At 39.2% G+C, this 72,089-nt stretch overlaps 3 protein-coding genes across 3 annotated transcripts; all 3 read right to left on the bottom strand.

The window, feature by feature from the left end:
• Positions 1 to 1,671: 1,671 nt before the first annotated feature.
• LOC117215517 (regulator of microtubule dynamics protein 1-like) lies at positions 1,672 to 3,631 on the bottom strand. The gene is made up of 3 exons (XM_033461874.1): positions 3,460 to 3,631; positions 3,152 to 3,400; positions 1,672 to 2,171 (listed from the first exon to the last, which is right to left on the bottom strand). Exons 1-3 carry the CDS (start codon positions 3,598 to 3,600, stop codon positions 1,824 to 1,826), a joined length of 738 nt encoding a protein of 245 aa, XP_033317765.1. The 5' UTR covers positions 3,601 to 3,631; the 3' UTR covers positions 1,672 to 1,823.
• A 36,081-nt stretch (positions 3,632 to 39,712) lies between these two features.
• Positions 39,713 to 51,362, bottom strand: LOC117215519 (solute carrier family 22 member 16-like). Its single transcript, XM_033461877.1, has 3 exons — positions 51,223 to 51,362; positions 50,207 to 50,478; positions 39,713 to 39,783 (listed from the first exon to the last, which is right to left on the bottom strand). Exons 1-3 carry the CDS (start codon positions 51,321 to 51,323, stop codon positions 39,713 to 39,715), a joined length of 444 nt encoding a protein of 147 aa, XP_033317768.1. The 5' UTR covers positions 51,324 to 51,362.
• A 6,860-nt stretch (positions 51,363 to 58,222) lies between these two features.
• LOC117215510 (hematopoietic prostaglandin D synthase-like) lies at positions 58,223 to 60,739 on the bottom strand. Its single transcript, XM_033461868.1, has 3 exons — positions 60,598 to 60,739; positions 59,473 to 59,640; positions 58,223 to 58,527 (listed from the first exon to the last, which is right to left on the bottom strand). Exons 1-3 carry the CDS (start codon positions 60,737 to 60,739, stop codon positions 58,490 to 58,492), a joined length of 348 nt encoding a protein of 115 aa, XP_033317759.1. The 3' UTR covers positions 58,223 to 58,489.
• Between the last annotated feature and the right edge of the window lie 11,350 nt (positions 60,740 to 72,089).

Here is a 72,089-nt window from a genome sequence, read left to right as displayed (position 1 = left end):
GGGGCCCCTCCTAACCTCCTAACATTGTAATCTAGAGTCTACTATAGCCGTAATGAAACAATCGCAGTTATCCAAGCCGATGATAACTGTTCGGGATTAGTGACGGTGAGCTTTGGCTCGGGGCGACAGCCTGCCGCCCAACGTAGCCACGGTCAACGGGACGGGTGCTCCGTCTAACAAAGGTGCGGACCGGTGTTATGACCCTCATTAAAGGGGTAATAATAAATTAGAATCGCACTTTCCTCCAACTCTGTTGTCATTGTATATTCTCAGAAGCATTCTCGGACTTTCCGTAATTAAGAAGGTTTCGCAAACCTGAAGCACAATCCGTCTGTCCTTTAAACCGTGTTTCATACACCAAACAAATGAGCAACTGTTTAGGCTTTAGCTGCCTGTTAATTAGGGGGCCCCCTTAAAAGTCTTAACCCACGCAGTGGGGGCAAACATGAAGGGAAGTGGCGTCTATATAAGCTCGACAACTAGCTTGGAGATCACATTCCCAATTCGACTATCGAACAGAACGTTTGAAAGTTCTTGACGCTTCGAAGTTCTTGACGTTTGAAAATTCTCGACGTTCGAAAGTTCTTCGTGTTTGGAAGCGCTTCGCGATTGAAAGAGTCCTTATACATCTTCACCACACTTGGAGCAGTAAGTATTTTATTTCCTTCAAATCGTTTCTTCCACTGATTTTTCAAACAATTTGTTTGAAATTATTTATTTTATTTCTTTATTTATTATTTATTTATTTTTTATTTATCTATCTTAATTTTATTTTTCCAGATTCTTCTTCGCATTTGGAAGTACTTCGAGTTCGAAAGTTCTTCACGTTTGGAAGCGCTTCGCGATTGAAAGCGTCCTTATACATCTTCACCACACTTGGAGCAGTAAGTATTTTATTTCCTTCAAATCGGTTCTTCCACTGATTTTTCAAACAATTTGTTTGAAATTATTTATTTTATTTCTTTATTTATTATTTATTTATTTTTTATTTATCTATCTTAATTTTATTTTTCCAGATTCTTCTTCGCATTTGGAAGTACTTCGATTTCGAAAGTTCTTCACGTTTGGAAGCGCTTCGCGATTGAAAGCGTCCTTATACATCTTCACCACACTTGGAGCAGTAAGTATTTTATTTCCTTCAAATCGTTTCTTCCACTGATTTTTCAAACAATTTGTTTGAAATTATTTATTTTATTTCTTTATTTATTATTTATTTATCTTTTATTTACCTATCTTAATTTTATTTTTCCAGATCGTGCCTTATAGCAAAACGATGGGAGAGTGCCCGCTTGGTTACAATAGCTTGCACATCAGAACACAATCTCGAGACAGTTTACCACCGAATTACGTTATGGTGAGCTTTATTTGCCCATGTGGTGAATTCATCTCGGAATTTGGCCTGCATCGCTACCTTTTATACCATCTGACGGGAAGTACGGGACGAAGATCAGGCAACCCAGCAATGCGTCCATATCTCCAGTTGCTCACCAGGTTGCAAGCAGAAGCAATTCTGCGGCGTCGCAGGAATACGAATGAAGATGAACAAGAAAAAGAAGAAGAAGAAGAAGAAGAAGAATACTCTCCTGATCGCTAAACTAATTAGACTTGGGAACTACTTTATATGGGAACTACTACTTACTTTACTTGGGAACTGTAAATAGATGTTGTGTATAACAGGCTCATCACACATAAGTTGTATTGTACATTATAGTAAATAAATTTTATACTTCTACTTAAAAGATAGATTCTAAATTTTTCTTTATCCCTTCTATCCCTTCAATTCCAATTTATCATATAATAGATTATAACTTCTGTCCAGTTTGTTAAAATTTCTTTAACAACTTCTGCGCTTCCTGTTTAGCATCTCGATCATCTTCGTTCTTTGCAGGATAATCAAGGGCCATTTTTAAATATTTCGTAGTTAGCTCTTTTTGATTTAATTTTAAGTAGGTTTTTCCCAACATTAATAAATTTTGACTATAGAAATTGGGATCAATTTCCTCTGCAGTTTCAAAATATTTTAGAGCTTCCTCGAATGATGAAGATGGCGGTTCTCCAAATATTACAGATGCAATTTTTCTTTGATACCATGTTAAATCAGCAACTTGATAGCACCAAGTACCAAGCATGTACATAAGTGTTGGTTCTTTTGGATTTAGTTCCATTGCTCTCTGCGACATTAAACATATTCGATACAATTGCTTGACATTGTGTCAGGGAATGAAATATTTATAAGTATATATATATATATATATGTCGGGTTAACATTAGGATTTAAGGCGCGTAACGATTCTTCGTTTGAATTAGCCATTGTTTTACAAAACAGAGAATATATTTACACGAATAAACAAGGTTTTACAAATATTATGAATAATGAATTTTGTAAATGATATGATTGATTAACAAATGATAAATTAAATTATTAATTAGATTAAAGAATAATAAGTTTTATCGAACAATGAAAGAAACGAATAATATATCTTACGATTTACTAATTTAACGAATAATGAAAATTAACGATTGATAAATTTACAAATATTGAATTTAATTTATGCTATAAACAATGATCCGGGGTTCAAACGAATCCACGGTCAACGGGAAAACTTTAAACAATTTTATAACACAAAAAAATACGTTTGCTGAATCACTCGGAAAAAATTACTCGATGTATCACTTTCCAAGGCGATCACACGAATGCCTCTCTGATTAAAATCTTTTTCGTAATACGACTGCATTTGTTTGTTATATACTCCTTGGAAACATCGAGAAAGATCCAAACGCCGTTGCTAGGCAGTTTCCGTCTGGAGATTGATTCCTCATACAACGTGTGTCCCATTATATCGACATCTCTAAAGTACAATTCTATGTGATTTCTAGGGAGAACAATACAACCAATCCACACCTTCGTCAGGCAAAACGTTTATCCCGTGACCGTGGCTACGTTCAGCGACCAGTTGTCACCTCGAACCCACTTTCGCTTTTCACAAATGTCAAACAATTACAGATGACAATTACTTAATTACAGTTATGATAAAATCTGGGCTAAAGCATTAAAAGGCCTCCCCAAAATTGCATAGGGAAGGCTCCGGTTTTCATTTCATCTCCGACATATATATATATATACATATTAATATATTATCATGAAATATACCAGCATATGTTTCTTAATATTATATGACTCTTTTATTTGTGCTTTTACTCCTTCATAAAGAGTCTTAGAATTAAGAAGAATCGATGCCCATTTGTGTGCAGCCCAATTATCCTCTTTTATCTCAAGTGCTTCAAGTATTAAATCATAAGCTTCGAAAATTAATTTCTTTCCATCCACTTCACTCACAATTTTAGACAATTGATACATTGCTCTACACAAACGCCATATAATTTCAATATCACCGCTATCCTATAAAAATATTCAATTTTATTATCTACATTTATAAGTGATATACATAATGTCATTACTTTATAATTTATTAGAAGGTCATGTATTTCCTGGTATTGTTCTTGCTCGTATAATGCATCGGCTTTTGCTATTAGAACTTCTTTTGTAGTTATGATTGCTTCGTTGTCACCTCTCTTTTTTGTAAGACCCCAAATACCCATAGCAGTGAACGACTATATGGTACATAATTTTGTTGTTAACATGTACTGATTGCTGCTCTAATAGTGAAAACTAATTGAATAATTTTGTATAATATATTAAAATTTATAGATCTGTGGCGGCACGGGCCACGGAACTTTTCAACGGCTCCGGATGCAAAGCGCGACGCCGCCAAAGCGCAACACCGACGTGCCCAATGTACCATCGATATCTTCACACTCTTTCCGCCGAATTCTCGGCAGAGCATACACGTGCCAGCACTGGCGGCACATCTAATGAATGCACGCTAGTGGGGGATATCGATGGGCTACGAAGGGAAGAATCTGCGCGATCCGAAACAAAAGCAGAGTCAGTCTGTCTTGCGCCATTAAATGTGTAACTCCTCGGTACTATTTGCATAGCAACGCGTCGAATGATCTCTCGGTGTCTATCGTTATTTGTTAGTTGTTACCTGTTGTCTGTTAAGTGTAATGGTTAGTTGTTAATTGTTAACTCTGATTGTTGATTAGTTCTAATTAAACTATTGTTCGTTAAAAACACCAAGAGTAGTTCCTTACGCACCTATCACCATACCACCTCAAACTGGTGACCCCGACGTGATTTAACGTGACATTTAGTGAAAGAGGTGACCGTGATAGTGCTATCGTTTTTAACCACCGATTTTGAGTGCACCGCGACGATGGAAAGTAATACACAGGGAACCATAGCCAGCCAGGTGATCAGCATGTCTCCACTGCTGCCCACGAACACGGCGGCATGGTTTGCCCTTCTTGAGAGACAATTCGAGGCAGCGCGAATTACGGAAGACACCATTAAGTACGTTACGCTGGCAAAATGCCTCAACGATCAACAGCTCCAGGACGTGGAAGACCTGATGACGAACCTTCCAGACATCGGACGCAACGAGAAATTAAAACATGCGCTCATTCGCAAATTATCCGATACGGACGCGACCCGGATAAAGAAGTTGGTGGAAAGCGAGGAGATGGGAGATAGAAAGCCATCCCAGTTTTATCAACATTTAAAAAAACTCTCCAGCCCCTCCACGCCCGATGATTTTACCCTCACGCTGTGGAGGAACCGATTACCCGCCCGCATCAGGCGTATCCTCGCGGCAGTCGACGATTCGGACCCAGAAAGGTTATTGCGGCAGGCGGACCTGATCGCTGAAGAATTCACGGAGGATTTTCAGCGCACCGCCCGAGTAACGGCAGTAATGGACCCACCAGCGCAAAACGCTGGAGTATACGAACCAATGGCCGCCGCAATCAACGTGTTGAGCGAGCGAATATCACAGTTGCAGGCACAGATGAACGCGTTGAGCATCATTAATCATCGTCGACCACGATCACGATCACGCTCGCGTTCGCGATACCACCGACGTTCGCGCTCGCGAGATCGGCCACGGCAAGACGATCTGTGTTTCTATCATGCAAAGTTCGGAGAACGCGCGAGGAGCTGTCGTTTCCCATGCACGTGGAAGTCGGGAAACGAGACCAGCCGTCCGTAGACGCGGCAGACGACGACGGCCTGAGATCCCGCCGCATCTTCGTTACGGACAAGGGAACGAAGATCTCTTTCCTCGTAGACACCGGCGCCGACATCAGCGTATACCCCCGCAGTAAAATCCATAGGCACGTCAAGAAAAACACGTACGAACTATTCGCGGCCAACGGGACGCGCATCGCAACGTATGGTACCACTGCGATTGGCCTTAACCTGTCCCTAAGACGAGCCTTCAAGTGGAACTTCGTAATTGCTGACGTTCAAACGCCTATCATAGGCGTAGATTTTTTAAGCCATTATGGGTTGCTCGTGGACCCGCGAAACAAACGACTCCTCGACACGACAACCCAATTATCATCAAGGGGATATGCTGCCACGACGGAAGAAATATCCATCAAAACCGTAATCGGCGAATCGGTCTACCATCGACTTTTGGCGGAGTTTCCGGATCTAACTCGTCCACCGGCCTTCGGACGAGAGAAAATCCGACACAGTGTGGTACACCATATTGAAACCACACCCGGGCCACCCGTCTACAGTAAACCTCGACGTCTCGCACCGGATCGTCTCAAGCAAGTCAAGGCGGATTTTGCAGCAATGATCGAGCAAGGAGTGATGCGGCCATCGAAGAGTCCATGGGCATCACCCCTGCATGTCGTCCCAAAGAAGGACGGAAGTCTACGACCATGCGGCGACTATCGTGCGTTGAACGCTCGCACCATACCCGACAGGTACTCCCCACCACACATCGAAGATATCGCGCAACATCTGTACGGTAAGCGTGTCTACTCAAAAATCGACCTTGTCCGCGCTTACCACCAAATCCCGATCGCGCCAGAAGACGTTAAGAAAACCGCGATCACGACACCTTTCGGACTTTTCCAAGCAACCAACATGATGTTTGGGCTTCGAAACACCGCGCAAACGTGTCAAAGATTCGTTGACGAAATTACCCGTGGTCTGGACTTCGTGTTCGCTTACATAGACGATTTCTTAATCGCATCCGAAACCGAAGAACAAGATCGCGAACACCTTCGGATTTTGTTTGAACGCTTAAACGAGTATGGCGTAGTCATCAACCCAGTAAAGTGCGAATTCGGTATGAACGAAATCACATTCTCGGGACACACCGTAAACGCCGACGGGATAAAGCCGCTAGCCGAACGCGTTGACGCTATTGTAAAAGTACCGCTCCCCGGGACCGTTAAAGCACTACGCAGGTACCTCGGTATGATTAATTTCTATCGACGTTTCATACCGGGGGCCGCAAAAATTTTTCAACCCCTAAACGACCTATTAAAAGGAGGAAAAAAGGGCAACGCGCCCATCAAATGGACAGAGCAATCCGAAGCCAGCTTCCGCGAGTCGAAACGCGCCCTCGCTAACGCCACGATGTTAGCGCATTCGATACCTGGCGCACCTGTTAGCCTCGCGGTAGACGCATCCGACTATGCAATAGGAGCGGTCCTCCAGCAACGCGTCAACGACTCTTGGCAGCCGTTAGGTTTCCTTACCAAACCGTTGAACTCCGCGCAGCGAAAGTACAGCGCGTACGACCGCGAATTACTCGCTATGTACACTGCGGTAAAGCGATTTCGACACGCCATTGAAGGGAGAAATTTTATAATTTACACCGATCATAAACCCCTTACATATGCGTTCAACCAAGATCCTGATAAGTGTTCGCCGCGACAATTCCGGCAACTAGATTGCATCGGACAATTCACTACCGACATAAGATATATCAAGGGGTTAGACAATAATGTTGCCGACGCTCTGTCACGCATCGAAGCGATAGGAAAGTCTGTGGACCATCGAGCTCTCGCCGCCGCGCAAGAAGCCGACAAAGAACTAAGCAACATCGTCAACTCCGGTACATCCGCGCTACGGTTAAAGAAAATACGTTTCCCCGATCACGACGTAGAAATATATTGCGACGTATCGGGTGACTTTGTACGACCGTACGTACCGAAATCCTTGCGGCGCGACGTATTTAATTCGCTCCATGGACTTTCCCATCCAGGGATACGTGCCACTCAAAACCTGGTGACGACGCGTTTCGTCTGGCCGTCCATAAACAAGGACTCCCGAAATTGGACACGACAATGTATCCCGTGTCAACAATGTAAAGTCACCAGGCACGTATCCTCACCCGTCGGAACATTCGGAGAATTAGCGGGCCGTTTCGAACACTTACACATAGACATTATCGCGATGCCATATTCAAAAGGCTACCGATATTGTCTAACGTGTATCGACCGTTTTTCGCGTTGGCCCGAAGCCATTCCCATCGCCGACATGGAGGCGGCAACCGTCGCTTCGGCTCTCCTTTCCACGTGGATATCTCGTTTCGGCGTGCCTTTAAAAATAACGACCGATCAAGGACGCCAGTTCGAGTCGAACCTATTTAACGAACTATGCCGGTTGCTCGGCATCAGACATTTGCGCACGACAGCCTATCACCCCGCCTCCAACGGGATGGTAGGGCGCCTGCACCGACAACTATAAGCAGCAATCAAATGCCACGATACGAGCAACTGGGTGGATATCTTGCCGATAGTTCTATTAGGCATACGAACGGCTATTAAAGAGGACCTAAACGCGACGGCAGCCGAAATGGTTTATGGCACCGGCATACGATTGCCGGCAGAATTTTTTGTACCGACTAAACAACAGGCCAATTCGGAATTCGCAAGTCGCCTAAAAGACCGAATAGGAAAAATCAGGCCTCATCCAATTACGCGACACGGCGAAAGGAGAACCTTCGTGTTCCGCGACCTCGAAACATCGCCTTATGTATTTCTGCGTCGCGACGCCATCGGAGACCCCTTACAACCACCCTACGACGGGCCGTATCAGGTTATAGAGCGAGGAAAAAAGACCTTCACTATTAAAATAAATAATAAAAACGTAATAGTGTCCATAGACCGATTGAAACCCGCATTTCTATTTAACGATAATATTGAACACCATAGCACGGAAAAGCGCAATGTAACGATACCGCCTGGTGCCCGAAACGAACAAAGCGAAGGGGACTCAAGAGTTCATCACACCACACGCGCGGGCAGGAGAGTTCGATTTCCTGATTGGTTTCAGGCGGGTCTCGGATAGGCGTTAGGAGCCGGCGAACGTGCACCCTTGCCTGTAACATTTATATATTTTTCATTTATATAGCGTTATCACTGGTAAGGGGGTACTGTGGCGGCACGGGCCATGGAACTTTTCAACGGCTCCGGATGCAAAGCGCGACGCCGCCAAAGCGCAACACCGACGTGCCCAATGTACCATCGATATCTTCACATTATCTCCGCCGAATTCTCGGAAGAGCATACACGTGCCAGCACTGGCGGGACATCTAATGAATGCACGCTAGTGGGGGATATCGATGGGCTACGAAGGGAAGAATCTGCGCGATCCGAAACAAAAGGGCAGGCAGTCTGTCTTACGCCATTAAATGTGTAACTCCTCGGTACTATTTGCATAGCAACGCGTCGAATGATCTCTCGGTGTCTATCGTTATTTGTTAGTTGTTACCAGTTGTCTGTTAAGTGTAATTGTTAATTGTTAATTGTTAACTCTGATTGTTGATTAGTTCTAATTAAACTATTGTTCGTTAAAAACACCAAGAGTAGTTCCTTACGCACCTATCACCATACCACCACAAAAAGAAGGAGAATTACAATAATTACAATGTTTACACCTGTGTTGTATGGGGACGGGATTGAGTTTTATCGGTTTAATGGATTTTCTCTCTTATTTTATTATGGATTCAGTATCCACCAATATTTTTTTGAATTTTTTCTATGTTTGTCTTTGGTGTCTTTCAGAGGGAGGGCCATGTTGTATCTCCATCTAATGTCTGCCGTCTGTCCATCTAGGTTTTCTTCGTAAAGTATAGTTTGGGTCCCTATTTTTCTTTTTATGTGATAAATTATCGGGATGTTATTTTGGTCCTGTAGGTAGTTTTTTTCGTCAAGGTATGGGAAAGCTTCTGGCGGGATGTAGCCTGTTGTCAGAGTGTTTTTGTAATATGTGTCATTTGGAAATAAGCAACTGAAGATTAAACTATTTTCTTTTATCTTTGCCGCTTGCGCGAAGTGGTTTCTTATTAGCTTTAGGATGTGACAGTCTATGCGGTGAACGTTGGCTGGGTCGTATATTATTTTGTTTTTTACGTATTTTTTGAATCCGCTGTGTTCGGATCTGTAAGTGCTCAGACAAGCTCTGATGCATTTTCTTTCGAATATGCGAATTTTTTCCATTTGGGAGGCTGATATGTTGTACCAGATTGGGCAGCCGTAGGTTATGATCGGTCTGATTAGTGCTTGATAGCATAGAATTTTTACTTTGCTATCGAGATGTTTGGAGTGGAATAGTTTTTTCATTTTCCAAAATGCTTTATTGGCCTTGGTAAGTTGAATTTCGGTGTGCTGCTTGTAGTTTAATTTGTAATCTATGTTTACCCCTAAGTATTTTACGCAATTTTTGTGTGGTATGAGGGCCCCTTTGTCTGTTTTTTCTCTTATCTGAAATTTTTTGCAGTGTTCTCTTTCTATTGGGCCGATTTCACTTGACTTGGGTCTAAACAGTATGGTTTCGCATTTGCTTATGTTGATTTTTAGTTTCCATGCGTGGTAATAGTCGTTCATTTTCTCAAAAAGTTCTTGGAGTTCCGTTTTTATTGTTTTGGTTTTGCGGCCTGTTACGTATATGATTAGGTCGTCTGCGAAGGCTATGGAGCGTTTATGGGTGGATGTATTGAGATCAAAGAGGTTTAGTAAGTCGCTGTTGTAAATACTGAAAAGTAACGGGGAATTTACTGTACCTTGTTGTAGACCGTTTTTATGGAGAATTCTTTGCTTGATGAGTGTGAACCTTCAGTCATTACGAATGTTCTGCTTGTGATCATGTCCCAGACTATTTTAATCAGGTGTTTAGGGAACTTTTTTTTGATCAGTTTGTATATGAGACCTGGGATCCAGACTGTGTCGAAAGCTTTTTCGAGGTCTATTAAGCAGGCGGCTACTCGTTGTTTTGCGTTTAGAGCCCAGCAGATGTCCGACGTAAGTTTGTTTACTGCGTGAATTGTGGAGTGTTTGTGTCGGAAGCCGAATTGATTCTCTGGGATTATGTTATTTTTTGTGCAGAAGGAGGTTAGGGGGTTGTTTATGATTATTTCAAATACTTTGCTTATGTTGGGGAGCAGACTTATGGGTCGTAGGTTTGCGGGCGATGAGCCGTCTTTATCCTTTTTTGTTATAGCTATCAATTTGGCTTTTTTCCATTTTCTGGGGAAGTATGTGTTGTTTAGAGCATTGTTGAAGGGTATTGTGTAGTACCATTTTATTTTGTTCGGTAGGCGCTTGAGTAAGATGGTTGGGATGCCGTCAAAGCCGGAGGATTTTTTGTTGTTTAGTTTGGAGAGGATTATGTTTAGTTGATTGTAATTTGTGAAGTTTATTTCTGGATCTGGTTGTTTGGGGTTGTCTGCGGTGTTTTCGTTTGAGAATGTGCAGACTGTTTTGTTTAGCGTTTTGTCTTGTTCCATTTCATTTTTGAGTTTGTTTGTTTCTGCGATGATAATTCTATTTAGTTGTTCTCGGCCCATGTGTTCGTTTTGCGTATGTATTTTGGAAAAGTGGGTGCCGATGATGTCTAGTTTTTCTATTGTTTTAGGTATTATGAAGTTACCCTCGGTGTCTTCGATGGTGTTGTGTATCGTTATACCTGCTTCTTGGATGAGGGTGTAACGTCAATTCATATCAGAGACCAGGCCATACACCACGGACAGGATGGCACCCAGATGCCTGCATATCCCTGGCGCGCACCCTCAATAGTCTTAAGTGCCTACCAGGGGCCTTGGCATTTTTATAGTTAAGGTCCTTCGGACCAAGCGAGTATTTCCTGTCGTAAATTCCTTCCCGTGTCCTTAGATACCCCCACCCCTAGCTTTCCTCAGACACAGTATCGTCAGTAAGACTTTCACTTATTCTGTATCCTTAGAATAGTCAACATATCTATGTCGGTCTCTACTCTTATAAGTCGCGTACTTAATGTATTGTTGTAACTAAGTCTTACATAACGTGGTTGGAGTGAATTGTGATTTATGTTAATTCAGTGCGTGTTACATTGTGATTGCTGAATTCATAATAAAGGTTGATTAAAACAAAGTTAATAGTTGTGTTACGACTCAACTATATTTTATTTTCACCAACCAACCCAAAAATTACGTGACATTTTGGCGATCCGTGCCAGGATCCATCAGCTTCGAGAAAACGAAATTACGCATTTCGGGCTACGGTCAACTTCGAAGATTGAGGATCAACGGACCACTGCAACAGAGCAGACACCTCTGACGTTTTGATAAAGGAACACCGCAACGGAACCTTTCCTACGGGCTAAACGATCAAGATGAGCGAACGCTAAACTCTTTTATCAAATAGCACAGACAGTACAAGTAGTATAACAATGGCAACGCCACAAGAAAATAATACCGAAATGGTTGACGCCGCTTTAACTAGTAGTGGGATAGACCCAACAGTTAGAGCTATAATAGACGCATGGCAGAAAGAGAGCGAGAGTTCCACGCAACGATTTAACCGATTTAACGTAGTTGGAGTGAATTGTGATTTATGTTAATTCAGTGCGTGTTACATTGTGATTGCTGAATTCATAATAAAGGTTGATTAAAACAAAGTTAATAGTTGTGTTACGACTCAACTATATTTTATTTTCACCAACCAACCCAAAAAATTACGTGACAAGGGAGGCATTTTCTGGGGGCAATTTGAGAGGTGGGATGGGGTTTTGTTCTTTTGGTCTAAAGATTTGATTTATTTGTGGGAACATGTTGGCTGAGTTGTATTTGGAGATGTTTTTTATTTTGTTTGTCCAGTTATGGTTTGTAGAATTTGCGAATTCTTGTTTCAGTTGCGCTTTTATTCTGTATCGTAGGTACTTTAGGAATTCTAAATCTTCTCTTTTGTCGTAAGAATAGTTAAATTTTATATTGTTTATTTTGGAGAGTATGTAGCTTTTATCTCGATGTAGATCTTTTATTTTATTGTTTATATAGGGTTCGCATGAATTTTTTTGTTTTATGATTGGCACGGATTTTTGGAGAGCGATTTGTGTGTGTTTTTCTATTTCATCTATGAATGAGTCGATTTGTCTTTTTGTTAGCTTGACGTTGTTGTAGATGTTTAGGTCGCAGTTTTGTTCGAGTGTGTTTTGGAACTTTTTCCAGTCTGTCTTTTTGTAATTGTACCTGGGTGTCTCGGTCTTAGTTTCGAGTGTTAGGAAGTCAGATGTGTTTTTGTTAACTTGAAATACTAGGGCGTTATGGTCACTGTCATAGGCTAAGGTTTTTAGGGTGTTATTTGGACGTAGGTTTTGGAATTTTAGTCGCGCATCTGCTAGACATATGTCCAGGTATGAGCCTCCTTTTGGGTAAGAGGGTAGCTCGGAGCTGTATAAGTTTGTTTTGTAGTGGATGCTTTTATTGTCTAGCCAGTTTCTAATGAAGTTGCCTCTCGTGTTGTTTATTTCGTTTTTCCAGCTTGTATGTTTTGCGTTAAGGTCTCCTGCTATTATATAGTAGTTTTCCGGTTTGTTGAGCTGTAAGAGTTCGAAAAGATTATTGAATTCCTAGTTAAATTCTTTCTGGTTTCCGTAGGTTGCGTAGGCTGCAGTGATGAATATATTTTCCTTATTGCTTATTTTTATTTTTATGATCGTTGTTTCTAAGGTTTTGAAACTTGTTATTTTATCAATTAGAATCGTTTTGTATTTTATAGGGTTTTTTATGAGGATCGCTGTTCCTCCTCCTTGACTGGCGTTCGGTCTGTCGTGTCTTATCATGGAGTAGTTTTTGAAGTGTACATTGTGTCTTTTGTTTAGTTTTGTTTCTGAGATGAGTACCATATCGGGGGCTTCTTTATTTATTAGGGTTAGCATACTGTATCTTTTTTGGTTTGAGATTAAAGAGTTAGCATTTATTGCGATTATTTTCAGATGCTTTAGGTTAAATTTATGTGTTTTTTGCTGTAATTGTTGGTTTAGCGTGTTTTGGTTATTCGTCATCTGTACTATTAAAAGTGCTGAAGATGGCGTCGAACCTTTCTTCGTGCGTTGATAGTGTATTTTTTATTTCCTTTAATTGCATTTGTTGTTCTTTTAACGCTTGGAGAATACCTTTTTTAAAGTCTTCAATAACGTTTATAATGTTTAGATGGGGGGAGTCATCGATTGTGATTGAGCTTTGGCTTGAGCGCGGATCTAAGTTTGTTAATTGCGATGTGTTTTCGATTGTTTGATTTAATTTTGTTTGTTGTTTCACTACGTCAGAGAACTTTAGTTCTGGGACGTATTTGCGGCTTATTTGGGCAATTCGTTTTATCTTTGTTTCTTTGTCTTGTGGCGGCACTTGGCAGTAAACTTCCCAACAGTCTACATCGCGTGACGCACGACACAAAGACCCTATACCTGCGGACAAGATGATTGCCAGATGTCGATACATTCGTACCGAATATTTCCAGCTAGCCTAAGGACCGCTATAAATCTTAGGATTTATTTTAGCTAAGGTCCTCCAAAGAGACAAACAGTCTTTGTTTATCAGTCTGGAAGTCGACCACCTACCACGGGGACACACAAGAAATCTGCTATCTCTCACGTACGATGCTTCCCGCTAGCAACACCCTCTCAAGGGCAGCTAGCATCCTTTTCCAACGACCAACACGAATTAGCCAATAAACATTAACGTACATTTCCCTCACTTTCCGAACCAAAGCTTTCCTCTACGAATCCGATGCCTTCGCATCCTGAGACACATCCCAACGCAGTCTTCCTCCGCAGCAGCATCGCGACAAAAAGTCAGTCTATTACAGCGAGTCAACACACAACGATCGTTACACTTACGCGGTTCATTGTCCGCACTCGCAGCGCATCTCGAATCGTAGCTATCCAAGCTCTATCTCATAACCGCGCATTCGCGAACCGAATATAATCGCGAATCCTGCGTCAAGTGTACTCATTGACATTAGAGTGAATAAACATTTATCGTTCAATAAATCTGAGTTTTCCTTCCGACCCTATCACGACATACCACCTCAGTCTTTTTTGTGTTTATCGGCTAGCTTTTTACGAAGCTCTACGAGTTTGGGGCAACCTTTGTATGACGCGGGGTGTCCCTAGTTTTTGCAATTGACGCAGAATATTTTGTCTTTGGTTACTGCGTTTTCCCTTTTTATTTTGCAGTCGCCTGGACCATGGGGCTCACTGAATTTAACACAGCGGTAGTTTAAGTTGCAGTTTTGTGTTGTGTGACCTAATCGCTGGCATTTGTGGCATTGAGTTATGTCATCCTTTTTTTTTTTGACTATTTTTTCCCATTTTATTCTGAAGTAGTTAAAATGGTTTATTTTTAACAGGTTACTTATATTGATGTCAGGGGATAATTGTATTATGCAAATTGGGAGCAATATATTGTTCTCCCTTGATCTTTTTGTCGTGAATCGTGTGACTTTTGAGAATTTTACGTCGTCTCGAATTTTACGAGTCTATCCCGGTGAGGGCTTGGGATAGGTAATGGTTCGTCATTGAAGTCATCCATCGTCTTACCGTACGTAAGGGACTTTTATTGTCACAATTAAGGATGTTACAAAGTAGCCGCGAACTCACGGCGGACACACGCACGCGACACTAGTGACGATGGTCTCAGGCTCGATAACGAGTCAACGCCGTTAGCCGCGCTGGAAACACTCGTTCCCGGCCGATCACGAAAGTTAAGCAGCAGCGGTCACGGAGCGGTCTAGGATGGGTGACCGCTCCGTGAGGCGTTGACGAAGAGGAAGGAGGCGCACCGAAGCCATTTTTCTGGGACTATCCAAGGAGCACGAGGCAGGCAGAAGCCCCCGGGACACAGGACTACCCTGGGAAACACCGATGGATCTGATATTTCTTATAGTCGGGTGGCGGCTGGCCGGTGCCCGCGACACTAGCCAGTTCGCCGATCCGGTGCGGAAATTTCGGAGAAGTTGGTGGCCCCCACGGAGTCCTGTGAGCATCCCGACGGATCTGATATTCTCTCATAGACGGATGGCAGCTGGCGGTGTCCGCGGCACCTGCCAGTGCGCCGATCCGGTGCGGAGAATTTTCGGAGAAGTTAGTGGGCCCCACGCCTGCCAGGACCACGTCGAACCAGGAAGAGGCGTCAGGGGACGGGGTCCCAGGATGACGCAGCAGGAGCGAGGCGCTGGGGGGCGTGGTTCCCCCCCAGCGGTCCAAGAAGAGCAGGACGCCTCCCTTCGACAAAGAAGGAGAGATAGACGCCCGGGGGCAACCGGAGTAATTCGGGAGAGATCCCGGGTGCATCTCGACTCAGGCGTCAGGACAGGCCACCGTGGAGGTTTTAGCCGGTAAGAATCCGGCACTACCCAGCGCCCTCTCCCCGGAGGGGCGCGGGGTGCCTATGAAGGTTTCCTCCACGAAAAAAAAAAAAAAAAGGCTCGATAACGAATCCATGGTCAACGGGAGGATAGATATCCTTGCTCTAACTCAAACGTGTACCCCTCCCTGATCGTAAGACGCTACTCTCTTCGTCGATCAAATCTCAAGCAAGACTGAATCTTCGTCCCAACGACGCCACCGAGACAAACTCTGGTGGGGTGTCTAAGTACACAAGATCCTTGGATCGACGTCGCTGTCGGTTGGTCGATTTGGGACAACAGCTGTTTGTCCGTTTGCAAAAATCTTAATCGCCGAAAAAACTCTGGTTTTATAGCGGGCCCTCGGGCTAACTGGACTTGTGCCGTGTACGTGCCTCAACTTCAGGAATTCATTGTCCGAAAGAACCGTTGGCATGTTTTACTGTCAGGTACCTCTATGGGTAATTCCTTTAATGAGAGTCATAACACCGCTCCGCACCTTTGTTAGACGGAGCGCCCGTCCCGTTAACCGCGGCTACGTTGGGCGGCGGGCTGTCGCCCTGAGCCAAAGCTCACCACCACTAATCCCGTATAATTACTATCGGTTTGGATAACTGCGATTGTTTCATTACGGCTATAGTAAGCTCTAGATTACAATGCTAGTGGGTTATCCTGAAGTTCTAGAAGGGCTCCGACGTCCTTTCGTCTCCGACGTATATATAGAAAATTAACAAAATTCTTTAATTTATTTATCAATCTCACGCTAAAAATTTTATTCTCGATGTATTTATGTTGTCTTATTATTTTTTTTTTTTGCAAATCACTAATAAGAGGAAGCAATTTAATGAATAACTCAGAAGAATAAGTAAAATCATCGCTCTTATAATGATAATTCATTTATCATAATAAATGTGTGTATAAAACGTTTACAGATTTAATTTTTAATTTTTTTTTTTGCAATGCTTCTTTTTTCTCAATGGGGATTGCCTTGAAATCCTCCCATGACATAAATAACACCGTTACAACTATTCTTACTGGCAGCGTATTTTATTCCAAATCTAATTTATATCTATTCAATGGGCAAATAGCCATGATTTTCTTTTTTTTCCCGTATGCGTTGTCACTTTAAAATATAATCGCTCATTATTATTGGCGTTAAGATTTCTTCCCAGATAATTGTCGAAGGTGACATTATTTTGAATAAATCTATGCAACAGCATCTGAATTTCAAGTAATATTAATCGTAGGTCTAAAAAAAAAAAAATTGAAATTTCATTAAACATCGTGCTAGCCTAACCCGACGTCTAACATATACATACATAGAAAGTGTTCAACTACACATGTAAAAAAATTTAAGAGATGATTCTTGAAGCTAAAATAAGATGAAAATCCAGAATAAAAAAATTGCGTTTTCGGCTTCGTTTTCTATTGGCAATTAAAAATTAGCCGAAATATCACCCTGTGCGCGAGCAAACCTCCTTACATGAATGAAAGTAGGTCAGCCTAAGCTGCAGGGTGTACAGGGTTTCTCAAATCGGACGATACATGAGCTTCCCCCGTACGAGTCATAGAGAAGAAGATAATGGACATTCGAAGACATAAACCATCTTGTATGACGTTTTGTAAGAAAAATCGTAGATTAAACATTATACATACCTATATAACGTTAAAATCCATAACAGGATGTCGAAAACCCCTTCATGGAACTTTCAAGTAAAGAAGATTAATGTTCCCTTCAATCTTTTGTCTCCATACATAATTAAATAATAGCATGTTGAGGAAAATATTAGATTGGTATGATCACTAGTTCCTACATGCAAAGTTGGTACGACTTCCAACGACGCTTTTTTGTTTTGGCGTCCGCCACGTGTTAATTATCAGAAAGTATCCGGTGTGTTCATATGACTGTACATGATGGTGAAATATAGAAAGCTAAAATTGAATCTGTGTGAATCAATTAAATATCGAACTCTAAAACCTATTTAATAATCACACACATATCTTGACGCATTAGTTGGGCATGCAAATAGGACGTGTATCGCGACAGGAGGAATGTGTTTTGCATAAAATAGAACATTTTCTTGGAAACGATGCCTCTGCATTATTATTTTTAAAAAGCTCGTCTATCTTTGGGACAAAATGTGTACGTACTATTATATATAAAGTAAAGAAATCATTCAGTTTGGTAATAAGTGGCACTTTATTTAGCAGACTACGCCAATGTTGTCGAGTCATCGTTTTACGTTACTTGGGTTCGATATAGTCGCCGTCGATTTCTATCACCGTAATCGATCAATAGCGACGACGCCACGTAAAATTAAGGTTTAGGTTTTAAAGGTTACAAGAAGGTTGAGCCGTAACTCCGCTTTGTTTCTTTATTAAATAACACAAGTACAGTTTACGCGACTGATCAGAGAGATGTTGACTGATGAGAGTTAGTAGTTTCAGTGTCGAGGTGTTCTCGTATTATTACGGAGGAAAGCTCGGTGTCTCTTTGCACCAACAACGCGGATTCGTTGTTTATACTTTTCGTTGGGAAAAGTGAGGGTAACGATCCGCGATGCCAATTGGTTATAGCGCACGTTAATAAATGAAGATAGGAGGAGGAAGCCTCCTACCAACGTGGCTTTTCGTTAGCCAAATATTCGGTTTTCCCATTAGGTAACTACCTGCTTCCTCCGTAATTTGTAGGAACGTATTAAACCTAAGGACTGTTCAAGGACCCTTCCATACATAAACTACAGAAATAAACTAAAAGTTTAAGTTTATAGTGGATCCTTGAGGTTATTGAGGGTACGCGGTGATGGCCTGCACACATCTGGCCTCTAATGTCACAGTGGCCTGGTTTCTGATGTGAATTGACGTTACACGTGCGATGGTAGGAGAGATGGGATAGGATGAAAACGAAATTGTACTTTGCCTCTAGTCTCTCCAATAAGATGAGAGAGTAAACATAAGCAACACGTGATTTCTGCGACTGCGCAGTTGTTAGCTGCCGATTAGTGACACTCGATTGTCTCTCTCGTCTCTTTGAACAGACTATAGAACTGCATATAAATTACATATACGTATATGTGTGGAACTTTCATGCCATGTGACATAACCACGAGAATAAAGTGGTAGTGGTGGTATAGATAATCGAATGGTCGCGACCACGATTACGGTCGTATATACAATAAGAAGTTGAGATTTTACTTGGAAGAAATGCGAGCTAAGTGTTGAGCTGCAGTTCTGCCCAAGCAGCCCAGTTAAATAGGCGTACAAAACAGTGCTTCTGACAAAGTGCGGTAAGTGGGGAAAAGAAAGTTACAAACGTCAACACCCATAGCCAAGTGTTGGAAAACCGTGTCTTCTACTAAGAAGGCTATTATCAAATCTATAATCTAGGCTCATATTCCACCAATAAAAATATCAAGTAAAGGCGAAATATACTGCATAAAGAAAACAACAAATATTTTAAAACCAAGCCAATCAATAAACAAAGAACAAGAATGCTTAGCTACAAACGAAATTGAAAGGGAACCCATTCAAAACAATGAAGAGAATAAATGCAGTAACGAACCACCAGGATGAAAGCTGAAAGGTGGCAAGTCACAACAAAAAAACGGAAAATAAAAGCAAACACAAACGGTACGAAAACTATAGAAGCAGAAAAACAACAATTTTTTTCTTATTTAGTTATTTACATTCACAATTTGTCCGATTTGGACATTTGGTAGAATTTTTTGGCTGTTTGATTATCATGTGGGTGGCTACCCCAGCGGAGTACCATCTTCGTGCTTGTTAGGTTATATCCTGAATGAGATCTATTTCTATGCTTGATGTGTTGATCGTTTCCGCTGCCAGCCGGTTTAGATGCGTTGCTATTCTTTCTCGGTACCTTCTTGCGCGTCTGCTAATTGAGAAGAAAAAAGAAAACAACAACCAACACTGCTGGTAGCCGAAGCTGCGCGCAAGTAGTCAAGTAGACACTACAGAAATCAAAGAACTGCTTAAGGAATCTATCAAAAACACTGAAATGCTAATAAAAATGATAAGCGAACAAAACGCAGTTCTCAAACAGCAAACGCAACAAATCACTGTCATGTTACAACTTACAAACATGCTAAGCAAAAAATAAAAACGGCTAAGCTAAAAAAAAAAAAAAATAGCAGCCTAGAACTCAGACGGCCTACAACAACGGGTCCTAGAAACTAAAATATTCCTGTATAACAACAATATAGACATATTATTCGTTTCAGGAAAGCAGTTCGCCCCAACCAGCCATATGAAAAAACCATACTACACCATGATACCAAATACCCCTCAAAATCACAAGGAGGGACCGCAGTGATGATAAGAAACGATATTAAACATCACTTACACAGCCATGTAAGAAAGGAATATACCCAAGCAACCACCGTTACACTACAAACTAGCAGCAACCACTTCCAGTTGTCAGCAGTATATGTGCCACCGCGACACAAAATGACAACACCAATGTGGAAAGAGTACTTTCAACACTTAGGTGACAAGTATATCGCAGCGGGAGACTATAATTCGAAGCACACACTATGGGAATCAATTATCACTACATCTCGAGAACCGTGGAAAACTACATTAGAAACAATAACCTCAATATATTATCCACGGGAAGGCCGACATACTGGGCGACAGATCTGAGCAAAATTCCTGACCTACTCGATTTTGCAGTTACAAAACCACCAAATGGCAAACTTTTGAAGAAACAATCGAGAGCAAAACCAACTGCAACATCCCATTGAAAACACCTGAACACATGGAGCATGGAACAACAAAAAAGCAGCATGGACAACCACTATATCTGAACCAACCAACAGACAAACAAAAATAATTCCATTAGACATCCTCGAAAAAATTAGAGAAAAGAGAAAAGCGAAAGCAAAATGGCAAAAACATAGAAGAAAAGAAAACAAAAACACCTAAACAAACTTGCAAAGGAAATAAAAAACAAAATAAAAGAGCACAACACTAATGAATTCACAAAATTTATAGAATGACTCTCTGCACACGAGAACTCCAACTACTCCCTATGGAAAGCCACGAAAAAAATAAAGAAGCCAATAAAACTAGTCCCAGCAATCAGAAAAGCAGAGAACGCATAGGCAAGAAACAACGAAAAGCAAGCTGAAGAATTTTCCAACCACCTATGCAACACATTTACACCACATAATATCAATAACAGCAACCACAATAGTCATACGGACGAGGTTGCGCTAACCACTAATACATCAACTGACAAACACTATACCATAGCTAAAACAACAGCACAAGAAATTAGAAACATAATCGAGAAAACAAAAAATAATAAAGCACCAGGAATCGACCTAATCAATGGCAAAATCTTGAGAAATCTTTCGCCAAAAGCGATAAGGCTAATGACAATAATATTCAATGCAATACTAAGAATCCAATACTTTCCTAAACTATGGAAACTGGCACAGATCATAATGTTTTGCCTAAATCAGGCAAAGGCCCACATCAAACTACATCTTACAGACCAATATCACTACTTCCTGTGTTTTCCAAAATACTAGAGAAAATAATATACGACCGCATAAAACCAATAATAGGTAATGATTTTAATCAGAAAAAGCTCATTGTAACATTGTAACATTGACAAAACTTTTACTCGACAAATATTAAAAATAATATTAACATTGTCTTACCTTACACTACTCACCTGTCGAGTTTCGCGTTATGTTAAAGAGAGCACTAAGACCAGGGCCTCTTGAGGGAAACTCCTCCATCAGTGAGCGATGATTTTCATGTAATTAGGAGGACCATCGTGACCGGCAAGTATCATAGCATTACTGTAAATGTAATCCATCTACTTTACTCATTGTTACGTCGCGTGATTGGAACCATGCGACGTCCCTCGGTATTGGGTCGCTAAGGGTCCGCTGACCGTTATGTACACCCTCAACAAACCTAAGGCCCCGCTATACCTGAGTCTTATTAGCTTGCAGAAACCATTAATCCTGCAAATATTTTCGGTTTATAGAAAGTATATAGTTTATAGAAAGTTTTATACAGCTGGTAGTTATATAATGGGAAAAATCGGTCATTTTCCTAATAAAAATGTCTGAATTTTTTCATAACGAAAAGTGTGAACAACGAATCAGCTTCCTTCGTTCAATACTTACACACATACCGAGCTTTCCTCCGTAAGTATATAAGAGCGGACAGTTCGAATTCTAAAACAGTACGAAAACAATTCACTTCCAGATTAGTACATATCCAGTTCTCAGTACGAGACATCCAGTACAGTATATTACCAGTACGAGTTCGGTTCAACCCGAATACGCTTACATATCAAGACTCCTTCGAAGACCACATAACTACCCGTACTCAATCTCGGTCTTCAGATCAGACTGCATATCTACTCGGATTCTCTAATGTCAGAGCAATCCATTTCCTCGTCACCTATATCTTAAGCAGTGTTCTATATCTAGCAGTATCTAGCTTGTGTTATTGTACAAAGTTGTTGGACATATATATATATATATATATATATATATATATATATATATATGTTAATCGCAGCGTTATACCACAACAACCATGCCTATTATCTTAACGGAAATCAGGGGATCGATCGACTCGCGGGGTCGATTCTTAGAATCGTGAATTTACGACTCCTATTGACGCGCTTCCTCACGATCGCGTCTCCCCACGATCGGTCGAAAATACGCTCGTTTTAATAATATTCACGTGGATTTAGAGAACGAAAGAAAGAATGTGAAATAAAATGGTAAAGATTTGCCAATAATTGAAACAAAAGTTATGTAAAAATAAGTATATTTCTCATACATATTAATTTTTATTCAATGATAAAATCCAATTTAAAATTAATAAAGTGCTGATATAGTAGAATATATACATACAGCCAAATAATCTCAAAAATAATAATCAATAATAATAATAGCCAAATAATTAAAAAAATCTCAACATTAGTTGTGGTTGGAATTTAAGTGAAATTTTACTATGAAATTGTGAAGAATACAATTGCAATATGAATATGCAACTCTACCATAGCTGGATTTAATATATTCTAGGTTAAACTTGAAAAGATATAGTGATAACTTTTAAAATTGTTGAACATGATACCTCATTAAAATAACTATGAGATAAAAATCTATCCTTATACAGAAATCAATGAAACTAGCTGATAAATACTCTAACTATGTAATACAACCGCGATCGCAACCAATCAGCTCATAACGTTATTTATAATACAACTCATAACTCTATCATGTACGATGCTACAATTAGTAATTGTATGCAACATAATACCAAGTATCTACTAAAAGTGCCTATTAAGTGCATTAATTTTCACTGTATGGAAGTTGCTGTGAGTGAAGATTCTGCCTGTCCACGGTCTGATCCACTTCCTTTTTACGCAAAAATATGCTAGTTCCGAATTAAAAATTTCAAGCAAATTCTTTTCTTCATGTACGTTTACAAAATGTTCATTCTTGTGATTATTGCCCGAAAAAAAAATCGGACGGAAAAAAGCCGACATGAAGAGCTAAACCAACGCTAATGGCTGAAAGTAAAAGATGAATTAAATCTTAAACTAAATTATGCTTATTTATGATACGGTATTTCGAATGAACATCAATATTTCATAAAAATGTGAAATATTTGATGCCATTTACCTGCGTTACTTTATGTATTACATTATGTATTCGCATGGTCGGTCACGTGAGGTTTATCAGACCCCATATGATAAACATGGTATGTGACACAAACTGTAATCTACATTATTATTATTAATATTTATTTTTATTAAGAACGTCCATTATGACTAGTATGTTATGTTTTTTAAATTAAGAATATAACGTAATGTATATTAGTTTTATTGTTATATTCCAAAAGAAAGGTTAATCTAAAGCTCTCACGAGTCCTAACCGCCATATGTAAATATAATAAAGGAAAGGGAAAAGATGGTATTTTATGAAATGATTCCTTCAAAGTTTTGCATCGTGAAATACCTCTTTCTAAGTATCTCGAAATACTTCGAGTATCTCTTCCCATTTTTTCCCAGTTTCGCAGTAATTTTTGAAACAAACTTGAATTCAAATCAATTTAAACAAAATTAAAAATTCTCTTATAAATTCTACCTATCAGAGATCTGGAGAGGTCTCTGATTTTGTAGATCCTCTTTTTCTTTTTCTTCGCCAGAAGGTGCTTTACGCATACAACAGCCTGTGCTTTTGGTTTATATGGGACTCGCCTAGTGGCAATATCATAAAAATCCTTCTTCATATCCTAGCCCTAGTATGATGCAGGAAGAACTAACCTCGATTGCCATGTTATTTATCTGCACCGCTGTATCTACAAACATCTGTGTCAGCCATTTTTCTAGCTTTCCCACCGACCAATTAGCGAACGTTTACCACAGGCCAATCAGCGCAGGCCACTAAATTGGCTGCTTTGCGCTGCAAAGCAGCGCCACGGCACCACGCAGTGCGCATGCTCTGATCAGCCTCAACAATATGGTCGCCGTGTCATGTCAACGTCGCTTTCGTTAAGCTTAGTTGATCCAAGTGATATACATAAACAAATAATTCGATAATCGCTAAATAAAACATGTTATTTCAGCATCTTACCAAATGGATTCGTTCTTTGCTATATCCCCCGTTTCTTCAGTGCCAGGAAAACACTTGCGGCGGGTAGTTGCACAACGTTGCCATTTGTAGGCGTGGGCATATTTCGATATGGTAAACAGTCGTGTTATGAGATTTAAGACTAAAGTTACCGCGTTCCTTACAGACAACGTTATTGCACAACCATGTAGCCTCACAACTTTTTTGTGATTCTAGTCTCTCGACAAAGACAATATTTGTCTTTGAAAACATTGGATCGCCGAAGAAGTTCACTCGAATTTACATTTCGATTCGATATACATTTGATGAATTATATGGGTGCCACTCTGTTCCAAAACCTCTCCCCATCTTTCACGCAACTTGAATATGTCATCTTTGCAGAATCTCTCAGGTCATTCCTCAAAAAACTTTTCGTAATAATACATAATATTAATACATAATATTACAGAGGCGGAACGATGTGAAAAGTTAAAAGACGAGATCGTTCGAGAGTTGGCTGATACAACCGCCGGCATGAGGTCACGCAGGCTGCTAACCTCCGAAGAGATAGGCGACCGAAAGTCGTCCTAATTCCCTCAGCATCTGAGGAGACTAGCCGGCCCCTCCATGCCGGATGATTTCCTCCTCACGTTCTGGAGGGAGTGACACCCGGAATACCTCGACAACGCCCTGGCCACGGTGGATAAAACCGACGTAGAGAAATTGACGCGGGCAGCTGACCGGATCTACGAGACATTCGTTGAGAAGACAGAAGGTCGCCGTTATCGAGACCGGCGAGATTGCTCCCCAGAATCGTCGGACGACAGGCTCTCCAGAATATAGACACAAATCGAGGCACTGCGCCTCGACCGGCGCCGCCATCAACGTCCAAACACGAGACGGCACAGACCGCGCCCGAGAGAAGACTCACAGAACTCCGGTCTTTGCCATTATCATACGACGTTCCGAGCACACGCTAAGAAATGCCGTTTACCATACAACTGGAATCAGGGAAACGAGACTGGCTATCCGTAAACGCGGCAAGCGACGACGGCCTAGCATGCCGCCGCATATTTGTGAGGGACAGGAGCTCAAAAATCTCCTTCCTAGTGGACACCGGCGCCGACGTATGTGTATTTCCTCGCAACAAAATACACAGGTCCGTGAATAAAGATACGTACGAATGTTCGCGGCTAACGGGTCAGGCGTCGCGACCTACGGCACCACCTTAGTGTCCCTCGAATTGGCATTGCGTCGAGCGATGAAATAGCGTTTCATACTAGCGGACGTTGATACACCCATCATCGGTGTGGACTCAATCATTACGAATTGTGGGTGGACGCGAGGAATAAACGCCTCACAGATTCTAACTCGAACCGGTCGACGGAAGAATACACGGCCTAGACTCAGACGGAGTCGATTAGGACAATCATCGGAGAGTCGACGTAACACCGACTCCTTGTCGAATTTCCGAATCTAACCCGCCCACCGGCTTTCGGACAAGAGAAAACTCAGCACGGTGTGGTACATCACATCGAAACCACACCAGGCCGGCCTGTCTACAACAAACTCCGTCGACTCGCACCTGTCCGACTTAAACAGGTTTAAGGCATAGTTAGAAGTTGTGATCGAACAATGTGTGATGCAGCCATCGAGAAGCCCATGAGCAGCGCCCTTGCACGTCGTTCCAAAAAGGACGGAGGGATTCGACCGTGTGGCGACTACCAGGCATTGAACGCCCGCACCATTCCGGTCAGATACACACCGTCGCGCATGGAGGATTTCGCACAGAACTTGCATGGTAAGCGCATTTTTCTAAAATCGACCTAGTTCGAGCTTACCATCAAATTCAGATTGCACCGCAAGACGTAAAGAAAATAGCAATAAAAACAGCGTTCGGTCTGTTCGAAGCGACCAACATGATGTTTGGGCAACGGAACGCCGCGCAAACGTGTCAGAGATTCGTAGACAAAATTGTACGCATATAGACGATTTCCTCGTAGCTTCCGAGAATGACGAGCAGCACCGCGAACATTTGCAGGTTCTGTTTAAATGCCTCAACGATTACGGGGTCATTATTAATATCGCGAAGTGCGAATTCGGCGTCCGCGAAATTCAATTCCTCGGTTATAGTGTATAGTGTAGTATAGGGTATAGTGTAATCATTGAGGGGATAAAACCTCTGGCTGAACGCGTTGAAGCGATAATGAAAGTACCGCGTCCTACTACTATTAAAGAACTTCGAAGATACCTCGGTATGATTAACTTTTACAGACGTATCATACTGAGAGCCCCGCACATCCTTCGACTACTTAACGACGTAGTGGAAAGCACAACGAAGCGCAACGCGTCTACTGAGTGGTCCGAGCATGCCGAAAAAAGCTTCCGCGATTCGAAACGCGCCTTAGTCGACGCGACAATGTTAGCGCACCCGATTCCCGGCACGCCCGTTAGCCTCGCGGTTGACGCACCCGACTACGCTATTGCTGGCGATGTACTACGCGGTTAAACGCTTCCGACACGTCGTCGAAGGTAGAGAATTCGAGATATATACAGATCACAAACCCCTAATTTACGCGTTCAACCAGAACCTCGACAAGTGTTCGTCAAGACAGTTTACGACAGATATCCGACATATAAAAGGGATAAAGAACAGCGTAGCCGATACTCTATCTCGCATCGAAGCGATCGGGAAATCAGTAAATCATCATACGCTAGCCGCAGCGCAAGAGAAGGATAGCGAGATGCGTGAAATTATCAACGCTGGTTCGAGCGCGCTGCATTTGAACAAGGTACAATTTCCCGATCAAGGCGTCGAGTTATATTGCGATATTACAACGTGCGTGCTACGCAAAAATTAGTGATGACGCGCTTCGTCTGGCCGTCCGTAAATAAAGATTGCCGAACGTGGACGCAAAAAATAGCTCCAATTGCTTCTTATTAAAGATTAAATGCTTCGGAATACTCAAATAATGGAATAGATTTTTTTATGACGATTGCAACAGCAAACTATCATTTTTTAACCTAGGGCTACTTTTTAATGTAATGTGGCGGCACGGGCCACGGAACTTTTCAACGGCTCCGGATGCAAAGCGCGACGCCGCCAAAGCGCAACACCGACGTGCCCAATGTACCATAGATATCTTCACACTCTTTCCGCCGAATTTTCGGAAGAGCATACACGTGCCAGCACTGGCGGCACATCTAATGAATGCACGCTAGTGGGGGATATCGATGGGCTACGATGGGAAGAATCTGCGCGATCCGAAACAAAAGGGCAGGCAGTCTGTCTTACGCCATTAAATGTGTAACTCCTCGGTACTATTTGCATAGTAAAGCGTCGAATGATCTCTCAGTCTCTATCGTTATTTGTTAGTTGTTACCTGTTGTCTGTTAAGTGTAATTGTTAGTTGTTAATTGTTAACTCTGATTGTTGATTAGTTCTAAATAAACTATTGTTCGTTAAAAACACCAAGAGTAGTTCCTTACGCACCTATCACCATACCACCTCAGTAATAATATAATGCATATAAAATAACTAAATTGGTCATAACTAGTAAACTACTGAGTGACAACTTACGACTCGTGACTAATTCCCAATTAACTCGCAACTAACTGACTTTCTCTATCATCCATTTATCATCAGTTTTTATATTCCCGCCACACATACGTGTTCCGTAGCCACCAGCGATGTTCACGATACGTCGTTTCCAAATAATTACTTTTCTTACAGGCCGCGGACACATCGATGGGCCATGTGGTCCATTGGTATGTCACGTCTCTTATGGCCTGTTTACATTTTCACTTCCTATGTACATTGTAATTCGTACTCCTAGAGAGTTTTGTTCTTATGACTATATCACAATACTACAGCATATAAATATAATAGCAAGCAGCTCGCAAAAAGCATATTTCGGGGCGGAGACAGGACATACATGTCCCCGGTTCATCGGCGAGATGATACAACTGCTTCGAGGCACTGCAATGGTTTGGATCTTTACCGCCGACGATCGTACAGGGAATCTGTCACCTTACAACAGCTTCCGCGAGTACCTTCCGTGTCAATCTTTTATTGTAACTGTCCCATTCACTTTGCCAGTCCTCATAGGCTTTCTTACCAATTACATCTAGTTCTTCTTTTAAAGTGTTACTACTGTGACTCGCATCGCCTTCGACAACCGTGCTTTTAGAGATCCTAGTTTTCTCGTAGGATTCTCTCCGCATCCTAACTTTGATTTAAATTGGTAAGTTACCCGTCAACACGCAAAGCGCATGAGAAACAGTGCGATATACCGTAGTCGTGATACACAGGGCTGTTCTTCGTGCCCTTTTCAAAGTCCTCCTATTCTTCGTTCAAAATCTTTTAAGGGGCCATGGGTCACTACGTACAGTCAGTCTGAGAGTAACTAGCGAATTGTCAACAATCCATAACACTCACTTATATTTTAAATACATTTGGTTCTGTAATTTTGTTTAATAAATATCACAATATTATTTCAACATAAACATTGTGTCTTCCACAGATTATTAATCTTAACTTCAAGATTAAATTCTAGCAGTGTCTATTGTGACTTCTAAATATTATATATACTTTCAACCGAGTTGGCAACCGAGTCACCCAGACTGACCCCAATAACTCGCGGCACACGCATACCAGTTATGAACAATATCTCTGTCTTGCCTCTGGACAACGCAAGACCGACACTCGCGCAACAAACCATTCACCTTCGCGTTCACACACTCATTTTTCTTGACCGCAAGACGTTATCGTCAAGTCGTCCAACACCATATTGTCCAGTCTTTCCAGAAGCTGGTCATACACCAAGTTTCACAAGAATAGCCCAAAAACCGATCCCTGCGGTACACCAGCCGAAATCTCGTACTCCACCGTACCAAACTGGTTACTAACCATAATCCTCCTCTCTGTCAAACAGTCGTTCACCAGTCTTCTAACCATCCAAGGCAGCTTTCTTCTGGCCACTTCATTAAATGATGCTGTCCCAACTAAGGGTGTTAAACGCTTTCTTAATGTCCAGAGCGACCATCATGCAGATCAGCCTTTTCTTCTTACACATATCCGCAAACTTCAACACCTGATTAATGGCCATCCACCACGCTCCCTTTCTTCCTAAATCCATACTGCCTCCTACGGGTCCACTCCCGTACACCTCTCTATAATCTTTTTCAGCCATTTCTCCCATACCTTACTCAGCATCTGGAGTATGCTTATTGGCCTGTAAGCATTAAGAAGCCTGGGGTCCTTACCCGGCTTCCTAAGCAGTATCACTCTGGCTGTTTTCCAGCGTCTGGGAATCCGTTCTATATTCGTGATATTTTTCATCACATCGGTTACAAGCTGTATCCTATGTGCGCCAACCAACTTAACAATATCGCCAGGTACACCATCTATTCCCACAGTCTTCTTTATTACCTAATATTTCCTTTACATCGTCCTCCACTAGAGTAATATTCTCGGCGTGAAAACGATTTCCGGTGATATCCCCCATCGTGTCCCCTTCTAAGACCGTATTAATCGGCATGTCATTCACAGGCCCTCTACTCTTGCATCTATTCATAACCGTACGATATGGTTTACCCTACGGGTCACTCTCTAAAATCTTGCAAAACTCTACCCAAGTTTTCCTTTTACTTTCCGCGATTTCTTTCTTCAGCTGCCTTCTTATCCCTTTGTACCGTTATAAAAACATCAATACCACTGTAGTCCCTTTTGCTTTCTCTTGTTACCTTCCTCTGCGCTTTAAGGGCCTGTGCTCTTAATTCTGCAATCGTATTCCACCAGTAATTGCAGCATTTCCTTTTCGCCGTACAGCCCACCTGCCTTAGAGTACACTCACACTTCCTTTCAAAATACTGTTGTAAGTAAAGTAAGCCGCCTTGTATCCTTCGTCTATCATGTTAAAATCGTCCTCATTTAAGATGTCGTCAAATCTGGCTAAAAAATTTTCAGACGCTAGGCCCTTCGTTACATATTTAAAAAATTTGTTTCTACAGTTCCCTGTGTTGAGAAGTGTATAATTTTCTGTGCTGAACTGGGTTAAATGAGTAGTAGAGATACTTGTATGTGGGTATCAGTGTGTGGAGGTGGTACGCGTGTCGCGGCGTCTCGAAGAAAGATGAATGTAAACTATTCACTCGGTTAACAGTCGGGCCTCAGTAATAGTAGTAATATCTTCAGTGTATAGCGTGTATATTACTGGCCCCACAACGATGCTATGAGGTATACCTACTTCAATAGGTTCGAAAGTTCAATAAGTTGTATGTTTATCATCCGCAGATCCAAATATTGGGGTCTTAGTAACAGTAGTAATATCTTCAGTGTATAGCGTTTATATTAAAGGCCCTACAACGATGCTATGAGGTATACCTGCTTCAATACGTTTAAAAGTTCAGTAAATTGCATGTGTATCATCTGTAGATCCAAATATTGGGGTCTTAGTAACAGTAGTAATATCTTCAGTGTATAGCGTGTATATTACTGGCCCCACAACGATGCTATGAGGTATACCTGCTTCAATAGGTTCGAAAGTTCAATAAGTTGTATGTTTATCATCCGCAGATCCAAATATTGGGGCCTCTGTAATGATAGTAATTAATATCTTCAGTGTATAGCGTGTATATGTTAAAGTAACAATATATAACGGTTTATTAAATATAAAATTTATATGTAACAGAATAACTATCTTATATGCAGCAGAATAACTTTAAGTATTAACGTACACCGCTCTATTCTCTTATACATCGCAAACAAGAACGAATTTGTTTTATTGCACATTCATTAATTCAATAATTTAATGGTATTTTCCTTTTATCTCCCTCTCTTTCATTCCTAGCTCGTATAATACAGATATATACAAATCTATTTTCTAACAATATACCGGGTAATATAAAGAGTGGGGCATTTAAGACAGGTCACTTGAATATCTCACTTGTTTTTGAAGTTACAAGAAAATGCATTAGACCGAACTTACTTGATATCGAAGGGTTCGTAATCTGATATTACTAATTTTTCTATAGATGGAGCCGTTAAGTTGATGTGAAGATCAACTCCACCTTTTTAAATGAAACGATATGGTTTTTATTCATAACCTGGTAGAGTATTTCAAGGCAAAAAGTTAGCCAAGATCAACTGCAATAGAAAATAAATTCTCTCAGAGCACTTTTCAATACTTCGAAGATTTACATGCAACATGTTATGTATATACTCACTGTTGGTTCAAGTCTTCAAAATCACGACTGTACAAGAATACATTTTTTTTAATAACTCCAATGCACTACAATTTGTCCAGGAAAGACATTTGGTAAATTATTTTAAGTGTTTGAAATATTTATCACGTAGATGTTCGCTCAGGACACATCTCTAATGCACATACTCTTTATGCCGAGGACAGGAGATCATTTGGATGCGTCCAGCGTAGTCTTCTAACAAGGTTTTCTCGATGTAGATTATTTGCTACATTGCTAGGATAGTTTCCAAGCCCTATCATGTATCTGTTGTATAGATATTTTGCTTCTTCTTCTACTGCTTCGATCATAAGATTGCTTCGTATTTGCTCGTTCCGCATGTGTCAAGGAGCGTTAGCAATAGTCCTCAGAATGACGGGTTGCAGCTCCCCATCAGTGTTATATGGCTTTCAGTAGCCGCAACCCATAATGCAATACCGTAGATTCGAATTGGCTTGATTAACGTTTTATAGAGAAGAAGCTTATTGCTTGTACTTAACTCAGAGTTTCCGCTGGAGAATTTTAGTCTGAGGTATCCTAGCACTGTTGAGAGCAACAGGAGAAAGAGTTCCTTTTTTCAATGTAAATGTAATGTGGTTACATCTCTCAAAGTTCATTTTTATTCTCCATTCACTTAACCATTGTTTACTTTGTAGCAGCTATTGTTGCAAAAAATTTCCTGCGATATTTGGCTTTTCGTGCGTGGCCATAATTCCAGTATCATCTGCAGATCCAAATATTGGGGTCTTAGTAACAGTAGTAATATTACTGCATATTACTGGCCCCACAACGATGCTATGAGGTATACCTGCTTCAATCGGATCAAAAGTTCAGTAAATTGTATGTGTATCATTTGCAGATCCAAATATTGGGGTCTTGGTAATAGTAGTAATATCTTCAGTGTATAGCGTGTATATTACTGGCCCCACAACGATGCTATGAGGTATACCTGCTTCAATAGGTTCAAAAGTTCAGTAAGTTGTATGTGTATCATCTGCAGATCCAAATATTGGGGTGTTAGTAATAGTAGTAATATGTTCAGTGTATAGCGTGCATATTACTGGCCCCACAACGATGCTATGAGGTATACCTACTTCAATAGGTTCGAAAGTTCAATAAGTTGTATGTTTATCATCCGCAGATCCAAATATTGGGGGCTTAGTAATAGTAGTAATATCTTCAGTGTATAGCGTGTATATTACTGGCCCCACAACGATGCTATGAGGTATACCTACTTCAATAGGTTCGAAAGTTCAATAACTTGTATGTTTATCATCCACAGATCCAAATATTGGGGGCTTAGTAATAGTAGTAATATCTTCAGTGTATAGCGTGTATATTACTGGCCCCATAACGATGCTATGAGGTATACCTGCTTCAATAAGTTCAATAAGTTGTGTGACTTGGTTGGTTGGTTGAAACCATGTGGATTGTCGTATTTCCAGTGTAATGTCTTCTAATAATTCTGGCAATACATCTTCTAAGATTCTTCCATCCTTTTTTTTCAACTTACAACTATTTAGCGTACCATCAACGAAATATGGAACAATTATTTTACTATGACCAGTAGTGAATGTTGTAGCGCTTAATTGCTCCATAGTTTGTAAATGTGATCTCATCCGGAGACAAAATTTTACTCAAGAATATTTCAGCGTCTTGTAGTTTTCGTAAACCCCTTTTGCAGAATTATAAACGTTTCTGAAAATTATTTTCACTTAATTAAAGTGAAACAGAAAGTAAGGAAGAAGTAAAACGTGAAATTTCTTTGACCTGTGTTAAATGGCCCACCCTGTATACTATAGAATATATCTGTCTGAATTGCAGGTTGCAGGATTCTTAGATTGAAATTATTTTTCAAATAGTAGTATCCAGAAATATTAATATTTATACTCGTATCATATCCCAAATATGCAATAATATTTCGGGATATTAATATTCGAAAACGCAATTTCAATTACTCATAACGTCTCTTTCATTTTTTATTACTCATATTTATATATTAATTATATATAAATACATATATTTATTACTCATACTCAACACGTCACAACTTAATACTACTTATCGATAAGATACGTACACTGCTAAAAAGTGTTCCGTTTTATTATAACACAATACGCAATTTATTAGAAAAAATTAAACAACGTACATGAAAAGTCCAAATTTTTCATGGATTATGAAATTTTGTACGAGAATAAGTGTGAAGAAATTTAGTTAAAAGGAAATTTAGAACTTAATGCGATTTATCTAGTATAGTTTTATAATAAATAAATAGATACAGCTTCCGAATTGTTTCAGTTATAGAATGTGCAATACGTAAACATAAGTCTGTTACATATAAACATTTTACTTTTCACCGAACATTTTCACTGAATGTCTATTTGCAAAAAAAAAATTGTACGACATTCAAAATGGCAAGATTTATTATAACCTAAAATTGACAAATGAAGAGAGGTGTTACGTCGCGTGGGACAGTCCGTGCGCCGTCCTTCATTGTCTGACCGTCAAAGGCCCACGCAACGTTATTCAGATTCTCAATAAACCTAGGGAACCACCATAAACAGGGTCTTTTTAACGAAATCTTTAATCCTGCAAGTATTTTCTATTTATGGCTGGTCCTTAAAACAGTCCTTAGGTTTATTATTCGCTCTTAAAAATCACAGAGAAAGCGGGTAGTTACCTAAGGGGAAAAGAATATTTGTCTAACGGAGAAGCAGGTTTTTCCCATAAACAATGACACCCACGACCCACGTTGGCAGGAGACTTACTCCTAGCTTCATCTGTTAACGTTGGCTATAACCATATTGGTTACGATTATACCATATTGGTACGATTGGTTAATCGTAACGAGAATTTACGACTGCCGTTTGCGCGCTTCTTCGAGATCACGTCTACCCGCGAACGGTCGAAACAAGAGATCAATCCCAACTTAAGGACCGTTGGGAACGATTTAAACCATTCCAACACGATTTAGATGAAATCAAAGATGATGACATCGCTCAGAAATGAGAAGCGTTAAGACATTGCATATCCCTGGACACTCGAATAAAGGTCCTCATGGAAGGAAATTAATCATCAACCCCGTTGACATCTAAAAGCATCGATTTTCCCGAAGCGAAAATGCATTTGCCAGAAATGCGGCTGCCAGCATTCGACGGGAAATTCGAACATTCTACAATACCTTCAACTCGGCAATAGACAAGAATCACTAACTCGCACCTATTGAAAATGCACCTGCAAAAATTCCACTATCTACGGGCCTCCATAACTGGAGAAGCAGCGAACATACATCCATTACATATCGGCTACGATTACGTCCACAGATGGCAAATACAAACGTATATTAACGTTCCTCATCATCCCGGCCATATCGACCCTGATCCCTAGCCAGCACATCGATCGCCCAACACACTAGATACCCCCACAAAATAGCAAGCGCCGATCGATGTTTTATTAAGTTCGGGTGCAATACTTGCGTCGATGTGCGTCGGACAAATTAATCTGACGCAACCGGACGAGCCGGATCTGCGTTTACAATAAACAGGATTCGGCTGGGTAATCGGAAGGAGTCCAACTTCCTAAACAACGACAAGTATGATACATTCCACACATCCATAACGGACAAAGAGACCTCACGCAGTTATAGGAAGGAGCTCCGATTCAACATATCTCAGAGGCAAGGCGACGATGTGAGGAAAACTTCAGAGCTCACGTCCGACGCACCACCGAAGGACGATACATCGTCGCCCTCCCATTTAACGACCAGCTCCCATCGCTTGGATCCTCCAAAGTGCTAGCGATGAAACGACTTGCATCACTCAACCGTCAATTCCAACGCAACAAACGCTTTGAAGCCCAATATCGAGCGGTATTACAAAACTACCAGGATTTGGGACACATGTCAAGGACCATTACCGACAGCGCCGACGATAGTGGGTATTACTTAGCACACCACAGGGTAATCAGAGCATTAAGCGCAACAACCAAACTCTGTGTCGTTTCGTTTCGTTAAACGATACGCTCTGTACAGGTCTGAAACTGCAAGAGGATCTGTTCGATATACTTCTTAGATTCAACCTTCACCAGTATGTACTCACTGGGGACATTGAGAAAATGTATGGGAGAAGTGCCTAAAGGAGGTTATGGAAAGATGTATGGGAGTGGACCCGTTCCATAGGAGACGGGTTCAGGAAAAGAAGGAGCACGGTGGATGCAATTACTCAGGTGATCAAATTGAAGCTGCCTTGGAAGATTATCAGATTGGTCGAAAATTATCTGACGGACAGAAGGATAACCGCCAGCAATCAGTTTGGTACGGTGGAGTACGAGGTTGCGGCAGGTGTACCACAAGGATCTGTTCTAGGGCCATTCCTGTAGAATATTGCCCATGACCAACTATTGGAAAGGCTGGGCAATAGACTGCTTTTTAAGGCAATCGCGTTTGCAGATAACCTGGCAAACACATGTGCCGTGAAGAAGAACGAAGGTGTGAGTGGGAAAGAAGGCGAGATTATGAAAACCGTGTGTAACTGGTGCGCGAGTGTGAGCTTGATGCTGGACAAAGACAAGACTGAAGTAATTCTTATTACTGGTATGCGGGTAGCCAGAGTTATTGGCCTAAATTTGGGCGGCTTGGTTACTGATACGGTGGAGGTTATTAAGTATCTTGGTGTCACGATTGGCTCGTACAGGAAATTTGACATCGTCACTGTGTGCAATAAAGCAGACATCAGGATAGGAGCACTCAGAAGACTTCTGCCGAATATCAATGGTCCGCCTGGCTTGGCACCCAGGACCTATTACAGTGTTTAGCAATCCATAGTGACATATGGCGTGCCTGTGTGGGCTGATGCAGTGAACTATGAGAAGAACAGGAAGATCTACATCTACAGCCTACCGCACTGTATCTCATGTGGCGCTTTGTGTATTGACCGGCAACTTACCGACCTGTATCAAAGCTAGGATGGTGAAAAAATCGCACCAGTAAACGAAGATTCATAAGAGCTTAGCTGTTGAAAGTGAAGTGATCGATAGATGCAGCAAGTTAAAAGAAGAACTGAATGACATAAGGAAGAAAGCCCTAATGGAGTGGCAAGCGGAATGGAGCAATGACAATAAGGACAACTTTACTAGGAAGTTGATAGGTAATGCGTCCATATTCGCCAAGAAAAGGAATCAGGGTCTGTGACGTGTTTTGTGTCAGTGGGTATTGTTCCCCGAACACGACTAGGCACGTTTTTGATGCCTTTTTGAGGGAATTAGATTGTGTTTTGAAGGAGGGAAGGGAAAGCGCATCGGCGCTAATGGTTGCCGAAAATTTTAACGCTAAGGCTAGAGTATGGGGTGACAATAAGACCGAATGGAGGGGAACATGCCTGCTGAACGTGATCACGAAGTGCGATTTGTTACCGATTAGGACGACGGGGAAGTATTCCTTCCTGAGGAATGGAAGGACTAGTTTCCCGGATATATTGAGTATTAATCGACGTATGAGGCTGAGTTGGAGGAAGAACGCTGTCCTGGACTTGGTAGTCAGCCTCTGATCATTTTTATATTCTGCATATGTTTACGAGCAGTGTCAAGCGGGCGGTTGGTGGGGCGTTTGTGTACTCGACGAAGCAGATTGACGCGGATAGCTTTTTAAATAAATTTGATACTATTTATACGGATCATGTTTTAAAAATTGACGAGTCGGCATGCGGCGAAAGACTACAGACTATAGAAAACTAACAAAGTTACTAAAAACCTTGAACGCAAACTTCCACGTATATCAACTCATAGAAGAAGGACCTATTCGTGTCCTACTACGCAACATCCATTACTCAGCTAACATAGATGAACTGAAGTTAGAACTCTTCAATTGTGGCCATGAAGTAACCAGCATTACCAATATAAGGAAAAGAATTTTCACAATACACGTGACAACCCTCTGTCGAAAGTGTTTCATAACTAACCAGTGGAAAATCCAGCGCTCCTAATCTCTGATCCGAATCTTAGCCTCTCGACCATTTACTTCAAATTGAATTAATTAGATCGATGATGGCCCAGGAATCACGACCAGGCTCTCCTGAGCAAATCCACAATTGCTCCGCGCTACTTCCTCCGTGGCAAAAGTGCCAAAAAAGTACCAACACCTTTGGTAGCCGAAGCTACACGCAAGTAACCAAACAACCAACACCCCTAGATAACCGAAATCAGAACAACAACATCAATGACGCTACAGACCCAAACCAACACACACAAAGAAGCCCCCCCCACAAATATTTGTTGATGATGTCATCGACATACAAACGATGATCAAGTCCATAGAGAGAGATCTCCAAAGAAGACTACAACCTTAAAATCAACAACAAAATCAAAATCCTGCCGACAAACCCAGACTCCTATAGAAAACTAACAAAGTTACTAAAAACTTTGAACGCAAACTTCCACGTATATCAACTCATAGAAGAAGGACCTATTCGTGTCCTACTACGCAACATCCATTACTCAGCTAACATAGATGAACTGAAGTTAGAACTTTTCAATTGTGGCCATGAAGTAACCAGCATTACCAATATAAGGAAAAGAATCACAAAAAATCCGCTATCCTTATTCTTCATTGACTTAGAGCAAAAGCCAAATAACAAAGAAGCCTATAATACCAATCGTTTAATGAATTCTGTAGTAAAAGTTGAACCACATTCTTTAAAAAAAGAGATAGCACAATGTAAAAGATGCCAAAGGTACGGCCACGTACAGAAATATTGCAACCGCAATCACCGCTGCGTTAAGTGTGCAAGTATTCACCCCACAGGTCAGTGCTATAAATCTTCAGAAACTCCTGCGAAATGCATCCTCTGTCAAGGAGAGCATCCTGCCAACTATAAAAGTTGCACAGCCTACAAGACATTGTATAAAAATAAGTACCCCAAACCCAGAGTTAAGGACCTAACCAACCAAGTACTTAGTCCACAAAAATTCACTACCCCTCCAACCTTCTATGCACAGGCAGTTCAAGGAAATTAAAACAGACCGAAAACCTATAGTGATCAATCACAAACCAATGTTCCCAGTTCACAAAACATGGATAACTTCAATAGGCATGAAAAATTAATCGCGAAACAAACAGAGCAAATTAATAACTTGCTATCATTGCTTACAATCATTGTGGACAAACTAACACGCTCCGACGTAAAATAAAACCAATACGCATATTTCTTTGGAATACTAACGGTCTAGCTCAGCATAAATACAAACTAGAACTCCTCCTAAAACAACAAAAAATTGACGTAGTGCTTATATCTGAAACTCATTTCACCGATAAAAATTACCTCAAAATAAATGATTATAACCTTTACCATACCCAACATCCCAGTGGAAAGGCCTACCGCAATTATCATTAAAACCAACACAAAACATAATGAGCTTCCATCATTCCAGAAGGACTACCTTCAAGCTGCAAACGTAGTGATAGAAGACTTCGATAAATTCCTCGAAGACCTGGGAAATAGATTCGTAGCTGGAGGAGATTATAACGCTAAACATACGCAATGGGGCAGCAGACTTATCACAGTAAGAGGTAAAAATCTTCTGAAATGCATTAACGCCAACAGACTTAATTACCTCAGTACAAACGAACCCACTTACTGGTCCACTGACACTAACAAACTACCTGACTTATTAGAATTCTTCATAAGTAAAAACATCTCGCCAAGATATATCCAAATCAACTCTTCTGCGGAACTCTTTTCAGATCACTCACCCGTCATAGCAACAATTAACTCACTAATTATCGAAAATCAACTTAATGGCTTTATTCATAACCAACTCACAAACTGGCAGCTCTTTAGGGTATTCAATCATTCAACATCAGCATCAATATCTCTGAAAACAGACGAAGATATAGAAGCAGCCACGAAAAGCCCAAAAGTTGTCATAGTTTTAGAGACAGAATATATAATGGAGTGCAATATAATAGAGAGAATAAGAGCGGAGGTAGATATATAAGAAGAAAGAGATAGACAAGGAATAATATAAGGAAGGAGACAATAAGGTGATAACGTCATAAGACTGATGGGATGTAAAGCGCGTATTAGGTAAACGAAACGTATTAGGTAAAGTTAATCTGCTTGTCCTGATGGATTTTCTAATCTTAGAAGTGTTTTCGGTTTATGACTGTTTCTTAGAAAAGTCCTTAGATTTATTAGGCGCTCTCAAAAATTATGGAGAAAGCGGGTGGTTACCTAACGGAAAAAACGAATATTTGTCTAACGACAAAGCTGATTTTTCCCATGAACAAGGTCAACCACGAGCCACGTTGGTAGGAGGCTTCCTCATCATCTCTTCATTCATTAACGTGGTTCATAACCAATCGACAGGTTATAACCAATCGACCTCCACTTTGGTCCAACGTATTCTAATACTGGAATAAAAAACATAATATTTAGAAGAATCATCTGTGAAAGAAATATTCTGTGAATAAAGAATGGAACAATATATTAGGTTGTCGCAGAAATTTCTTTCGTCTCGTAAGGAGATAATAGACGCATACTATTTTTTGTTTTATATTATTTTATTGAATTATATTCATTGGGACAAAATAGATCATACGTAATTCAATAAAATAATATAAAACGAAAGAAACTTTTGGGGCAACTTAACGCAATATGAAGAAGAAAAATTTGAGTTACAAATATATAAAAAGTAGATATACAATATATAGATTAATTTAACAAACGTGTTTAGTTCTACGATTAAATCGTGTTTAGATCTAATAACAAGGACTTTAATAATTTCCCGATGATTGTTCAAGCCCATTTAAATTTCCGTAAGTGTTTCGATATTTATCGACAAGAATACGTTTCTATTTACGAATTATACAGGGTGGTTGGTAACTGGTGGTACACGCGGAAAGGGGATGATTCTACGTGAAAAAAGAAGTCGAAAATATAGAATAAAAATTTTTCGTTTGAGGCTTTGTTTTCGAGAAAATCGACTTTGAATTTTCGCTCGGTACGCGTGCACTTTATCACGTCTCGTTATAACGGATCTCACTGTAGATCGTTGTCTCAATTGACGTTATTTTTAAAATTTTTTAAATTTTTAAATTTTTAAATTTTTAAATTTTTAAATTTTTAAATTTTTAAATTTTTAAATTTTTATATTTTTAAATTTTTAAATTTTTAAATTTTTAAATTTTTAAATTTTTAAATTTTTATTCTATATCTTCGACTTCTTTTTTCGCATAGAATCACCCCCTTTCCGCTTGTACTACCAATTACCAATCACCCTGTATTTCTTAAAGATACAAAAGGTAGAATCACGCGTAACTAGCAATATCATAAATTAACTGTGAATAAACGGATCGTTAGAGTCAAAGGATCATTTACATAATTCAAACACGAGCGTGTGTTACCTTGTTAAGCTATTTATGGTAGATATTGAAAGATCGATAAGCCTGAGATACATATTTATGTCGAAACGAACATTCTCTACGGAAAGTCGAGTCTAATTCGATGAAAACAGTTGACTTCCTGAACGAACATATCGATATATATCCACAGTGCAATGACAAGTAAATATTACTCTATTTTCGTACAAGAAAACAGATTAAAACGATGAGAAGTTATCTTGAACAATTGAACTGACCTTCGCGATGAATGAATCTCGCAATTTCACGAATACGTAGACGAAATTAATGTCTGGTGCGTATACGTCCAATAAATTAGAAACGCAAGGTTGTAACTCTTTAATCGCATAACAGGACAAGATGCGATAAACACGTGGAAATATATCATAGTGAACAACGTCTATTTGTAGTTGCCGTAAAATAGGGAGTGATTGCTCTTAATGAAGCAACCGTGTTAGCCACTTAATAGTGGCTTGCTTCTAATCCGGAATCACCTTCAATTAGTTGTAACTAGTGGCTTCCAGATAATTACCGCTCAGTGGTTGTTTCTCTTTTTTTTTTTTTTTTTTTGCTTTATTATAATTGCGATGCTCGAACCATGTTTACCATGGAACTCGCTTCCTTATTTAAGATCACTTTGTACCATTGATTTTTACTTTTCATGCTTCATAATGAACCAATTTATAATTCATAATAAACCAAAATGACGAACGTTCGTTTAAATCACGGGTTTCAGATATTTCTATTCTCTAAAATTACCTGAATTAATTTTTAATTATTACCTGAATTAATTAATTAATAGGATAATTCCACAAATCAGATATTTTGAGCAGATATCTCGGAATTTCCTGTTTAATTCGCCGTAAATTTTCCCAATACGCTCTGGACCTCCTACATATATATAACGTGTCTATACATAACTGTTAATTCATCATTTTCTCGTAATCCTAACAAACAATGCTTAAAAACTTTAACTACATTTTGGATTATTATCTCGCACGAATAAATTTTAAGCTATTAATCGCTTTCCTGAAAATCTGGGTTGGTTATCAGCTTCGGTACGAGACCATCGAGTAACTCCGGTACGCATGAACGGAAATAATCTCCCAGTTATATCCAAATGTTTAATAATTTTCTACATAGAAATTTAATGAAAAATAAGAATAGAAGAACCTCGCATTACAAAAATCAACTTCCATGAAATCTAAATATTATTTATGCTGTCTGTAATTTTCAACATCTTCTTTCGCAAATCATCATCACCATCATCATCATCACCATTGCGACAGCCATTCTAAAATATATGTATCATTAATTTAATAGAAAATAAGAGTAGAAGAACCTCACGTTATAAAAATCAATATTCATAAAACCAACAAAATATCGTTTTTTAAATATATGTATTGTTACGACCGATCGCGGAGAGACGCGGTCGCGAGGAAAACGCGTCAGCGAGAGGCGTAAATTCTCGCTACGATTCGGTGAATCGACGCCGCGAAGTAGTCGTTCCCCTGTTTCGGGTAGGATAACAGAGGTGGTTGATTGAATCTGACACAGTAGTAAGTTATATTTCACCGTTTATTCCACAACTTATAACGAGGATAGTTACACTGGTGCGTATGTACGAGATGAGTGAGTGACTGATCTGCGGGTGTGTATACCCGCTCGAAGGATGTTGACCGTTCGAAGGATGTGAAATCAGTGCCGTTGGGAGACGATGCTGTCTCGGTGTAAGGCTAAGGATCGGTCCCTCCAGCGCACGGGACCATCGGATTTGTTGGAGCCGATGTTATTTAGGAGAGTGAGGGAATAGGCTTCGTTTTTAATTGGTTAAACGAAGGTTGGTGGATTAGGAAGGGTCTTAGCTGCCCTTGATAGAAAGTTGTTATTAGGAAGCATCGTACGTGGAAAAACCCAACTTTCCCTTGCCAAGCCGTAGTAAACAATAGTCTTTAGAAACTGATTTAGAAAAGGACATTTGTTGGGTCTGAAGGACCTTAACGAGCAAATTACTCGGGTTTATGACGGGTACTTAGGCTATTGAGGGTACGCCGTACGGAAGAGCGGACATCTGGTGTCCGTCTGGCCCGCGGTGTGTGACCTGGGCCAGGCAGAGAGTCGCGCGGCGTAACATGTATCATTCAGTTTGTATTGCCTTTACAACGCGTAGATAGGGCGAGGAGATCTCTTCTGAAGACGAGATATTATTCTCATAGAAAGGATACAGAAAGGAGAAGAAGACGTAAAGAAGCTTCTCTGAGACCACTCGTTTCATCACTTCGCCTCTCAAGGTTTACTGCCTTTAACATTACATTATTCGCGCAGAAAAAGTATTCGCTTTTCTCCCAGCTGTTTCCGTCACCCTGTAATTTCATATCGTGTTACCGTTCGATCAAAAGCGACAACTCATTTATTGTAAACGAAGATTCCGTGCGGCACAGTTAGCAAAGATAAATTACAGACGATCGTATTAATAATAATAATCTGACCGATATCTCGCAATGCGACCAATCGATAAACGCAAGCACCGTCCAACGCAAGGACGTTGTTAACGTTTCGAAACTGATTAACGTTCGTTCTCTTCTTTCTTTTCTTTCGTTTCTTCCTTCTCGCCTGTTGGCTCGTAAAAGTATCTTAGCATTTATAGACATTTTTTATTTATTTATATTTATTATATATGATGGTATCATAATTAGTACAACAAAGTATTATTACGTTTCTGTTATATATTCATGAATATATTGCAATTTCATTAGGACCGTAATAAAGTCATATAATAATTATATCGAATATGACGTCAGAATTATAAATACGGTTATTATAATGCAGAGTTTCAATTAAGTAAATTTAAAAATCTATATACAAGATACAAAATTATTTAGCGTAATTATATATTTCACAGTAATTACAAAAATATTTAATTATAAAAATAGTCAAACATTTATTATATTAATAAATCCCGATATTTGATAACCATTTATTACATGTTTAAGATAACTATTTATGCTGTATATTTGTACTAAATAAATGTTTGCATTAAATATCTCGTAACTTCTATGTGCATCTTCAGAAATGCTTCAAACTTTACCAATATAATCATTACAATGCTAATGAAATTTCAGAATGTTTTATATAACACATATTCTACATACATATAAATTTTCTGTGGCAAATATGTAAATGCTTTTATAAACTACTAGGTTTATACGCTTTGCAGTCTCATATTTTCCTCCCACTGTTAGCATTATCTGCAGTTTGTATGTGAGTTGTATGAAGTTGATCGAATTCTACGCTTTCAACGAGCTGGTCGAGTGAGGTTCTGCTTGAATAAGTTATAAATCCTGGCAGGAAGAAAGGCACGTGTTATTGATATCGACTGGTTAGCTGGAATGTTGAATAGGAATTTAAAGAACCAACTCAAACTTTATCGATAATAAAATATGGAAAATATGACTGCAAATAATACGTGAAAAATAATGGAAATATTCTATAGGATATTTGAATGTTTATTAGAGAATTTTAATAATAATATGGAACATAAAGAAGAAAGAAATTCGATGATACTAAATAATGATGATACTAAAAATTTCAGTGATTTTTATTAATATAAAATTAACATTAATATAAATAAAAACAAAATCTATTATAAATGATATAGACGAACTTTTTAACTAAATATCGTTAGAAAGAAAAGTGACACAAGTATACATACGAAACAATACAAAAAATCCGCATCTATCTAGAGAAATTTGTTATGAATTTCAAAGTCTGTATAAATACGTATACTAATACATAAAGCTTCTAAAGCTCTAAAGTTTTAATGTTTAAAAAAAAGTACAAAAATATTTCTATTAAAATATATATGATATTTTCCACGGTATTTTCTACGCAGTTTCTACAATTAAGGATTTCCTCGTTCCCATCGATTTTCCTCTAGTTGTGAGACCCTCGGATAATCACGTCCCTTTCATTTTATCTTCGCTACGCTCGATTATAAATACGGAACTGAATATAGAATTATTTGCAAATCAATGAATCCGATGATGTAATTTGTTACGCGCTCGAAACGAATTAGTATCACTTATCTTAGTTTCAATCAATATCTCACTTTCTCAAGTCATTGATTAAAATACGATTTACACTCGTACAGATCGAGCCTTCTTTCTCAATATTTCCGTCGAATATTCGTGATCAATCGTTTAATCGACCTTGATAATTAGAATAGAAATAAGAAAATTCGAACGCCAAATCATTAACGAACCAGCCACTTGCTCACGAATCTCGTCAACTTGGCCTTGTTTTGTCGAACAAATTGTAAATTTTTCCAACCTCGGCTTGAGTCATCGATTCAGGGTTAATGCACGTCACCTGAGTTTCTTTGGTCTCGATTTTCACAATTGGAATGCTGTCTGCAGGACAAACTTGCTATTCGATCAAGAAAACTCGTTTCAATGACTCGTCTGATGAACTTTCAATCAGCGTTCTTACGTTTCAACAGAGTCTCTTCAAAAGTTTCAATCAGGGTCTTAACGCTGTACTTTCAGGGTATAAAATATCTTTCAAGACAGAGACTAGTCTAGATTTTCTCTTCAGTATATTGATATTAGAACAATAACTGGAAAATATATTTCTACAGTATTATAATTGAAATTTTTTCATGTAGAGTTATAATAAAATTTTGTATTATAAATTGCCTGTATTATGGATATCAGACAATGAATTCAGCATGAATTATATCGATCTTATATTAAACAATTTATTAGAATTTTCAATGGAATATTTAAAATGTTACTTGATTGTTTTATATTATTATGTGATATTTTTACGAATTTTAAATAAGTTTGCTAGAAGAAGATGTTCATTTTAATTAAAACCATATACATGTATGTATGTATATATGTAGTATCGTGGACGAAAGGCCTGGGAAATATCGGACGAACTATGAACAGTGTCGCGAGAGCCGAGGCGCCGTCGGGCCCATCAATGTGTCATCGGTCTTTTCAAGTGCATAGTTTCGTGGAAAAGACCTACGTGACCCTGGCCACGAGCGTCTGCAGAACACGTGTGCGGTGGGCCTAGGAAAAGGGCAACAGAATGCGACAACGGCCAGAGAGGGTTAGTCGAGAAACAGTGTGCGAGTCGAGAAACAGAGTGCGAGCGGAGGAGCCGAGTGCGAGTCGAGCGGAGACGGAGGTTGCGAGTGGCGTTGCCGAGAGAGTGTGGATTGCGCTGTGTTCTGTACGTTTGGTATGAATAGTTCAAGTTAAGCCACAATCGTCTTTTCTGTCTGATTAACATCTCTATTGTCCACTCTTTGTAAACATATTACATCACGATATTACATATTTTTGGGGGCTCAGCCGGGATTGGACAAGACAGAAAACGAAACGGTTTAACAGAGCTATTCGAGCTAGTTGTGAATTTACCGGTACGCGGTGCGGTAAAAGACGATATCGTTGACTGTTTAAGTTTGTGCAGTGTGAAAAATGGCAAACGTCGAGGACGAACGATTGTCGGGTGAAGAGGGTTCGACGCTGGAGGAGCTGAGGAATAAGCTCGCGCGAATGAACCTCCCTATATCGGGTGCGAGGTCAGTGCTGATTGCAAGGCTGAATCGGGCGTGTAGGGCTGGACAATCGTATCGCAAGGGATCGACGGGCGGTGAAGAGCTAACCGGTCAACGAGATTTAGAAAGTGTACAGAGAGCTGAGCGTGATTGCAACGAAGATGAGGATGTTGAGAAAATGAATACGAAGGAGTTGAAGGTGCGCCTCGCTAGTTTGGGTTTAAAAACGACGGGAAGAAAAGTAGAATTACGCGCACGGCTACGAGCGGCCATGGATGGTAACGACATATCGTCGGAAGAGGAAAGCGACGACGAAAGTGAGGATGAAGATGACAAGAAAAACGCAAGAGAATACAAGAGAGATACGCGAAGGGTGCATCAGGACCGTGACGAATGTTGTCGAAGGGCATGTGTTGGTTCGACACTGAGTTTTAGAGACGTCGAAGATGCATTAGAGTCGTTTAGTGGCAACAGAGGTGAAAATGTCGAACGATGGTTCGAGTCGTTCGAGGAAGTCGCTGATACGTGCATGTGGTCGGATGGGCAGAAGGCAGTCTACGCGAGGAAGCTGTTGAAGGGATCAGCGAAAATATTTGCGAGCTTCGAGTGTCATGCCAGGACTTGGCATGAGTTGAAGAGGGGGCTAGTGAAAGAATTTTCGAGGAAAGTCAACAGTAGGCAAGTTCATCAAAAACTTGAAGAAACAAAAAAGGAGAGTGATGAAGCATGTTTGGCTTACATGTACCGTATGCTCGAAATAGCTAGCCATGTGGACATGGAGGAGGAAGCAAAGGTGGAATACATAGTGGATGGAATAATAGACGACGAGAACAATAAGGCTGTATTGTACGGCGCTACGTCAATCAAAGGGTTGAGGAAGAGGTTAGTGATGTACGAAGAGCAGAAGAGTCGCAGAGCAAGGTCGATTGTGAAGTCGGCTATAACCCAGATGAACGGGAAGCCCAGTCAATCTGTAGATGCAATGAAGAAAAGAAGATGCTTCATTTGCGGTAGTGAGGATCATCTAAGTGTTAAGTGTCCGGAGAGGGGAGAAGGTGTTAGGTGTTTCAAGTGCAGCGGATTTGGACATATTGCAGCGAGGTGTACGGCACAAGTGAAAGAGACTTGCGTAGTGTCAAGATCCGAAAAGGGGAAGTATGTGAAGGAAGTGGCGATAGATGATTGTAGGTTTGTGGCACTAGTGGATACGGGTAGTGATCTCACGTTCATTCGATCAGACGAGTATGCGAGGTTAGGGTCACCACCGCTAGGTAAATGCAAGCTCAAGTTCGACGGTTTTGGTTCCGCTGGCAATGAGACCTGGGGTGAATTCACTAAGGTAATGACGGTTGATGGGTGTAAACTGCCAATCACTTTGCACGTTGTATCAAATAAAATATTGACGAAGCACGGCCTGTTGTTAGGCACTGATTTTCTGGATGAGGTAGAGTTACGGGTTAAACGAGGCGAAGTGACTTTCTTGCGGCTTGACGAACAGACTAACAAAGACGTGTCGGATGTGTTTAGAGTTAACGTGGTAGAACAGACCGACGAAACAGACCTAACACACGTACAGGAACCGCATTATCGTGAAGCGATTCGAGATATCGTTAGGGGGTATAGGCCGGAGAAGAAGCGAGACGTCGGAATAACCGCAAAAGTAGTTTTGGAAAGCGACAAGCCGGTAGCGCGAAGACCGCGAAGACCGCGAAGACTGGCGCCGTCAGAAAGAAAGGAAGAAGATGATTTGATGGAAGCGTGGACAAACGAGGGTGTCATCAAATCGTCAGACTCGGAGTATGCGAGTCCGATAGGTGTAGTTAGAAAGAAAGATTTGTGTGTGCGTGTGGCTAGATGGGCCTTGTTACTAGGCGAGTTTAAGTATCAGGCGTGTCATCGGCCGGGGAAAAGTATGCAGCATGTAGATGCTCCGAGTAGGAACCCCCTGCCGAGCACTATGTATGTAACGGAGAGTGAAGACGGGCTGATTGCACGGTTGAGAAGGGCACAGAACAAGGACTTTGAAGTCCGTAGGATTTTGGACGCCGCAACGTGCAGTCAGGCCGATGGGCAGGTAGTAAGAAACAATATTTTGTATAAGGAGTGTGAGGACGATGTGCTAATAGTAGTATCGAAGGCGATGCGGGCTCAGGTAGTCAGGCAAGCGCACGAGCGTGGGCATTTCGAGGTTACCAAAACAGAAGCTATGGTCAAGAAGGACTTCTGGTTCAAGGGGTTACGCGAAAAGGTCGAACACGTGGTATCCAACTGCCTTGACTGTAGCCTAACCCAACGAAACATAGGTAAGCTAGAAGGGAACCTGCGAAGTTACAAGAAAAGAAGAAAGCGTGCGAAGCAGTACCTAAGAAAGGACCCGTGCACACCTCGATTTTATGAAACCTTGGGTCCTAAACGCCGAAAGTGACGCATCTGATGACAGCGAGATAGAAGGCAACATCTGAGGGCAGATGTTATTGCAGGATGGCCGAATGTAGTATCGTGGACGAAAGGCCTGGGAAATATCGGACGAACTATGAACAGTGTCGCGAGAGCCGAGGCGCCGTCGGGCCCATCAATGTGTCATCGGTCTTTTCAAGTGCATAGTTTCGTGGAAAAGACCTACGTGATCCTGGCCACGAGCGTCTGCAGAACACGTGTGCGGTGGGCCTAGGAAAAGGGCAACAGAATGCGACAACGACCAGAGAGGGTTAGTCGAGAAACAATGTGCGAGTCGACAAACAGAGTGCGAGCGGAGGAGCCGAGTGCGAGTCGAGCGGAGATGGAGGTTGCGAGTGGCGTTGCCGAGAGAGTGTGGATTGCGCTGTGTTCTGTACGTTTGGTATGAATAGTTCAAGTTAAGCCACAATCGTCTTTTCTGTCTGATTAACATCTCTATTGTCCACTCTTTGTAAACATATTACATCACGATATTACATATATATACATAGATTTATAGTTGTGGAAGCGTTCGTTGTAGAACCATTCATTCGTTACCTTCGCTTTCCGTTGGGAAGTGAAAATTTATGAAAACCCTGGTATGCTATAGTTGTCCAGAAATGAAAAGCAATTTTGAACAACTAATCCTTTGTAATCAGAATATTGTCTCGTTAAAAGAGAAAACAAAATTATAATTGATCGCGAGTATAGAGGGAAAATATTAGTATAGAAAATGATTGCGAACTAACTACCTTTAAATATTATAAATATTCAATGGTATATATAAATCCAACTATCTTAAAGTTTCATATTTTTATCTTGCATGAAATTCTTATAAAACAGGAAAATTAATTTTTCTCTGTCTCTCTCCCTCTCTTTGATATAAACGCCGCAGTTAAAAAATAAATATGTATGACCTCATATATATTCATATGTATTTAAGCATCTTTCTTCGTAACTTTGAATGGTTTTCAATTTCATTTAAATTGTTGCATGGCAACGTGAGTTCTGTTGCAAAATTCATATACTTGTAGAAACGTCAGTCGTAAATCAAGCATAACAACAGTTTTACAGTATGTTGTAGAGATTACTTTGTTATTTAAACTTAGAGATCTTCCTGCTTACAGTAATTACAAAAAGTAACTGTACACCATCGTATTTAGAACAGCATTTATATATATACCAATTAATAAGACTAAGTCTTAAGATAAGACTGATTAAAATATTAGCTTTCGTATCATTTGTAATACTTTCATACATGCTTATAAATAATTAATGCTATCAAAATGAAACGTAAAAACTGATTTAAAAAAAAAGGAAGAGAGACGCTTCATTGGGAAATAAGGATACATACGTACAAGTACTTTTTGTAGCCACTGTGTGGCTTTCAAACTCAATTCCAGGGCAAAAAAGAAATTATTGAAAAACGGTTACCTAATATGTACATCATAGTGAAGCAATTATCAAAGGCGAATCCAACGAAAAAACGGCACAAAGTGAACTGCCAGAAGCTACCCGTGAACGCAGTAGCCACCCCAGCGAGAAATCCCATTAAATTAGCTCCGAGCAAAGCTGGTATTCTTCCATATTGATCAGCAACCCATCCAAAAATTAATCCTCCGAAGATAGCGCCGATGAAGAAGATACTTTGAGCTATGGTTGGCAGTGCATCATACTGACAAACCCATCCCAGCTGCAACAGAAAACTACAGTCGAATGATTTACTTCTGATCACTATCAGCATCACGGGAATCTTATAGCAATTTCAACGCCTCGATTAAACGAATTTTCGATCAAAGTTTCGAAATTCCTAATGAAGCGCGCCTCTGTCCTTTTTCCTTTCCCTTTGAGGAAAAAAGAAGGAGAAGCTTAAGACCCTGCGCGTTCTCGCGTCCTTCTTCTGGATGCTTCCTACCCCTCGATGAATAATTCTCCTCCTGACGAGCGACGCAAAGTTCATGGAAATCCACTGGAGCAAAAAGTCTTGCAATTTATGTCGAACAAATCTGTGTGTTCGCGCTGTTACTCGTTATAACGTTTTATTAAAGTTTCTTTTCAATCCGGTATTTTCATTTTCAGTTTCATTTTCAGATTGTATTTTATTTGGCAATGTAACGCTTGAATTTAGAATGTACTCTATAATTTCACTACATGCACTAATTATTACTGCAATATGTACTAGTAATTCTGTTACGTACTATAATTTTCCTCTGTGGAAATCGACATTGTTAATTTTCCCACTTCTGAACTATCGATCTTTCCACAAACGTTTATTCGACCCTTCCCATCGTTCTTCTTTCTTTCCAAAAATTGTACACTACGCTTATTTTTTATCGAAATAGATCATGCAAATAATCGAATACGACATACACAGTATAAAGGGATTGATTGATAGGAACAGATAAAATATTCAAAAAGCAGGAAATTACAAGTCGAACTTTTTCTGTCACCTCGGATGCCACAGACGCATAAGGGACGGTGGTATAATTAAATTCCCATCCTTGTTGGCAATCTTTCGTTGGCCACGATCGGTCCGGTACGTGGCTTCCATTTAGCAAAATTTCTCGAGTAACCTTCGCGGTTGACTGGTATCGCCAGCGACAGCCTAAAACGAAGGAGAAGATAACGTAGATTGGTTCACGGTCTTCGATGCCGATGGACGTTCCGACAAGCGAGTAATTAACTTTCTATTTGAAACTCGACAAAAAATATTGGGAATCTCGAGTATTTATTGAGCTAATAATATTGATTGTTAGTCGAGTCTGATAAAACGTATTTGATTGGAATTTCATTTAAAGCGAAGAAAGTTATTTTCAATTGTAGCTGGATGTACGTTAATTGCTGTTTTCCTGTCTTTACAAATTACTCATTCCTTTGTTTCATCAGCCTTTTCGATTATTATTGTCTCGTATTATTATTGTCGAGTATTGTCTCGTGGTTATTATCTCAACGCTTTTATCGTGTCAATTTATTGCGTTGTGTTCATACGGGTTTGTAGAATATATAATAAACAATGCAATGAGAAATGAAAATGAGAAAATTTTGAAGAATTATTAAATTAGGTAAATTGAAGGGAAAGAAGTTCTGTGAAGGAACTGGATTGGATCTAAACAGATAATAAAGAAAGATGATCCAAGATTTGCGACCTCCGACGTATGTCGAAAACACTTACTCATTAATAACGAATGTCATTAAGATAATTCAGTGACGGTAATTGCGTCTGTTATTCTGATGAATGTTACATAACGAGATAGGAAGTCGATGTCATGATGACTGGCGCTGTCTGAATCAAATCAACCCTATTCACAACCAGATAATACCGTCAAACGATGTTTACATTATTATAATATGAAATCCAATTTGAAGGCTTCGTGAATTTCTATTATCCTTCAATGAAATTATGAAATAATGGCGCAATTTAATGATAAAGATTATTATTATTTCATTAGGCTTGCTGTATAATTTGCTAGATTGTCTTCAACCAGATAAATATATCAATAATTTTGGCAATGGCTATCATCACATACTTTATCGAAAGAGAGAACATTGGTTCTCTTTGATTTTCGATCGTTGAATCGTCGAAAGAAAACTTCGCGGCTCAGAGAAAGTTCTCCTACAAACACGTACATAGCATAAAAATCGGTAACACGCGGAAGTTCTACAGGAAAAAAATCAAAAAGACTTGCTGAGCAAGGCAAGAACTTTCCAATAGAAGGTGAGCATAATAATAAATAACACTTGCACGGATGCTTGCGGAGGAGTCGTTGACTATATTAAACTAATACTAATTATGAAACAATGTAACAGTAACGGTACTAGTCGTAATTAACATACTATCGTTAACATTATCGTGATATCGAAATTTCTTCCCACAAGTTCACCGATTAATTGCATCGATTTGCGAAATTCTTAGTGTTCGAAGATTATCATAGTCGAGGAAAGGTATTTACAAGACATTAACATCCGCATCTAATCACATCTCGTAGCATCGCGACTTATCACGCGTATCGCCTAACCTTTACATGAATATTGAACGAACGAACACTTCGAACGCATTATGCAAGTGTACGTTACGTTTTTCATTCGCCGGTAAAAGCTTTCAAAAACGAGTTAATGAGCGAATGATACGTGGCATGCGCGAAAGAAACGAATGCTTGCCCATAGAATAGCTGAAAATGATTCGAAAAGTATACTAGCAAAATAACAATAGATTCAGATAACTGACCAGTTGACCAGGATTAGTCACAGCCTTTTAACAATTCTATCGATTTTTTGCTACTATTATACTTATTTACTCCAAAGCTAAGATCCTACCTAGGCTAAACTAAACGTTAACTATGACTCACAGTTGGAAAATGTACTTATCTTATACGTAATCATTTATCAATTACTGAGTTCGTTAAGTTCTATTTTTGTTTACTGAAAGGAAAAAATCTTCCATTAATTAATCATCGCTATATCGTTGTTTGCTATTGTCTTTCGTCTGATCGACAATCATTTACCCATTCCATCGTTGTAGAACTCTTCATTTCTGGTTCCTATAATCTGGTATTTAATATCATCGAATTTATTTTGAAGCACGTGCACGTGCCAAAAAATTAGGTCACGGAAGTTTTATGCATTTCTGTGAAATCTGAAAGGGCAAAATTGCAAAGTACACGTGTGACACATGGAAATATATAAAACATCGGAAAGTAGCACGCTTTGTAACGTTTAATCGAGGTAAAACAATTTTTTATCCAGCTTCTAGTTTTTTCTTTCGCTTCCTTTATATTCTGAAAAATATGCGTAAAAATCCGCAGGCTACGTATTATGACGTAAACGGAATGGAACGAATCAATAATAGAATAAATTAAATAATATTAATATTAAAATATTAAATAATATTAATATTAAAATATTAAATAATATTAATATTAAAATATTAAATAATATTAATATTAAAATATTAAATAATATTAATATTAATATAAAAATTATAATAATAATAATCGATAATAAAAGAAATTAAGGACAATGGAACACATATTCGATTTATACTAAATATCCGCGGCTGTCCTGATATTTATTGCCAGTCGCGTACATACGTTCAAGTTATAATTTCTAATACCATTAGAAAGTTAGGAGAATTTTAATCGAGAACGAGCTCTATACCCTTTGAACGTAATTTGTTCGTCACTTAATCGCTGCACGCGGTAAACACTAACGAGCAGCTCTTAAACAAAAGTATATGTACGTTATGGTCAACAACGGGGTGACTAGTTATTAGCGCGTTCTCCTGTTTCATTGAAATTTTAATTGCATCAACGTAGTACGTTCTATGGTCGACGTCTTAACATAATTGTACGGATCGAATGTCTTTACGTAAAACTGTCCCGTGCATGTTGACGATTCGCGGTCAATCAACGATATCAGGCCGAATGTTACGTGCTCAACGCTATTTTTTCGCGTTCACGCTCTCATTGTTTGCGCGAAGGTTCAACGCGTTCGCGCGGCGTACGCGATAATACGCGCTCCGGGAATTTTATCCAAGGGGCATTGTGCGAGCGCAACACGTTGCGACACCACATCCTTTGCCTCTCTCGAAACGTCTTAATAACGAATTATGGTGCAATCGAACCATGCGCGTATAGCGAAAATCAATCGTTTCTAGCCGTTCACTTTGAACACCGCGAAGGTTAATTTGGCAACTACATATATATCCATGTATTGTGTTTCTAACGATTGCCAAATGCTATTTTCATGCATATAGTGATGCTATCCTTTTGTTACGAAGGATTAGCATCAGAGAAATTTTCGGCTTATTACGCATATTGAAAATGTAACGTAAGATTCATCTTTTTTTTCAGCAAATATGCAGAGATACGCACAGGTGCGTTTGAGTATTAGAGCACCTACTGGTTACATTTATTGGAACGCTCTAGCGGATTTTACGCTGTAAAACATACGACGTGAATGAAAGTTCGGATTTATAATAAAATAAGCAGAAGATACAATCGGAAAAAGGATCTCAGCAAGACGATAGTATTAGGACAGCGTTAGGAAACGGTAGGCCAAGAAAAGCCGGTCGAAAGATGATTCGTAGAACTAAAGGAAAGTGTTGAGATATTGATCCGTTTCATAGCGCCGATGCGAGCGAAAAGCGAACTAAAAATTGCGCGTTTAAGCACTAAAATGTCTATATACTATCACGAAACTACGAAATATTACTAATCTTCTATTTACAACGAAGCTCGTAAGTCTCGTGACCAATTTACACGAAAAAAGATCGAGTTAGGGACACGATAACGCGTTAATGAAACTTCTAATCTCTAAATCTCTAGAGAGAAATCCTTAAAAGCTGTAGATCCTTAATAAACAATTTACCGATTACGACGATAAGTCCCCTGATGCTCGTAACCAATTTTACACAGAAAACGGATCACCAAAGTTGCAAGACTTTCGAGTTGGAGGGAATGACGCGTTAACGAGAGCGTCGCGACGTATAATGTTTACAAGGTTTGCGTGGAAATTAACACGATCAGGAATAAGCTGGATCGTTGTCACCGTTTACGATCGTGTTTCCGAGATGAAAGAAACAACTACTATTATGCAATCGATCGTTTCGAACTAGTAAACGGCGTAGCGAAATAAAACTCGGTGTAAGTCTTAACATACGTTCACTAGCAGGAACGTGTTTTATTGAAACTTTTACGACTCGCTACCGGCTGCCCCAGCCGTTGCATTATTTGAATAACATCGAAGGTTGTTGACCTAGCAACCGAACGAAGGTGCGATCCAATTGGATGTGGATGTAATTACACCTTGAAATACCTTTCGCGATTTGCAAGCACTCGCTAGCAACAGAATGTGCGATCGTCGTCGCGCGTCGCCGTTTCGACAGAATTAACGTCGTTGGAATCTCACAACGATTGAGAAACCGCATATTTACTTCGCGTGAAAACCACGATGAACGAGTTATGTCTCGTTCGGGCTAATTTCTTTGAAGTAGTCAATGTGTCGATTTTTAATTTATGCTTCAAATATGTAATATCGGAAGATAAGGATAGAAATTTTTTTCCGATTACTTACAATTTATTAATATTAAATTGAATATACAAATATAAATTGGACAGGGAACGATATTTATTTAACGGAAACTAAATGCAATACTCGTATCTATATCAAATAACTTTACAGTTATTTGATCACTCTCGTCACAACGAATCTAACACACACACTCTCTCTCTCTCTAACAACTCTATCAATTCTCACGACTCTACTCTTCGACGACTCGAAACCTCTAACGACTCTACTCTTCGACGACTCAATTAGCTCTGTTCTTCGCCAATACACTCCTGCTCGGTCGTGCTCGCTCTTGCTCTCGTCCTCTCACACACACACACACGCACACTTTTCGGCTCACATACTCTGGCCTCTCGATTGCCACTCCTTGAAATGTGGAACCGTACTTCTGTTTTGACGCTGCTTATCTTTTCTCGCGTCACTGTTACTAGGCGCTCTTGGATGTAAACAAACCACGAAAGACGACGTACACGGTGTTTTCTAATTTCAGCCGATCTCCAATCAAAGCTATTCTACGATATTACAAATATTAAGAATCGAAGATCCAGTGTGGAGAATTTGAAGGGTTGACTCTGAGATTTGAGAGTAATTTCAGAGAATAGAAGCTTAATTCCTGCGATTACTTCCTTCACATACTTCCCCTTTTCGGATCTTGACACTACGCAAGTCTCTTTCGGTCGTGCCGTACACCTCGCTGCAATATGTCCAAATCCGCTGCACTCGGAACACCTAACACCTTCTCCCCTCTCCGGACACTTAACACTTAGATGACCTCACTACCGCAAATGAAGCATCTTCTTTTCTTCATTGCATCTACAGATTGACTGGGCTTCCCGTTCTTCTGGGTTTTAGCCGGCTTCACAATCGACTTTGCTCTGCGACTCTTCTGCTCTTCGTACATCACTAACCTCTTCCTCAACTCTTTGATTGACGTAGCACCGTACAATATAGCCTTATTGTTCTCGTCGTCTATTATTCCATCCACAATGTATTCCACCTTTGCTTCCTCCTCTATGTCCACATGGCTGGCTATTTCGAGCATGCGGTACATGTAAGCCAAACATGCTTCATCACTCTCCTTTTTTGTTTCTTCAAGTTTCTGATGTACTTGCCTACTGCTGACTTTCCTCGAAAATTCTTTCACTAGCCCCCTCTTCAACTCATGCCAAGTCCTGGCATGACACTCGAAGCTCGCAAATATTTTCGCTGATCCCTTCAGCAGCTTCCTGGCGTAAACTGCCTTCTGCCCATCCGACCACATGCACGTATCAGCGACTTCCTCGAACGACTCGAACCATCGTTCGACATTTTCACCTTTGTCGCCACTAAACGACTCTAATGCATCTTCGACGTCTCTAAAACTCAGTGTCGAACCAACACATGCCCTTCGACAATATTCATCACGGTCCTGATACACCCTTCGCGTATCTCTCTTGTATCCTCTTGCGTTTTTCTTGTCATCTTCATCCTCACTTTCGTCGTCGCTTTCTTCTTCCGACGATATGTCGTTACCATCCATGGCCGCTTGTAGCCGTGCGCGGAATTCTACTTTTCTTCCCGTCGTTTTTAAACCCAAACTAGCGAGGCGCACCTTCAACTCCTTCGTATTCATTTTCTCAACATCCTCATCTTCGTTGCAATCACGCTCAGCTCTCTGTACACTTTCTAAATCTCGTTGACCGGTTAGCTCTTCACCGCCCGTCGATCCCTTGCGATACGATTGTCCAGCCCTACACGCCCGATTCAGCCTTGCAATCAGCACTGACCTCGCACCCGATATAGGGAGGTTCATTCGCGCGAGCTTATTCCTCAGCTCCTCCAGCGTCGAACCCTCTTCACCCGACAATCGTTCGTCCTCGACGTTTGCCATTTTTCACACTGCACAAACTTAAACAGTCAACGATATCGTCTTTTACCGCACCGCGTACGGGTAAATTCACAACTAGCTCGAATAGCTCTGTTAAACCGTTTCGTTTTCTGTCTTGTCCAATCCCGGACGAGCCCCCAAAAATATATAATATCGTGATATAATGTATTTACAAGGAGTGGACAATAGAGATGTTAATCAGACAGAAAAAGACGATTGTTGTTCAACCTGAACTATTCACGCCAAACGTACAGAAAACAGCGCAACTAAATAACTAGATAGCGACTCGACTTTTACCAAAACGCGATGAACACTCTCTCGGCAACGCCACTCGCAAAACTCTGTCCTCGCTCAACTCGCACTCCGCTTTTTTAATCACACTCTGTTTTTCGAATGACTCATCGTTCCTTTGTCTTTTTCTTAGCCCCACCACGCACGTGCTCCGCAGCCGCTCGTAGTCAAAGTCACGTAGGCCTTTTTTTGCGTAACCTATTCGACCGAAAGACCGACGATACATCGTTGGGCCTGTCGGTGCTTCGACTTTCTCGCGACATTGTTTATAGTTCGCCCGATATCTCTTAGGCCTTTGTTCCATGATACTACATATATATATACTGGTGTACTGGTCATCTTTTTTCCACACGTTTTTATCTTTTTAGCTGTTTGTGTATGGGCGCCTTATCAGCCAATCAGAAATAGCCGGTATTCTATGAATCCTTTTCTTCAATGCTCGAAGAGCTGGATATTTATCCAAAGCTGATGCCCCAAACATATACTCGAAATTTTCAAGGGCCGCTGCAAACACGAAGTCCGCCCATGTCGTCTGAAAAAAGGTTTGTATACATTTATTTTGTACCTCCTCTATTAAACAATTTTTTTAATTTACCTTGAAAAATGTGAAAAATCGAACTCTTAAATAAAGATCACTAGCTTTTTAGGAAGAATTTGGATTTTTATTTTATTGTCAGAATTTAATGGATAATTTTAGAAACTTCAACCTTTGGAGGTATTTGTTAATTAAAAATGACAAAACTGGTATTATGTAAAAAAGAGTAATGTGTATCCTGAATCAATGTCGAATGGAAATTAGACAGTTCTATAAAAATAATCCTTCTCACGATTCCACAAATTCATAGCTTAATTAAATACAATTCTTCGGCGATATAATTACGAATACATTTACAGGAATTGTGTAATATGATAAATATCTCGTTAAAGAAATTGAAATCGTAAATTCCGCGGATAACCAGCGTTTATCATATAGAGACAGGGATTTGCAAAGAATAAAAGTTGTAGAACGTTGAAAGGCGTTGAGAGAAACGTGATGTTATCCCGTTATTCGTTAACGCAACGCAGTTAAAAAAAATCCCGTAGGAAGATTACGATAATAGATAACCTGAGTCGAGTGTTTGTCGGGGGATCTAAAAGATTCTTTCGAGTTGAGCGTCTGAGATTGCAGAGAAGAAAATTTGGAAGCCATCGAATTCGTGATGTCGATAGAAATCTTCAGTTGGAATCGTTGTATCATAACGTAGTCTGCTTATTGTCGATAAGACTTTACTAAACTAAAAGTGACTACTAAAAGTTTCTATCCTCTAAATTCTATCTACGATTCTATAATCTAAAAACTGACTTTTGCAAACAAACTGTAACATTCGCTTAACGGAAAGACATACGTATCTTGTTTGTACTCGTCTTTTCACAATGAATTCTTGAACGTCTGTCTCTGTGGTGAGACAAATGCAAAGTCATCTCATCAGTTACTCACCTTGCTTCAAATCTCCAAGAGTATCGACGAGCACGTCGCATATCATCGCATCCCATTCGTTCTTTCCCATTAGATCGTACTTCCTCGCCAAGTATCGCGCCACAGCGTTACTCTGCGCTACCGGTTTCCCGTCTATCTCCAGCGCAGGCAGCTTTTTATAAGGCATTGCTAAGAACAAACATGGCTCATATGAACACTGTGTAGAGGGAAACGATCGATAGGAAATCACAACACAGCTTCCGAGGCCGTTGCGTTCTTGTGAATAGATGAATCGAAATCATTTCGGTTTTAATCAACATGGCCTAGTAAAGAAATACAGAAATGTCTTCTTTCTCCTTTTTTTCTTTTCTTACGATTACGATGGACAGGGTATCGCGTGTTTTTGACTGTTGGGAAGAACCTAAAGTTTTTAAAATCAAGGATAAAAGATAATACCAGACACGGAAAAAATATTAGAAAATGTACACGGTTCTTGTAATGAAAATTGAAATGCAAGGAATATAAATCGAATGTCTATTGCGAACGTAATTTTGTGTTTTACACCGACAGGATTGATTTACAGACTTACGTTGATTTTTTGTTTCTCTATTTGCAAGCGACATATAAGATTATATCGAAGACTATGCTGCGTAAAACTTTTATTATACCATTTACGATAGAAATGTCGCAACAGAAGATCGAATTTTATGTCTGCTTTGTTCTTTCGACTTTTTAGCTATGTTCTTGTTCATTTCCGAACTGATTTCAATTTTTTATCCTTTTTTTCCGACAAGTCCTAAAAAGTTTTTAAATTAACGAGAAACGTAGAAGTATTTTTGTATTCCTATTTTAAGTCACCTATTTACGGTTTTCTCAAAATATTCGAAATGCTTCGATTCATTGAAAACAATAAAGATTGCAACACAAAAATTCGAGAATCGTAAGTGAATTAAGTTGGTATTCGATAAACACGATATTACGGAAGCAAAACTTAATGAAAAGTTCGACTTTATTCCGTATGAAATTTTACTTTAAGTAAGTTTAGCCTGCACGTGAAACGAAAGTTTTATATACAGAAAAGTTTGAGTAAATGGTAGATACCTGAGAGTTGAACGATGAAAGTAAAAATCGATTCTTCACGCTTACAATCCTTGTATTCAGGCCAGAGTTCTTCGGGGATCCTCTCGTCGGTATACTCGATGCCAGTATATGCAAATATGTACCGTATATGTTCGGCACGACCACGGGCATTGAAGTAGATTAGTTTGTAGGTATGTTCGTCGCTCATTTTCCTTGCTCTGTCAACTTATCGAGAAAAATGTTACAATTAACTCGTGTAATTAACAGACTGTGTGCGTGTTTGTGCGTAGAGAGAACAATTTATTTATAGATGGAATAATTCGTATAATACGCAAAATAAATCATTTAGAAGGCTGGAATATGTGTTTTTGAAACAATTAATTATGTCGAAAAATATTTCAAACGAGATATAATTATGAAAAAAATAATAATTAAATGTATGTAAATGTATGTAATAATAGTTAAATGTATGTAAATGTAATAATTAAATGTAATTAGTTGTGAAAAAAATAATAATAAAAAGTAAATAAATGTAAAAAAGGAATTAAATGTAATTAGTTTCTTTATACGCACGCGATATTATTGGCGATATATGACGGTCAACTTTATTTTTTTAAATAGATATATTTGTACGTATATTTTTAGATATAAATACATATATTATATAGATATAATAGTATATATAATATATATAATAATATATATGTCGAGTCTGAATCTCCGAGTCCGAGCTCGAGGCGCCCTCCCGGGGAGGGCTCGCGGGAGGTAGCGGTTCTGCGTTGAAGTTCTCCATCGTCCGGTCGCGCGTGGGGTACCTTTATTGTCGATAGTTACACTAGTGACGAGGGCCTCAGGCTTGATAACGAATCCGCGGCCAACGGGAGGACTATCGTATAAAAAGCAACAGGATACACGAAATAATATAATTCTGACTAGGACAACATAAACGCAAGAAGTGTTGATATTGAAAAAAATATTTAATTTTGTATATAAATATTTTCATATTTAAAAAAGTTTCCGGAAGCAGGAAGATTTACAAACAAATAATATCATAAACCGAATGTTTCATGATCCTTTTCTAATTAGAGTGTGTGACAGCATGTGAGAACGTTTCTTAAAAATATGACTTATTGCAATTACTTAATCGCAATTATAAACGATTAAGACCTTCTCACAACGAGGCAATCTATCCAAAGTATAAAACTCGTTATACTTGATGAGAAAACAAATCTCTACTTAGGTTTCATTTCGTTTCATCGCGTTCATAAAAAGTGAATTTGTATGAACACATCGTGCAATTTAGTAATTAGGACCGTTGATCTCGCTGCAACATAGATGGATAGAAAAAAGCCATTTAAAATGATACAACGTCGGGAAGACAATTATGAAAATTATAAATGGAACACAAGATAAAATTGTTTAAGATTAATTCTTCTTTTTTTTTTTTTAATCGCGAGTGTTTGCAAACGAAGTTTCAATCTGTTTACAATGATAGCAATGAGAGGAGGATGTCTATGAAAGTTATAAATGCGATATTGAATAACATTTCTGCGAGTGGGTTTGTTTTTCGTTACAAATGTTTTTTAAACGAATCTGCAATCTGTTGGAAACAACGGAACAGTAACGGGACGACTGATAGGGAAATAAAAAAGATCGCGTTTTATTTGAACAGACAAATCTTTGAAATCTATTCGAAAGTCTATTTGAAATGGTACGAGCTCGAAAAGAACGGTGAATACTATAGAAGAAGGATTAATTAAAATTCTTATTAATCTGTACGCTTTGTATATTAAATACCTTGATCGATGCCAAGATAACAAATTATTATACAAAACAGTGAAGTATCCACGTCTGACATTAATATTGAGTATTACCATTACTGTAATTTAATTTTTAACCGATCCTGAAAATTCCTTAGAACGTAAAAAGTATAAAATGTTACTGTGCATTTCAAGATTAAATGCACTGTAATTTAGAAACAGTTATGAAGCGGAAACAAATAATTTATTCAGAATAAGAATTCTACGTAATCATGTTAAAAAAAAAGAACGTACTTATAACGCGTTTAAACTCCAAATATGTAAAGACAATAAGGGAAAAAAATTAAACGAAGAATCGTATTTTTTGTAAATTCACACAAGATTTTATCTAAAAAGAAATTAAGATTTTTTGAAGAACGTACAAGACGGAACACGAACAATAAAAAAAGGGATGTTAAATACAAAAAATAGATTGAAATTTAGATTATGAAATACAAAAAAAATGATATTGCATAATTTACAATTATTTTCGATAGCTTACGTCAGTATGTTGGAGTGTAAACTATAAAATATTCAAAAACTGATACCATTCAGACATAATTTAGAAAAACAATAAATTGCGGAAACCGATAGTTAAAACTCGATACGATCGATACTCCAAAGCTCTAATCCTAATAATTACTCAGCAATAATAACCGATAATTCATGTTGATTAATGTTTGAACTCCGTTTTTTTTTCTGTATGTGTATACAAATTTTGTACAGTTTGATAAAGCGAAATTAAATTATCATCCTTTTGTACTACTTCAAACATTGAGATTTGTCATCTTCAAGGTCGATCACACATAGTTTCAGATTGCGGAATTGCAAGGGTAATTAATTTTGCAATCGGTTTTCCTTTGATATAGATGTGAATACAAATAGCCATTGATTGACAATATACCGAAGCAATTCTAGTTTAATTTGAAGTCATCGATCCTTTGATATTTTTGGAAGAATAGTAAAAGTACAGAGAAAACAAGAAAAAATGGCGTTAACTAAAAGATAGCTCCAATGTATGTCATAAATATTATCTATATATCATTTGTAAGATGTAAGTGACCAAGATATCGAATTATACAAAAATTGTATGTAATGATTAATACTTGAACGTTACTTACATTTATGTACATGAAAATTTGATCTTTTATTAACTAAGTTATTGATCGACAAAATGACTTCCTACATAATTCTCCGCCTGAACTGAAATGCATATTTTTTTTTACGCAAGCCTTATGTGTAGCTAGTAACGAGCAAACAGATTAATTACTTTACACACGGTCGTATCTTGTTTGCTGTAGGCGAGTTCTCTCGTGTAATCAACGAAGTACTCAACTTTAAAGCGATAACAGAAGAACATTATTGTATCGATAAAAATCATGCTTTTTTCAAAGAAATATGTAACTCGTATTTTTTTTAAAGCAACCCTCATAACGTATTGAATATGTAAGGAAATTCGAGGATTTGGGAATACAAATTATTGACTATATTTCCCATACAACAGTTATACACCTATATTCCTCTCTAAGAACGTCTTGCACGCACGCTGGTTGCCAACCGACTAGCCTAGATTCTTCTAACATCTGGCAACAGTCTTTTGTCTCCACTGAGTCCTTGACGCCCTCTAACCCTTACACACACACTCTCATGTACAGTGTAAATGTATCACTTCCCTAACACGCCTCCTTACATTTATACTGTACACTTAATTTTATTTACATACTTGTCGAATTAACAAAATATTTGACATTTATCGCTTTCTTTACATTTCTCTTATTTTACATTCATCCATGACCTAAACCTTTCAAATTTCTCTCTACACAGTGCCTTCGTAAAAATATCCGCAGTGTTTTCTTCTGTACTTACTTTTATTATGTTTATCTTATTTTCCTTTACGTACTCGTGAACGTAGTGGTAATGAACTTCGATGTGTTTAGAATTTTTTGTAAAAGTTCCGTATTTTGCTATACTCATTACTCCAGAGTTATCCTCATAGATTTTTACAGGGTTATCGTCTACATTTACATCGAAGATTTTCATTAGTTCTCTGATAGTCATTACTTCGCTCACCGCTTCCGATAGAGCTACATACTCTGCATACGTCGAGGCTTTTGTCACACACCTTTGTTTTTTAGACTTCCATCCAATTACATTTCCATACAATCTTATTACATACCCAGAAGTCGATTTCCTATCTATATGATCTCCTGCCCAATCAGCGTCCACATAACAATCTATCGTTTCGCATTTTTCATTTCTTTTATAATGTAGCCCTAAATCTCTAGTCCGGTACAAATATTTCAATATTCGCAAGGCATATTTAAAATGTGTCTCGTTACAACAATCTTGAAATCTACTCAGATAATTCACACTATAACTTATATCGGGTCTGGTATTTACACTAATATACAGCAATGCGCCAATTAAATTCTTGTATCCAATGTCCTCTCTATTTATCTCAGCTTTTTCAATTTTTAAGTTGGTCTCCATAGGTGTACAGTACAATTTGCTGTTATGTAATTTATATTTGTTTGCTAATGATTCTATGTATTTCTTTTGGCTTAATCTCATTTCATTTTTTTAAATAATCATACTCTATATTTATTCCAAGATATTCTTTTACTTCACCTAAATCTTTCATTTCAAATTTATCAGTTAATAATTTTTTTTACACTTTGTATCTTCCCTTTGTTTTTACTACAAATCAACAAATCGTCTACGTATATTAACAAATAAACAACATTTTCTCCCTCTCCATAAGTATATAGGCACAGCTCTATATTGTTCTTTTTAAAACCTAATCTCGTCACATACTTATCAAAACACTCATACCAGTCCCTCGGACTTTCTTTTAACCCATAAAGCGCTTTCGATAATTTACAAACTCTATTCGTTCCGTCCGCATATCCCTTTGGTTGATTTACATATACCTCCGAGGTTACTTCACCATTTAAAAAGGCAGTTTCTACATCCATTTGCTCAATTATTAATCCATTTGACAACAATATGATAGCAATATCTTAAAGGTCTGATTACTCGCCACTGGAGAATATATGTCATCGGCTACGTTTCTTTGTTGAAATCCCCTTACCACTAATCTAGCCTTATACCTGTCCTCTGATTTTTTTCGTGTAAACCCATTTTACATCTAATACTTCTTTGCCTTTTACCCTTTCTACCAATTTCCAAGTTTTATTCTTATAGAGACATTCTATTTCCTTATCCATAGCCTGTTTCCAAACTTCATTATTTTCGCAACCAATCGCCTCCTCAAATGTACGAGGGATATCTACTTTACAATAATTTGCATGAATCTCGCAAATATTTTCCTTTTCTGGATACCTTACTGGAGTTTTCTTAATACCTGTAGATCTCCTAGGAGTGTTTGAGCTTTCAATACTACTATTATTTTCATCTTTCCTACCTTCTAACTCTTCCTTATCCATACCATCCAATGAATAGTTATCTTCGCTATCATTTCTATCTGCCTCTAATGAATTTTCCTCAAAACCGATACATTTAGTGTCTGTCTCAATGACCTCTACATGTCTAGCTATTGTTATTTTTCCACCTAATAAGACTCTGTATCCTACTTCACTATATCCTAATAGAATTCCCATATCTGCCTTCTTGTCCCATTTGGAAACTCTTTTTTGTTCTGGCCTTCTTACAAAAACTTTACTTCCATATAGATGTAGATTTTTAACACTTGGTTTTCTCCCGAAGAATATTTCAAAAGGTTTCTTTCTTTCTATAGTATTCGCTAATATTCGATTTTTCAAGTATGCCGCTGTACAAACTATTTCCGGCCAGTACCTTTTATGTACTTTCGCTTCCGCTAACAAGCAACGCGCCATGTCCATCACTGTTCTATTATACCTTTCCGCTGTCCCGTTTAATTCATGTACGTATGTTGGGCAATTATTTATTCTTATACCTTTATCCGTAGCAAACTTATAAATTCGATTATTTAAATATTCTTTACCATTATCGCATCTTAATATTTTTAACCTCTTGCCCGTTAAATTTTCGGCTTCATTTACGAACTGTACGAAAGAATCAAAGACCTCATCTTTTGATTTTATACAATAGATCCTAGCTATTTTACTATAATCATCGATAAATGAAATGAAATATTTTTCTCCATTGAATCCGGTGGTCTTAAAAGGACCACATACGTCCGTATGAATAATTTCCATTATTTCCCTAGCCTTAGTTCGATTATTTTTGAAAGGTAAGTTATGCATTTTGCTTTCTATACACACCCTACATTTCAAAAGTTCCTTTTCAAATTCATTCGGTATGCCAGTCACTAGCTGCTCTTTACCCAAAATCTCTAAATATTTAAAATTTACGTGTCCTAGCATCCTATGCCATCTTTCCTTTTTACTCATACCACTACGTTCGGCGCTGTTTACTAAGTGCTTCTTCCCTTTCAATATACTTTTTATTCTATATGTCCCATTTTCTTTGAACACTACAGCTGTAAGTTTATTATCCTCATCTATTACTTTCGCAATATTTCCTTTGGAAATAACCGTATTCTTATTGTCTGTTAGTTTACCTAAACTAATCAAATTTGCGGACATTTCTTTCGCGTAAAATACTTTCCTCATATTTATTTCATTTTGTTTTCCGAATGCTTCAAAATAACTTATAACATTCCCAACTTTTGTCGCTTTTATCGGTCTATTATCGCCTAAATATATATTTACCGGTTCTTTTAGGTCGATAGATTTATCGAAATAATTTATATTATTAATTATGTGATCAGTACAACCGCTATCTAATAGCCACACTATTTCGTTCTTACTTATCTCATTCGTCTCACTGCTGTTTGCTGCGTGCGCCGTTGCTATTGTCGTGTAAAATTAAGGTAAAAATAAGGAACTTGTTAATTTCCGAAAAGGAGATTAAGTTCTTTTTATTTTTTTACTCAATTTATACAATTTTTTCGGTTCGCGATGATACACTTTCGATACTTGGATTAGTTAAGAATTTTTTTATTAGACTGACTGGATGATTTTGAAGGGAGCATTTATATTCTTCCATTCGTTGGAGTGGGAGAAGGTTTTGTTTATACTTAGTGTAAAATTCGGAGAACGGCTGGAGTGATCGAATGCCACTCAGGCGGCTGAGAACGGGTGCTGACCGGACGGTCACACGCGATAAGGCGTTCGGAATTTCGGTTTGTTATATACAGTTACTCGAATTTCGTCTGTGACATTCCCCCCTTCTTAGATTGAACTTGATCCCTCAAGTTTTCTTCAGAAGACTTTTGTGGAATCGGACTTGACGTGGCTTGAAAATTACAGCTGATTCCTCCTCTCCATCTGAGTGGTATGTGTTGGTTGGAATATAGATGTTGGGTGTTGAGCCCAGGGTGAGTGGTACTGGTGGGGCTGTCGCATTGTGGCTGTTGATTACAGTTTCATTTCGGCAGCAAAATAAATTGATACATAATTTGTTCGGTATACATTTCCTGATGCATTTGAATACCCCTATTTTGTTTAATCCATATATACCTAGTATGCCTAATGCTATGTACCCTAATATCTGGAGCGTGGTTAGTCCCCAATACTGTATATTTTTAATTCTGTGTTCGAAATTAAGAGTTTCTATCTCGTCGCCTATTTTATCGATCGTTGTTTTATAGCCTTGTAAATTATCTATTATTTTCGGTGCTCGCTCGAGTTTATCTAATAGATGAGTGAAACTATCGTTTGTTTTGAGCGCTAGGGTTTTTGTTTTGATTTCGTATATGACTTCGTTTTTTGTTTCGCCTATACGCATGTGTTCGTCTTTGTACAATATATCGCAAGAAGTGTTAGCTCTTATGATGGAAGGCTTGTCAAGTTTTTGTAAGGTATGTTTCGTTTGGCAAATTGTGTCTATTTCTATCGGATTTGCTGGTATCGCAATGTAACAGTTGCTAGTTTTGAGCGGTATAAAGCTAATGTCTTCAATCTTAAGTACAGTTATTTGACAATGTTCAATGTGTGGTTTGAAATTTATTATTTCGCTGCGACAATCGGTTTTTGAATTTCTGTCATGGATTGGTAGTGTTTGTTTGCATATAGTGGTTCCGGCTCGATTCTTACAAAGTTTGTTGAAATACTCGATATCAGCGTTTATAAATGAAAGACCTGAAGTTAAATATATCTGATGTTCGACTACTGGAGCCAAAAATACTCCATTTCTTTTACTCGGGATAGGATATACTTGTAATATGTTCCATTCTGTGTTAGAGACTAAAGGTACTATGATTTTGAAAAATATTTTGTCATCTATTGTGAAGATTTTAAGATCACTGATGTCGAGTATGAATTGAAAATGTTCGGTTTTGGCAGAAATCGCGGTGTTGTACATCTGGCTACCTATTGCCTTGGCGTAATTTTCTATGAATTCATTGGGGTCAAGTATTTGTGGACTAATTATTCCTTGTTTGCCTAATATCATGACGTTAAGTATTTCATCTAATTGGAAGTGTAAAGTTTGCATCGCGGTGTCGACTTTCATGATCATCTTAAGCATAGATCTATCGATATTTGCCTGCTGTTGTAATTTTAATATATCACTATATGATCTCTCTAAGTGGTTTAGGTTTTCTGAGTTTACAATTTTTCTAATAAGTGCTGTTTGATTAGCTATTATGGTCTTGATTTTATTATTATCATCGAATAGTTTGTCCATATTTTTGTTTATGAGCGTAAGATCATCATCGTCGAGAGTCCCGAACAGACTTTTCGATACGGAACCTATGATGTTAAGCAAACCTCGTGTGCTCCGGGTATGTGTTAACGCTTTCAAGTGTTTTGCGAGTTGTTTTAGGTTATTGATGCGATTTTGTAATCCGCCTAACTCTTCGACGTATTGTTTGCTGATTGCACGTGAGTCTATTGTTAATTTATATGATTCTATTGCGCTTATCTGTTCGTATATGTCGCTAGTGTCTAATCCTACTATTACATTGGCAGTGTCGCTGTATAAATATCCTTTTCCTATGTTTTCTACGAATACAGAGTTTCCTTCTAATGGTGTAATATTTATTTGCGCGGATACTATTCCGGCAAAGAGGAGCGTCGACCTGGAAAGTAAGGTTTTAAACGATTACCGTGTATCTTTTTGTCTTGAATCAGATAGTATGGAGTACATACTTTATCAATCGTGTACGGTCCTAACCATTCCACATCAAGTTTATGCCTTTTATGATCGTTATGTATTAAAACAGAGTCTCCTTCTTTGAAAACTGATTGAGGTTTTATAATTTTACGTTTTTGATCGCGCTGATATCGCTGTTTACTTTTGATCAATGTTTCGCGAGCGTGTCGGAGTCTAGAGTCCCATTCCTTTTTGCGGAACGTGACTTCGTCTGCGTATGTGCGTTGGGGATTCTTGGATATTGTGGAGGGAAGATTGGCTTGGTGTCCGAATGTGAGTTCGAATGGCGTGTAACCAGTAGAGTCGTGTATCATTGTGTTATATGCAAGGCATACAAAGTTAAGTTGATCGTCCCATTCTTCATCCGAATTTCGCTGTATCGATTTTAACATGTCTGTTATTACTGCGTGTGTCCGTTCTAACGATCCGTTACTTTGTGGGTGGAAGGATGTCGTTTTGATATGTTTGATTTTGAACGCGTCTTCGTACTGTTGCATTAAACTAGATATAAAATTCTGTCCGCGGTCAGTTAATATCTTTTTTGGAGCGGAAAAGATGTAAATGTAATGATTCAAGAGTGCGTTCCAAATTGTTTCCGTTTGCTGAGTTTTTAGTGGTACGAGTATTAAGTATTTTGTCAATTCGTCATGTATGGATAGAATGTACTGATTGCCTTTTTTCGTCTTTTTCAGTGGGCCTAATAAGTCCATAGCAATTTTATCGTTTGGTTCGAGGGGTGTGTCGGTGATACAAGGTTCTTCGCGCGGTCTGATACGTGTAGTTTTAGATGTTTGACAGGTGTCGCATGATTCTATATGTTGTTGTATACGTTTCATCAAATCTGGTACTCTGTGCCGTTCACGAATGCGATCGTATGTCTTTTGTATACCGGGGTGTCCTACTAAATCGTGATTTTCTTTCAATAATTCGTCTATTTCTTCGTCGCTATATGTTTGAATTGGTTCCCATGCAAAATTTAATTCTTTTACGGTGTCGTTCAGGAATAGTAAAATTTGTTTGATCGCGTTCTTTTCGGTCTCTGTGAAACTGTCGTCGCCTATACCTATCTTTTCGTTTATATGAATAATTTCGTTTAATTTAGTTAACCATTCGATTCTGTCGTAATTTCCTAGCTCTGTTTTGGATAATTGATAGAAAGATTTACGGTTCGGAGTCATTTTGAGAATTTTGGGTAACGCGTCGGTAGATTTTTCCCAATCGTGATATTTTTTATCGAGTTCTATGTTCAAATTTTCGCGTCGTCTGGTCAGAACATGTATTCTAGATAGTGCGTCGGCTGCAGTATTATCTTTTCCTTTCGTGTATTCTATGTCGTATTCGTATTCTTCTAGTTTTAATCGCCATCTCATCAAGCGTGATGAGGGGTCTTTGCAATTCTGTAACCATTTTAGTGCTTGGTGATCGGTTCGGATGAGGAATTTCCGTCCTAACAGATATTGTCGGAGGCGTTTCACGGCCCATACTATTGCTAAAAGTTCTTTTTCTGTAGTGGAATAATTTCGTTCCGGTGGGTTTAGAGTTCGCGAGATATAACAACATGGATGTCCGTCCTGTGATAAGATTGCACCTATACCTTCGTTACTGGCGTCAGTCGTTAATGTGAATGGTTTCGCAAAATCTGGGAATTTTAGTACGGGTGATGAACAGAGTTTGTCTTTTAATGTCTGGAATGCTTCCTGGGTTTTATCTGTCCAATGAAATGGTGTCTCCTTTTTTGTAAGTTCGGTCAATGGTTTCGCGATCTTAGAAAAGTTTCTGATGAACTTACGGTAATAACCTGCTAGTCCTAAGAACGATTTGATATCTGTGGGATTACGTGGCTGTTTGAAATTGCTAACGGCTTCTAATTTTTTGGGATTTGGCTTTACACCTTCGGCGGTTACTATATGTCCAAGATATTCTAATTCTGGTTTGAGAAATTCGCACTTGTCCGGCTGTATTTTGAGTCCGAGTTCGCGTAGGCGTTGCAATACTATCGCGAGGTTGCTATTGTGCTCTTCAATCGACTGTCCGAATATTATAATGTCGTCTAAATATACGAAGCAATGTTTATTTATGAGTCCTCTTAGCGCGGTATCCATCATGCGTTGAAATGTTGCAGGTGCATTCTTTAAACCGAATGGCATCCTATTGTAATGATAGTGTCCTTGTGGTGTGGAGAATGCTGTGTACTTTTTAGAGTCTATGTCCATTGGGATTTGGTGGAATCCGGAGGATAAATCGAGGGCTGAGAAGAATTTTGCGTTGCCTAGTTGGGATAGTATGTCGTCTATGTCAGGTAATGGATATGCGTCCTGGTCAGTTAGTTCGTTTATTTTTCTGAAGTCTATTACAATTCGCCATTTCTGTTTCCCTGAGGCGTCTGCCTTTTTTGGTACTACCCAGACTGGTGAATTGTAAGGAGAATCAGATGGTTCTATAATGTTCTTTTGTAGCATTTCGTCCATTTGTCGTTTGATTTCTTCTTTATGGCATTCAGGCGGTCGGTAAGATTTTGTGTTAATGATTTTATTTTCTTTTAACGTTATTGTGTGTTTAGCAAGATTAGTGCATGGTAATAAGTCGGTCTCTAGATTG

The sequence above is a fragment of the Bombus bifarius genome, unplaced genomic scaffold, assembly GCF_011952205.1.
Source record: "Bombus bifarius isolate JDL3187 unplaced genomic scaffold, Bbif_JDL3187 scf7180000009695, whole genome shotgun sequence".
Lineage (NCBI taxonomy): Eukaryota > Metazoa > Arthropoda > Insecta > Hymenoptera > Apidae > Bombus > Bombus bifarius.
Note: the sequence above shows the minus strand (reverse complement) of the source record. Positions and strands in the feature narration are given on the sequence as shown.

What these genes read in the sequence shown, in the direction of transcription:
- LOC117215517 (XM_033461874.1), bottom strand. Translation starts at nt 3,600, where the DNA reads ATGGGTATTTGGGGTCTTACAAAAAAGAGAGGTGACAACGAAGCAATC. An exon ending in ACCTTCTAATAAATTATAAA is followed by an intron (nt 3,401 to 3,459) that starts GTAATGACATTA and finishes ATATTTTTATAG; the next exon opens with GATAGCGGTGATATTGAAAT. An exon ending in ATATTAAGAAACATATGCTG is followed by an intron (nt 2,172 to 3,151) that starts GTATATTTCATG and finishes TTAATGTCGCAG; the next exon opens with AGAGCAATGGAACTAAATCC.
- LOC117215519 (XM_033461877.1), bottom strand. Translation starts at nt 51,323, where the DNA reads ATGGAAGCCACGTACCGGACCGATCGTGGCCAACGAAAGATTGCCAAC. An exon ending in ATGCGTCTGTGGCATCCGAG is followed by an intron (nt 50,479 to 51,222) that starts GTGACAGAAAAA and finishes ATTCGACTGTAG; the next exon opens with TTTTCTGTTGCAGCTGGGAT. An exon ending in CACTATGATGTACATATTAG is followed by an intron (nt 39,784 to 50,206) that starts GTAACCGTTTTT and finishes TTTTTATTCCAG; the next exon opens with TATTAGAATACGTTGGACCA.
- LOC117215510 (XM_033461868.1), bottom strand. Translation starts at nt 60,739, where the DNA reads ATGAGCGACGAACATACCTACAAACTAATCTACTTCAATGCCCGTGGT. An exon ending in CTGGCCTGAATACAAGGATT is followed by an intron (nt 59,641 to 60,597) that starts GTAAGCGTGAAG and finishes GTTTGTTCTTAG; the next exon opens with CAATGCCTTATAAAAAGCTG. An exon ending in TCTTGGAGATTTGAAGCAAG is followed by an intron (nt 58,528 to 59,472) that starts GTGAGTAACTGA and finishes ACCTTTTTTCAG; the next exon opens with ACGACATGGGCGGACTTCGT.